General features: G+C 47.0%; 4 protein-coding genes across 5 annotated transcripts in view; 2 read left to right on the top strand and 2 right to left on the bottom strand.

Annotated features, from left to right (window-relative positions):
* Positions 1–18,494: 18,494 nt before the first annotated feature.
* LOC145361582 (ATP synthase F(0) complex subunit f, mitochondrial-like) lies at positions 18,495–24,116 on the top strand. 2 transcript variants are annotated; one of them, XM_080217425.1, is made up of 4 exons: positions 18,495–18,565; positions 20,527–20,637; positions 21,985–22,101; positions 23,974–24,116. In XM_080217425.1, the coding sequence occupies exons 1-4, from the start codon at positions 18,550–18,552 to the stop codon at positions 24,000–24,002; spliced, it is 273 nt and encodes a 90-aa protein (XP_080073551.1). In that variant the 5' UTR covers positions 18,495–18,549; the 3' UTR covers positions 24,003–24,116. The 2 variants fall into 2 exon arrangements, with proteins under 2 accessions (XP_080073551.1, XP_080073552.1); XM_080217426.1 differs by having other exon boundaries at positions 18,513–18,565; positions 20,530–20,637.
* Positions 24,117–29,807: 5,691 nt separating this feature from the next.
* Positions 29,808–48,448, top strand: LOC145361612 (16 kDa beta-galactoside-binding lectin-like). The gene is made up of 4 exons (XM_080217471.1): positions 29,808–29,920; positions 36,779–36,858; positions 39,816–39,987; positions 47,219–48,448. The coding sequence occupies exons 1-4, from the start codon at positions 29,912–29,914 to the stop codon at positions 47,360–47,362; spliced, it is 405 nt and encodes a 134-aa protein (XP_080073597.1). The 5' UTR covers positions 29,808–29,911; the 3' UTR covers positions 47,363–48,448.
* Positions 48,449–56,738: 8,290 nt separating this feature from the next.
* On the bottom strand, positions 56,739–57,863 carry LOC145361510 (urotensin-2 receptor-like). Its single transcript, XM_080217322.1, has one exon. It carries the CDS (start codon positions 57,834–57,836, stop codon positions 56,739–56,741), a length of 1,098 nt encoding a protein of 365 aa, XP_080073448.1. The 5' UTR covers positions 57,837–57,863.
* Positions 57,864–70,920: 13,057 nt separating this feature from the next.
* The window catches only part of LOC145361509 (arf-GAP with dual PH domain-containing protein 1), a 49,182-nt gene continuing 49,104 nt past the window's right edge, over positions 70,921–70,998 (bottom strand). The window contains exon 11 of the mRNA XM_080217321.1: positions 70,921–70,949. Coding sequence (XP_080073447.1) covers positions 70,921–70,949 — 29 coding nt within the window. The remainder of the gene's footprint in view (positions 70,950–70,998) is intronic.

Here is a 70,998-nt window from a genome sequence, read left to right as displayed (position 1 = left end):
ATGTAAGTCTTACTTGTGACTAATAAACAAACTCTAAAACTTTAAAAATTAAATCTCCGAGTTGCCACACTCCGGCGCCTGTTTGGGTACACTGAGGGAGAGTGTCAGACCCTGCTTTAATTTACCAAAACCAATAACTTTCTACTCCCTCACACACACTCGTACAAGATTACGAGGTGAGATATATCTCTTTGCGGGTTCCAAAATCGAGCAAAGGGAAAGGTCACCTCCGTGTCCTAAAAATATTGACTGGAAGCAAGAACCCTACACAAGATAGATACTGAAACAGGCCATTCAGCCCCTTCAGTCCGCGCTGGTGGCCATCCTTTACTCAAGCCTCCTCTCTCTCATTTGCCTGCCTAGATTCCTCCAAAATGTATCAGTGCTTTCTGCTTCAACCCGCTCCCCATGGTCATGACTGAAGGTTCACCTCTCTGCTCCAAGTGAGCAGAAATATCTCTTCGACATTTTATCTGGTGTCCCTCACCATGACTGCATGCTTGGTGAGATAAGTATGCTGAACAGGAAGTCCGATCATGTTAACAGTCACATGATCCCAAGTGCTGTAAGCAGGGAAATTCCGATCGATTTCCGAGTGTCAGTCCTGCATGGTTCCTGTTTCATGCGGGAGAGACACTTGGGAGGGAGCACTGATTTTTGACTTGAACATCCTTCAATGGCCTTACGCTGAGGGAATTGTGTCTTTGTAGACGCGACTGTCGCTGGCAAGGATAGCATTTATTGCCAGTCCCTAAATACCCCTTCACGGGGTGACGGTGAGCCAGCTTCTAGAATAGAACAGAGTGGCATGCGAGGCCATTTGATAGTCAACCACATTTGATTTGATTCAATTTGATTTGATTTATTATTGTCATATGTGTTATCATACAGTGAAAAGTATTGTTTCTTGCGCGCTTTGCAGACAAAAGATACCGTTCATAGAGAAGGAAAGGTGAGGGTTAGTGTTACAGTCACAGCGAGGGTGTAGAGAAAGTTCAATTTAATGCGAGGTAGGTCCGTTCAAAACTCTGACAGCAGCTGGGAAGAAGCTGTTCTTGAGTCGGTTGGTACGTGACCTCAGACTTTCCTGAAGGAAGAAGGTGGAAGAGAGAATGTCCGGGGTGCGCGGGGTCCTTGATTATGCTGGCTGCTTTGCCGAGGCAGCGGGAAGTGTAGACAGAGTCAATGGAGTCATTGTTATGGGACTGGAGTCACATATGAAGCAGACTGGGTAAGGACAGCAGATTTCCTTCTCTAAGGACATTAGTGAACCAGCTGGGTTTTTATAATAAGCCTTCAGAGATGGAAGTCCCTTCACCAAGATCCCTTTATTTACAATTCCAATAGCTGTGCACAGAGTGCTCGCAGTCAGCAGTCTATCTTCAGGAGTGCCAGAGGAACTGACAGTCCCGGTTAAATATAAGGAAAAGACTCTCTGATTGGCCCATCAATTGACTCCTTAATCAGGGAGTTCATACTCCAATACGGGCCACCCTCAATGGCCAGATTGAAGTCATTACAGTTTTTACAACTACACAGCCAGTAATTTGGTGGCCATCATTACTGACGGTAGACACTTCCTTTTAAATTCTAGAATTATTTAATTAATTGGATGAAACACTCAAAATCCCATGGTGGGATTCGAACCCATGTAGAAACATATAAAATAGGAACAGGAGAAGGCCATTCAGCCCTTCGAGCCTGCTCCGCCACTCAATATGATCATGGCTGATCATCTATGGTTTCCCTCACTGCAGCCGCACCAGCGAGGACAAGACATCTTGTCAGGATGGTCACTATCCAGTGATTGGGAAGAGGAAAAGTGCCACATGGATATGCATTGGATGGGTACAGGGCTGGATTGGGCCTTGCTGCCATTTCTATCGTGGAAGAGCTTGCTGGGATCCAATAGACGAATGAGCAAAAGGGGGTTTAACATAGAAACTAGAGGCAGAAAGAGGCCATTCAGCCCTTCGAGCCTGCTCCGCCATTCATTTTGATCATGGCTGATCATCCAATTCAATATCCTGATTCCCCCCCACTTCCCCCACATATTCCCCGATCCCTTTATTCCCAAGAGCTATATCTAATTTCTCCTTGAAATCACAAATGTTTTGGCCTCAACTACTTTCTGTGGGAGTGAATTCCACACATTCACCACCCTCTGGGTGAAGAAATTTCTCCTCACCTCAGTCCTAAAAGATTTACCCCTTATCCTCAAACTATGACCCCCTAGTTCTGGACTCCCCCACCATCGGGAACATTCTTTGTGAATCTATCCTGTCTAATCCTGTTAGAATTTTATAAGTTGCTATGAGATCCCGTCCTACTCTTCCAAACTCCAGAGGATATAATTGGCACAGTGGCACAGTGGTTAGCGCTGCTGCCTCACAGCACCAGGGACCCAGGCTCGATTCCCGGCTTGGGTCACTGTCTGTCTGGAGTCTGCACCTTCTCCCCGTGTCAGCGTGGGTTTCCTCCGGGTGCTCTGGTTTCCTCTCAGTTTGAAAGACGCGCTGGTTAGGTGCATTAGCTGTGCTAAATTCAGCCCCAGTGTAACAATGTGGTGACTAGGGGGTTTTCACTGTGACTTCATTGCAGTGTTAATGTAAGCCTACTTGTGATGCTAATAAATAAATTTATAATCCTAGCCGACTTAATCTCTCCTCGTATGACAGGCCTGACATCCGAGGAAAGGTTACCCCATAACCCCACATATTTACCCTGCTAACCTCCCTGACACAAAGTGGCAACTTAGCACGGCCAATTAACCTTACGAGGACATCTTTGGATTGTGGGAGGAAACCGGATCACCTGGAGGAAAGCCATGCAGGTAAATCTTCGCTGTGCTCCCTCTGTAGCAACGACTGATATCACTGGTGCCCTGGCCCAGAAGTCGGTGGGGTTGGGGTGGGGTGGGGGGGAGATGTTTTGTTTTATTTGCTTTTTTTTTTGCTTTGCTTTTGTCATGAAGGAAGTCAGTTCTGCAAGAACGTGCGGCTGGGGCGATCACCTCTCGGTGCAGAACTGGAACTTTGCAGAAACGAGTTGTGAAGGTTCACCGCCCACATTCAGCAATGCAAAGTTCAGCACTGCTCAGAGCAAGAATTCACTTGCTTAGTTTCAAAGTTCGTATTAGTGTCATGAGTGGGCTTACATTAATACTGCAATGAAGTTACTGTGAAAATCCCCTAGTCACCACACTCCGGCACCTGTTCTTTCAGACCGTGAGGAAACCGGAAGAAACCCACGCAGACACAGGGAGAATGTGCAAACTCCACACAGACAGTGACTCAAGCCGGGAATCGAACCCAGATCCCTGGAACTGTGAGGCAGCAGTGCTAACCACTATGCCTACCCTACCAAGGCAGTCTGCTCTTAGGGAATAGCAATCCTCTCTCTCTCACATGTTCTCTTTCTCTCTCATTGCCTGGTTGATGCTGAACCTCGCAGCCCCTCAGTTAGAGCGGCACAGTGGTTAGCACTGTTGCCTCACAGCGCCAGGAGCCCAGGTTCAATTCCTGGCTCGGGTCACTGTCTGTGTGGAGTCTGCACATTCTCCCCGTGTGTGCCTGGGTTTCCTCCGGATGCTCCGGGTTCCTCCCACAGTCCAAAGATGTGCTGGTAAGGTTAATTGGCCACTTACTGTCAGGGGGGGTAAGCAGGGTAAATATGTGGGGTTATGGTGATGGGACCTGGGTGGGATTATGGCCAGTGCAGACTTGATGGGCTGAACGGCCTCCTTCTGCATTGTAAGGATTCTATGTGTCTATATTCCAGTCTAAGTCACCCTACACCCCCAGCAAAGATTATACTGGCCTTTAAGTGGGGTGCCACGCAGATTCTCCAGAATGACACCAGGGCTAAAAATAACTCCTCCAAGGCTGGAATCCCTTCAATAAATTTAGGTTTGTTTACAATAATTACTAATACACAGGCGGGTATTTCTGAGTACAGAGTAGTCCCCTCAATGCCAGTGACCTGTACACTCCACATTATCTACCTTGAGTGGGCTTGGGACACCATTAATTGTCTCAATCAGAGAGCTTGTATTCTAACAGGTCCTCCTCATGGACCTTGTTGAAGTCATGACAGAGATAATAAGGTTAAATGATGTGGAGGGGTTGTGTAGTCTGCCACTGGGTGATTAAGGTGGTTATCTAATTGAAAACCGATGAAAGGAAGTGATAGGGGTGATAGTGAGAAACTATTTCCTTTGGTAGGGGAAACCCGGGATATCCAGGGAGAACATCAAGCCAGGCTGGTCACACGAGATGTCAGGCATTAAGTTCCTTCCTGGCTTCTTAGATTATTCATTTCTGGGAAATTGAACATACCCCAATTCCCACTCTGAAACTCAAAATTCCCTAACCCTTCGTAATATCAGTGTATCACAGCATGCCAACAGTGCAGAAAGAGGCCATTTGGTCCATTGAGATGACACCAACTCTCCAACAGGGCATCCCACCCAGGTCCTCTGCTCATAACTCCAAGTATTTACCCTTCTAATCCCCCTAACTGTCACATCTTTGGACACCAAGGGGCAATTTAGCATGACCATTCCACCTAACCTGCACATCTTTGGAGTGTGGGAGGAAACTGGAGCACCCGGGGGAAACCCACGCAGGCACGAGGAGAACATGCAAACCGCGCACAGTCACCCAAGGCCGGATTCGAACCTGGGTCCATGGCACTGTGAGGTAGCAGTGCTAACCAGTGTGCCGCCGTGCTGCCCCTTATGTGTGATGGAAATGATCTCTTGCCCCCTGACCAAAGCTGGAGACCCTCACCACTCTCCAGATGCCGGGGTTGATGGTCGCTTGTGTAGGTCTGACCAGCCAAATTATAAATGTGCTCACAAAGTCATTGAGGTTTACAGTGTGGAAACGGGCCCTTCAGCCCAACTTGTCCATGCCACCCTTTTTTTTAATTCCTAAACTAGTCCCAATTGCCCACATTTGGCCCATCTTACCCATGTAACTGTCTAAATGCTTTTTAAAAGACAAAATTGTATCCGCCTCTACTACTACCTCTGGCAGCTCGTTCGAGACGCTCACCACCCTCTGTGTGAAAAAATTTCCCCTCTGGACATTTTTGTATCTCTCCCCTCTCACCTTAAACCTACGCCCTCTAGTTTTAGACTCCCCTACCTTTGGGAAAAGATATTGACTATCTAGCTGATCTGTGCCCCTCATTTTTTATAGACCTCTACAAGATCACCCCTCAGCCTTCTACGCTCCAGGGAAAGAAGTCCCAGTCTATCCAGCCTCTCCTTATAACTCAAACCATCAAGTCCCGGTAGCATCCTAGTAAATCTTTTCTGCATTCTTTCTAGTTTACCTTCCATGGTGTGTGACTTCAGTGAAAACAATCAATCTCAATAAATGTGAATTCACTTTTGGAATGCAATGGTGTTGAAGAATCTGTAAAGTTTATTTATTAGTGTCACAAGTAGGCTTACATTAACACTGCGCTGAAGTTACTGTGAAAATCCCCTAGTTGCCACACTCCGGCACCTGTTTGGATACATTGAGGGAGAATTTAGCACGACCAATGCACCCTAACCAGCACATCTGTGGGAAGAACACCCGAGGCAACCCCATGCAGAGAATATGCAAAGTCCACATAGATAGTGACCCGAGCCAGGAATCAAACCCGGGTCCCTGATGCTGTGAGGCAACAGTGCTAACCACTGTGCCACTGTGCCGCCCGTGTTGTCTTGCTTTGGGTTAGAATAATGGGTTAAATGTTAGAGTAATCCGGAGGTTCCTCATATTGAAACCGTCTCTTCAATGATCTAATCTCTCTTTGAAATGTGGGTAATGAACTGAACTAAGGATAAAGGCACATGATCAGCTATTTTTTTGCTCTGCTCAAACATAGGTTTCCCTGTTTCACTTCCTGCTCTTTACATGCTCCCAAACAGAGTGGTTCAGGACTGAGTGAATGTGGGCTCTCTTGCAGTGTCCACTTCACTGGCTGTGTTCACTTGGGAAATCATCCCTGCAAATGGACTCCGCTGACTAAACTACACTTCAATTGTGAGATATAACACAGGGTTAGACACAGTGTAAAGCTCCCTCTACACCGTCCCCATCAAACACTCCCAGGACAGGTACAGCACGGGGTTAGATACAGAGCAAAGCTCCCTCTACACTGTCCCCCATCAAACACTCCCAGGACAGGTACAGCACGGGGTTAGATACAGAGTAAAGCTCCCTCTACACTGTCCCCCATCAAACACTCCCAGGACTGGTACAGCACGGGGTTGGATACAGAGTAAAGCTCCCTCTACACTGTCCCCATCAAACACTCCCAGGATAGGTACAGCACGGGGTTAGATACAGAGTAAAGCTCCCTCTACACTGTCCCCCATCAAACACTCCCAGGACAGGTACAGCACAGGGTTAGATACAGAGCAAAGCTCCCTCTGCACTGTCCCCATCAAACACTCCCAGGATAGGTACAGCACGGGGTTAGATACAGAGTAAAGCTCCCTCTACACTGTCCCCCATCAAACACTCCCAGGACAGGTACAGCACGGGGTTAGAGACAGAGTAAAGCTCCCTCTACACTGTCCCCATTAAACACTCCCGGGACAGGTACAGCACGGGGTTAGATACAGAGTAAAGCTCCCTCTACCCTGTCCCCATCAAATGCTCACTATGTGCCCTTAGCTAAGGACCTATACTGGCCACTGAAGGAGTGTAATGAACATTCAGCAGACTGACCTTGGTAATGGTGGAGTTCCCAATGAGGAAAGATTGAGACGACTGGGCCTTTAACTCTCTAGAGTTTAGAAGGAGGAGAGGTGATCTCAATGAAGTGTAGAAAGTTTTTACAGGGCTTGACAGGGTCGATGCACGAACAACATTCCCCTGGCTGGAGGCTTCTCTCAAGATGTGGATGTGCCGGCGTTGGACTGGGGTAAACACAGTAAAAAGTCTGACAACACCAGGTTTTAGTCAAACCGATTTATTTGATAGTAAACGCACAAGCTTTCGAGGTTTCCCTCTTCGTCAGGTGAAGAGGGAAACCTCGAAAGCTTGTGTGTTTACTATCAAATAAATCGGTTGGACTAAAACCTGGTGTTGTCAGACTTTTTACTGGGCTTCTCTCAAACCAGGGGAAGCAGCTGTCTAAAAAGAAAGTCGGCCAATTAGGACCGAGATGAGGTGGAATTCTTTCAGTGTTGGGGTGTTAAATCTTTGTAATGCTCTACCGCTGTGGAAGCTTTGTCACTGAGTATGGGGGAGGTCCTTGGAAAATATCGAAAGATTCCTAAATCCCAGTGACGTTAAGGGATATGGCGGGAAGATGGTGCTGAGTTAGATCAGCTACGATCTCAGTGAATGGCAGAGCAGGCTCAAGGGGCCGAATGGCCTTCTCTTGCTTCTATGTTCTTCACAGGGTAGGTATAGGGTAGAGACAGAATAAAGCCCTCTCCGCACTGTCCCATTAAACATTCAAATAAATTGTGGGCATTCCTTTCCTGAAGCAAATTCCCTTCTTATTCTGATTTAGACCAATGTTTACATTCTCTCTGGGACTCTGTCAGATAAATTCTCTGCGCTCATCCTACTCTGTTGACATGACGAGCACCAACACTAATGGCCTGCTACTCTCTCCCCGACAATCTTCCCATTCCTGATTCGGAGACACATGTGTTTGAACGCAATAATCGAAGGTTCAATTAATTCTTTATTCTGACGCTTGCGTAACACATCGGAATGTCATAACATAGAAAGAAGAGGAGGCCATTCAGCCCCTCGAGCATGACTGACCAATCAATTCGATCGTAACTGATCCACATTCCTCTCACTTACTCCATATTTTGGCCAAAAAAAAATAGAAAGGCAAATTAATATCGAAATGGAAAGCATTGTCTGCGTGGGTTTCCTCCGGGTGCTCCGACTTCCTCCCACGCTCCAAAGATGTGCAGGTTAGGTGGATTGGCCATGCTAAATTGCCCCTTAGTGTCCAAAGATCTACAGGTTTGGTGGATTGGCCATGCTAAATTGCCCCTTAGTGTCCAAAGATCTACAGGTTTGGTGGATTGGCCATGCTAAATTGCCCCTTAGTGTCCAAAGATCTACAGGTTTGGTGGATTGGCCAGGCTAAATTGCCCCTTAGTGTCCAAAGATCTACAGGTTTGGTGGATTGGCCAGGCTAAATTGCCACAGGTTAAGTGGATTGGCCAGGCTAAATTGTCCCTTAGAGCGGATTTTTACAGCCTCGCTTGAGCGAGACCAAAAACATCCACTCAAGGCCAACGGACATTTCCATTATCTGCTCCTCACCTGCTCTGAATCCGTGGCGGGTGAGGCAGTGGAATTCCAGCATTAGTGCCAGGTGGATCAGTGGGGTAAATGTGTGGGGTTACAGGGATAGGGCCTGGGAGGGAACCTGGCTGCAGGTTCGATGGGCCGAATGGCATCCTTCTGCACTGTAGGGATTCTATGATTCTCCTCATATGACGCATGTGTCAAATTTTATTTGGCAAACTTCTCGCGTGAAGTTTTAAACCTTAAAATAAACAGAATATTTATTAGTGTCACAAGTCAGCTTACATTAACACTGCAATGAAGTTACTGTGAAAATCCCCTAGTCACCACAATCTGGCACCTGTTCGGATGCACTGAAGGAGAATTTGGCACTTAACAAGCATGTTTTTTGGAATGTGGGAGGAAACCGGAGCACCCAGAGGAAACCCACGCAAACACAGGAAGAACGTGCAGACTCCGCGCAGACAGTGATCCAAGCCAGGAATCAAACCCAGGTCCCTGGCGCTGTGAGGCAGCAGTGCTAACCACTGTGCCACCGTGCTGCCCAAACACTCTCTCTCAGTAACTCTCTCTCTCTCTGTAGCTCTCTCTGAAACTCTCTCACAACACCAGGTTAAAGACTAACAGGTTTATTTGAAATCACGAGCTTTTGGAGCATTGCTCCTTCGTCACTCTCTCTCTGTAACTCTCTGTAACTCTCTCTCTTTCCGTAACTCACTCTCAGTTAAAGTTTATTTATTGGTGTCACAAGTAGGCTTACATTAACACTGCAATGAAGTTACTGTGAAAATTCCACTAGTTGCCACACTCCGGCGCCTGTTTGGGTTACACTGAGGGAGAATTTAGCACGGCCAATGCACCCTAACCAGCACGTCTTTTGGATTGTGGGAGGAAACCCGAGCACCCAGAGGAAACCCATGCAGAAACGGGGAGAACGTGCAGACACCGCACAGGCAGTGACCCCAAGGTGGGGAATCGAATCCAGGTCCTTTAGCCTTGTTGAAGGCGCTATGTAAATTCCAGTTGCTGGGGCTGAGGAGCCAGCCTGGTGCTGAGGCAGTTACTGACTCTGCCTTGCGCCTGGTCGCTTCACAGGTGTTGCAATGAGTGCTTCTGAAATGGAAGGGGCTATGGGCTAACTCAAAGCTGCAAGTTTCCTCTCCTCAACCACAGGAAGTTGGCTGTTACAGGGACAAGCGCTTTCAGTCACATTTCGGCACAAGAGGAAGTTTATTTTCTGCTGCTCAGTGAGCAGGAGTTCGAACGCCTTCTGCTTCTCCATTTGTGTGTTTGTCATTGTTGGGTTTATTTTCTACATAAGCGGGAGGGGGCAAGATTTTTTTGTAAAGATAAGGTGTCAGGGTCAGGTCAATGCAATGCAATATTTAGAATTTATTTATTTATTAGTGTCACGAGTAGGCTTACATTAACACCGCAGTGAAGTTATTGTGAAAATCCCCTAGTCGCCCCACTCCTGTTCGGGTACACTGAGGGAGAATTTAGCACGGCCAATGCACTCTAACCAGCACGTGTTTGGATTGTGGGAGGAAACCGGAGCACCCGGAGGAAACCCGCACAGACACGGGGAGAACGTGCAAACTCTACACAGACCAAGCTGGGAATCGAACCCGGGTCCCCGGCACTGTGAGGCTGCAGGGCTAACCACTGTGCCGCCCCTTTCACATCCCTGCAGTACTTTCTTCATCGTTGGCCGTGGAAATGTAAATTAAAATAATTAGCAAGGGCTGGGGTGTCCCTTGAATCTTTGTTTCAAGCAGAAATTGCCTTCGAATTTTCTTTTCAGCTCTCTGAATAGCGACCTGGGGCTGGCATTCTCTCACAAACTGTAACACACTGACAGAGTTCTTAGAGTTACAATTAACAGCGTGTATATCTATTTTGGGGTTCATGAGTGTTAACATTTAGTTAATATTTAGATCCATCTCTTTCACGCTTCTTGCAGGAACAGCAACGTGGTGGCACAGTGGGTTAGCGCTGCTGCCTCACAGCGCCAGGGAGCCGGGTTCCATTCTCGGCTTGGGTCACTGTCTGTGTGGAGTTTGCACATTCTCCCCGTGTCTGCATGGGTTTCCTCCGGGTGCTCCGGTTTCCTCTCAAAGATGTGCAGGTGAAGTTGATTGGCCGTGCTAAAATTGACCCTAGTCTGGGAGGGAGTTCCAGGATTTTGACCCAGTGAAGAAACAAAGAACAAAGAACAACACAGCACAGGAAACAGGCCCTTCGGCCCAACGAGCCCACGCCGCCATTTTAACCTTCAGTGAGCGCCTCATTCCAATCCCTCTTCTACCCATGACTTTTGCCCACGCCTCTTGGACTCCACAGTTAATATATTTTCAAATTGGGATGATGAGTGTGGCTAGGAGGGGAACTTGTGATGTTCCTGGTATCTGCTGCCTTTGTCCTTCCAGATGATAGAGTTTGCAGGTTTGGGAGTCTTGGTGAGTTAGATCGTAGGATAGAATCATAGAATCCCAGTGCAGAAAGAGGCCATTCAGCCCATCAAGTCTGCACAGACCCACCATTTTTTTAAAATCTTATTCAAGCCCTGTCCCCACAATCCCATGTATTTACACCTCTAATCCCTGTAACCTGCACACTTTTGGACACTGAGGGACAATTTAATCCACCTAACTTGCACACCTTTGGAGCGTGGGAGGAAAATGAAGCACCCGGAGAAACTCCACACAGATACTGGGAGAATGTGCAGATTCCACACAGACAGTGACCCAAGCTGGGAATTGAACCGGGACCCTGGCGCTGTGAGGCAGCAGTGCTAACCAGTGTAGATGGTATAAACGGTGCGACGGTGGTGGAGGGAGTGAATGCTGAAGGTGATGAATGTAGAGTAAATGGGATGGGGAATGATGGAGATGATGATGTGCTACTGACATCAGTCACGTATTAGACTCCCTTGAGAGAAAGATTGGAATGATGGCCTTGGAATAGCAAACCTACTCTGTAACCTATTTGGATGGTACCAGCTGAGCAGATATCACAGTATGTCTATAGTCTGTCTTAGAACCAAGTCTCCCACCCAGAGTCTAGGACAGAAGAACCAATCTCAGGGACAGTGGATGCCAATAGTGTGGGGTGCTTGTCCTGGTTGGTGTCGAGCTTCTTGAGTATCTCTTAAAAATTCTTTCATGGCGATGCGTGTCGCTGGCTGGGCCAGCATTTATTACCCATCCCTAGTTGTCTTGGAGGGCAGTTGAGAGCCAACCACATTGCTGTGGCTCTGGAGTCACATATAGGCCAGACCAGCTAAAGGACATTAGTGAACCAGTTGGGTTTCTCCGACAACGGTTGCATGGTTATCAGTAGATTCTTAATTCCAGATTTTTGATTGAATTCAGATTTCACCATCTGCTGTGGTGGGATTTGAACCCAGGTTCTGAGAAAGTTAGTTGAGTTTCTGGATTAGTAGACTAGCGATAATACCACTAGACCATCTCCTCCCCATGTGGTACCAGCTGAGCAGATATCAGAGTCTGTCTGCTGTTTGTCTCAGAACAAAGCCCCACACCTAGAGCTCAGGACAGAAGGAACCAACCTCAGGACAGAGAATGGGGTGTCAATAGTGTGGGATGTTGGTGGTGTTGAGCTTCTTGAATGTTGTTGGAGCTGCGCCCATCCAGGCAAGTGGGGAATATTCCATCACACTCCTGATTTGTGCCTTGTAAATGTTGGACAGGCTTTGGGGGAGTCAGGAGGTGAGAGAAAGTTCCACATTCCACACAAATATTACGGCGCCAAAGGAGGCCATTTGGCCCATAATGCCTGCACTGGTTCTATCGTTTGGGTGAAAAAGTGCTCCATTAGAGAGTTTGGCATTCCAGGCTTCGGTGACCAGAACCCAGGTCGGGCTGTCAATTCTGATTGGACATTAGCCAAAAAGTTACAGCAGATGACCTCTCACCTCAAACAATACTCCTCGCACAGGCCTGCCATTGGTCCATCCGCTGGCTACACTATCTCCCACGGCCAATAGGAAAGTCAACAGGGCCATCGTTATTCAATTGGATCAACCTTGACTCTTGGTGAAACGATGACTTTTGCATTCCCCCTTCACTACCCCCACACCCCAAAAGTTTTTATAATTCAAAATATTTGAAAAAAAGAGAAAAAGTATTTTTGGTACACAGGAGGATATTCCTCCTGATTTTGATTTGATTTATTACTGTCACATGTATTAGCGTACAGTGAAAAGTATTGTTTCCTGTGCACTATACAGACAAAGCATACCATTCATAGAGAAGGAAAGGGGAGAGTGCAGAATGTAGTGTTACAATCATAGCTAGGGTGTAGAGAAAGATCAGCTTAACGTGAGGTAGGTCCATTCAAAAGTCTGATGGCAGCAGGGAAGAAGCTGTTCTTGAATCAGTTGGTACGTGACCTCAGACTTTGGTGTCTTTTTCCCGAAAGAAGGTGGAAGAGAGATTGTCCGGGGTGCGTGGGGTCCTTGATTATGCTGGCTGCTTTGCCAAGGCAGCGGGAAGTGTGGACAGTTAATGGATGGGAGGCTGGTTTGCATGATAGACTGGGGCTACATTCATGACCCTTTGTAGTTCCTTGCAGTCTCGGGCAGAGCAGGAGCCCCATACCAAGCCGTGATACAACCAGAAAGAATACTTTCTATGAGGCATCTGTAAAAGTTGGTGAGAGTCGTAGCAGACATGCCAAATTTCCTTCACATCCTGAGAGAGGCGTTGGTGAATGTTGTGCTGAAGATTACTGAAAGATTGTGGGGGTTGGGGTGGGGTGGGGTGGGGGGGGTGCGGTGGGTGGTGATCTGGCTGGGGGGGATGCCGTTGGGCGGCAGAGACTTGGTAGCAGAGATTCAGCAGGCTGTGGTTTAGGGATGTCAGAGGCTGGGTTACAGGCTCAGAATGGATTGGGGTGGCTCATTAACCAAGCCCGGGGGGATGCCTCTATCACAACCTCCGAACCCTGAGCTAATTCATTCACTCCTCCTGCCTTTGGCTTTCTATGCTGAGTATATCTCTCAGGCTGGACCTTTTCATTCCTAGTCAGACAGCACCACCACCTGTTCAGTGGCTGTAATGCTGGAAATATTCACTGGGGCCTGTTGCTTTCGGTCTGTATGTGAAATATTTAACATTAAATACTGGGCATCTTTCTGGCATTTTGTATACATTTTTATAAGTATAAATAAAACCTTAAACTCTGGAGTTCTCTACCTAGTCATTTCCATCCCTCCCTTCCTGCAATCTGTGCCATTGACCAATTTTGTTTGGTCTGATTACGCTTTGGAACATTTTAAAGTGCTACATCACTGCAGGTTCTTATGACTCATTTACACGACAATGGTTTCTAGCGGACAGGGTGCTGAGGTTAAGGGTGGTGCTGCCCATGTTCAAACCCACTCTGTTCCACAGATCCTTCATCACACTGAGAGATTTCTAGGTACCAGTTTCTAAGTGCCTTCTGTTTAGGGGTGGCACGGTGGCACAGCAGTTAGCACTGCTGCCTCACAGTGCCAGGGACCCGGTTTTGATTCGTGGCTTGGGTCACTGTCATCCACCTAACCTGCACATCTTTGGATACTAAGGGGCAATTTAGCATGGCCAATCCACCTAACCTGCACATCTTTGGACATTAAGGGGCAATTTAGCATGGCCAATCCACCCTAACTTGTACATCTTTGGACACTAAGGGGCAATTTAGCACGGCCAATCCACCTAACCTGCATATTTTTGGACACTAAGGGGTAATTTAACATGGCCAATCTACCTAACCTGCACATCTTTGGATACTAAGGGGCAATTTAGCACGGCCAATCCACCTAACCTGCACATCTTTGGGTTGTGGGAGGAAGCCCACACAGACACAGGGAAAATGTGCAGACTCCGCACAGACAGTGACCCAAGCCGGGGATTGAACCCGGATCCCTGGTGCTGTGAGGCAGCAGTGCTAACCACTGCGCCACCAAGCTGCCCACACTGTGAACATGAAACTATCATCAATTGTTGTAAAAAACCGACCCTGTTATCTAATGTCCCTTTAAGGAAGGAAATCTGCTGTCCTTACCCGGTCTGGCCTACATGTGACTCCAGAGCCCCAGCAATGTGGTTGACTCTCAACTGCCCTCTGAAATGGCAGAGTTTTCCAGTTTCAAGGACAACTTAGGATGCTGTTTTATTCCTGCCAATGTACATATTCCATGAAATAAAAGAGTTGGAGTTACATTATTCAATTTGGCGCGTTGATGTCGCTATACCTTCAAAGGCAATCAGTGGCTGCTGTTGGATGGAGGGATTAAGTTGGGCTGATCAAAGTGTCGGGGGGATTAGCAGGCTAAATATGTGGGGTTATGGGGGAAAAGTCTGGGTGGGATTGTTGTTGTCGCAGACTAATTAGGCTGAATGGCCTTCTCTGATGGGCGGCACGATGGCACGGTGGTTAGCACTGCTGTCTCACAGCACCAGGGAACCGAGTTCAATTCCTGGTTTGGGTCACTGTCTGCACGGAAACTGCACGTTCTCGCCATGTCTGCGTGGGTTTCGTCCGGGTGCTCTGGTTTCCTCCTACAGTCCAAAGATGTGCGGGTTAGGATGGATTGGCCATGCTAAATTTCCCCTTAGTGTCAGGGGGATTAGCTAGGGTAAATGCATGGGGTTACGGGGATAGGGCCTTGTGGGATTGTGGTCAGTGCAGACTCGATGGGTTGAATGGCCTCCTTCTGCACTGCACGGATTCTATGATTCTGCACAGTGTATTCATACATCAGAGAATCCTTACAGTGCAGAAGAAGGCCATTTGGCCCATTAAGTCTGCACCAATCACAGTCCCACCAACCCCACCCCCATAACTCCACATATTTACCCTGCTAGTCCCCCTGACACTAAGGGGCAATTTAGCATGGCCCATGCACCTAATCTGCACATCTTTGGACTGTGGGACGAAACTGGAGCACCCAGAGGAAACCCACGCAGACACGGGGAGAACGTGCAGACTCCACACAGACCAAGCCGGGAATCGAACTGGGGTCCCTGGCACTGCGAGGCAGCAGTGCTAACCGCTGTGCCACCATGCTGCCCTTATATACCTTCATTAGATCTCCCCTCACTCTTCTAAGCTCTTGGAGAGTATAGGCCTAAGCCGATCAATGTCTATGTGTAAGGCGAACCACTTTGCTGATTTTTTACTGCCCCACCCATCATGGGCATTGGAGTGGGCAAGGGACAGAGCATGGAAAGGTACATCGATCTTAGGGTGGGATTTTACGGTTTCAGGACAAGCAAAGCCATAAATTCTTGCTCCTCATCTCTGGAATCAATCTAGAGAACCTGCACTGAACTGGCTCAAATGGAGCTACAGCCCTCCTTAAGGAGAACTAAATGTAGACAATACTCCAGGCGCGATCCCACCAATGACATTGTATAGTTGCAGCAAGGTTTACTTACTTTTATACTCTATTCTGTTAGTAATAAATACCAAAATTCCATTTGCCTCCCTTTTTTTAAAGTTTATTTATTAAGGTCACAAATAGGCTTACATTAACACTGCAATAAAGTTTCTGTGAAAATCTCCTGGTTGCCACACTCCAGCGCTTGTTCAGGTAGACTGAGGGAGAATTTAGCACGGCCAATGCACCCTAACCTGCACTTCTCAAACAACGACGAGACAGAGTACAGGAATGAGACAGAGAATCTGGTGAACTGGTGCGGCAACAATAATCTCACCTTCACTGTCAACAAAATGAAGGAGATTGTCGTCGACTTCGGGAAGCGTAAAGGAGAACATGTCCCTGTCTACATCAACAGGGACGAAGTAGAAAGGATAGACAGCTTCAAGTTTTTAGGTGTCCAGATCATCGACAATCTGTCCTGGTCCCCCCATGCTGACACTATAGTTAAGAAAGCCCAACAATGCCTCTACCTTCTCAGAAAACTAAGGAAATTTGATGTGTCAGCTATGACTCTCACCAACTTTTACAGATGCACCATAGAAAGCATTCTTTCTGGTTGTATTACAGCTTGGTATGGCTACGGCTCTGCCCAAGATCACAAGGGACTATAAAAGCTCATGAATGTAGCCCAATCCATCACACAAACCAGCCTCCCATCCATTGACTCTGTCTACAGTTCCTGCTGCCTCAGCAAAGCAGCCAAAATAATGAAGGACCACACATACCCCGGACATTCCATCTTCCACTTTCTTCTGTCGGGAAAAAGATACAAAAGTCTGAGGTCACGTACCAACCGACTCAAGAACAGCTTCTTCCCTGCAGTCGTCAGACTTTTGAATGGACCTACCTCGCATTAAGTTGATCTTTCTCTATACCTTAGCTATGACCGTAACACTACAGTCTCCTTTCCTTCTCTATGAACGGCATGCTTTGCCTGTAGAGCACACAAGAAACAATACTTTTCACTGTATGTTTACATGTGACAATAATAAATCAAATCAAAGTCTTTCGGACTGTGGGAGAACATAAGAACATAAGAAATAGGAGCAGGAGTAGGCCATCCAGCCCTTCGAGCCTGCCCCGCCATTCAATAAGATCATGGCTGATCTGTCGCTGCTCAGTTCCACTTTCCCGCCCTCTCCCCATAACCCTTAATCCCCTCTCCTATCAAAAACCCATCAACCCGCGTCTTAAAAATATTTAGCGAGGCAGCCTCCACCACTTCAACGGGCAGAGAATTCCAGAGATTCACCACCCTTTGAGTGAAGAAGTTCCTCTTCAACTCCGTTCTAAACCGCCCCCCTTTTATCTTGAGGCTGTGCCCCCTAGTCCTATTGTCTTTTTTGAGCGGGAAGAGTCTTTCCACCTCTATCCTATCCATCCCATTCATCATCTTATACGTCTCAATGAGATCTCCTCTCATTCTTCTAAAAGGGAGGAAACTAGAGCACCCGAAGGAAACCCATGCAGATACGGGGAGAATGTTCAGACTCCACACAGACAGTGACCCAAGCCAAGTATTGAACCTGGGTCCCTGGTGCTGTGAGGCAGCAGTGCTCACCATTGTGCCACTGTACCACCTCTTACCGGCTATTCCTGCGTACTAGTTCCTCTCTGTATTGCTTCATTGATTGTCCAACACTCAATTCCCAAAACTGGTGTGTTGTAGCATTCCTGGATTCTCGGATGGAGATAAGTTCCGTAAAGGATGCCACAGCCACTATTGAGAAGAGTAGGTTTCTTTTCAGTTAAGCTTAAAGTTTATTTATTAGTGTCAAAAATAAGGCTTACATTAACACCGCAATGAAGTGACTGTGAAATTCCCCTAATCGCCACACTCCGGCACCTGTTCGGGTACACCGAGGGAGAATTTAGCACGGCCAATGCACCCTAACCAGCACATCTTTCAGACTGTGGGAGGAAACCGAAACACCCGGAGGAAACCCATGCAGACACAGGGAGAAATTGCAGATAATCACCCCTCAGCCAACGTCGTCTCTCCAGTTGTGCAGGTGCTGTTTCTGGGATCTTGCTGTGTGTGGATTGACTGCATTTTCCCACAGCGCAGTAGTAGTGACCACAATGCAACCCGGGCAGGAGCTGGGGCGCTCCACTGTCTGTGCTTTATATGCTCTGTCTGAGGCCAGAACTCTCCATTCACCTGACGAAGGGACTAACCCCGAAAGCTTGTGAGTCTATTATCAAATAAATAGGTTGGACTAAAACCTGGTGTTGTCAGACTTTTTACTGCGCTACACAAATGCAGGTGTTTGCCTGTTTGAAGCCAGTTGGGAGTTTGTGAATCTTGAGGGGGGGGAACAGGAGGGAGAAGCTAAACCCTGAGGGACCCTGAAGGACAAGATCTGAGGCAATGGCTGCTAATTGGACAGAACCAGAGCCCGCCTCCCTAAAGTCCTACTGCTATTGGAGGAAGCAGCTGTCAATCAGGAGAGGCACACGCTGCGAATTGGACAGAGCCAGAGCCCGCCTCCTGAAAGTCCTGCTGCTATTGGAGGATGGAGCTGCCAATCAGGAGAGGCAGGGCGCTGCTGATTGGACAGAGTCAGAGCCCGCTTCCCTAAAGCCCTGTCGCAATTGGAGGAGGGAGCTGTCAATCAGGAGAGGCACACGCTGCGAATTGGACAGAGCCAGAGCCCGCCTCCTGAAAGTCCTGCTGCTATTGGAGGATGGAGCTGCCAATCAGGAGAGGCAGGGCGCTGCTGATTGGACAGAGTCAGAGCCCGCTTCCCTAAAGCCCTGTCGCAATTGGAGGAGGGAGCTGTCAATCAAGAGGGGCAGGCGCTGGTGGTGAAGATGGCGGATAGGCAGGGTGAGTGGAGTGCGGCCAATCACTGCGAGAGGATACACTGTATCCAGCGCGGGGGGAAACACAGTGTATCCAGTGAGGGGGATACAGTGTAACACTGGCGGAAGGGGATACACTGTATCCAGCGCGGTAGGTCCCTATACTCTGCATCTGGGACAGGCTCAGCTACAAGGTCACCCTGAACCGGCCCCAGGCCGGGAGAGAGGCACTGGGACACGGGTGGGGGTACGGGTGCGGATGGGGGGGGGAAGGGGGAAGACACCGGGACACAGAGAAAGGAGAGACACGCTGGAGCAGAGAGGGACAGAGAAAGAACAGGGAGAGATATACTGGGGCAAAATGGCGGGGGGGGGGGAGAGACACACACGCACGGGCAAGGAGAGAGGAGAGAGAAACTTTGGGGCAAAGTGGGGAGAGAAAGACACGTTGGGGTAGAAAGTGGGGGAGAGAAAGGGAGAGATACACACTGGGGCAGAGAGAGAGGGGAGACACTGGAGGAGAGAGAGAAACATTGGGGCAGAAAGTTGGGGGGGGTAGAGAGAGAAACACACTGGGGCAGAGAGAGGAGAGACATGGGGATGGAGAGAGTGGGGAGAGACACATTGGGGCAGAAAGGTGGGGGGAGACACACACACTGGGGAAGAGATGGACATGGGGGCAGAGTAAAATGGGGGGAATGGCCCATAGAGGTGGACTGAGACAAAGCAAACTGGGGTGGGGATATCTGCGAGAGGGAAGGGCAGGGATAGATGGCTGGGGAGGAGGGGGGTGGAGAAGGAATAACTGGGGACTGGAATTGAGTCAGCTAGGGAAGCAGGAGGGTGTCTGTTATAGAGAGGTGTTGTGGGCCATAGAATCCCTACCGAAGGAGACCATTTGGCCCATCCGGTCTGCACTGACTCTCTGACTGAGTATCTTACCCAGGCCCTATCCCTGTAACCCCACCATATTTTTGGACTGTGGGAGGAAACTTGTGCAGGGGAGTTGGAGATAACCCCTTCCCTCTGGAAGACTGAGATCTTGGGTTCATCCAAGATGCCTGTGGGGGAATGAGCTGGTGGGGGCAATATGGGGAATTGGGAAGAAGGGGAATTCTTCCAGAGCAATCGGAGCTGGATTGAGGAGGACTGAGAGCTGGAATTTTGGGATTCGGAATGAATTTGGGGAAGAATTGAACACCTAGAGAGAGAAGGGGCTGTGAGCTAATTTATTGGGGTTCAATCTGTTCCACAGAGAGAGAGAGTGAGGGTCTGAACTGGTCCCCTGCTCCAACCTCCAATAGCTTGGGTTTCCTTTGGGTGCTCCAATTTCCTCCCACAGTCTGAAAGGCGTGCTAGTTGGGTGCATTGGCCATGCTAAATTCTCCCTCGGTGTACTCGAGCAGGCGCTGGAGTGTGGCAAATGGGGGATATTCACAGTAACTTCATTGCAGTGTTAATGTCAGCCTACTCATGACACTAATAAACTTTAAGGAGGTGGATCGCTACCACCTCAAGGGCAATAAATGCCAGCATTGGCAGGGATGCCCACAGCCAATCCTGTGAATAGATAATTGAACAGAATATTGTCATTTCACAGAATCCCTACAGTGCAGAAGGAGACCATTTGGTCCATTGAGTCTGCACCAACAACAATCCCACACAGGCCCTATCTCTGTAACCCCACATATTTACCCTGCTAAGCCCCTGACACTGAGAGGCAATTTAGCATGGCCAATCCATCTAACTACACATCTTACAGACTATAGGAGGAAACTGGAGATCCTGGAGGAAACCCACGCAGACATGAGGAGAACGTTCAAACTCTGCACAGATAGTGACCCAAGCCAGGAATCAAACCTGGGTCCCTGGCACAGCGCTAACCCACTGTGCCACCCAATCAATTATTTTCTGGCGATTTGGATTTTCTTTTCCCCCTGCTACCCCAAGGTGTTGACCTCTCTTAACCTTTTGTTTCCGTGCCAGCAGTTCCGGTCGCCGAGAAGCGTCTGATGGACGTGAAGCTGGGGGAGCTTTCCCGATGGATCGCCGCACGGGATTTCACTCCCAACGGCATGCTGGCAGCTTTACGCCGAGGTAAGGGTTGTGATCTTCCCCTCAGCAGGCTTTGTGTTTGAGTACCATTCCCCTGACTGGTATGTTGTTTTGACGCCTCCGTGTATTAAAGTGATTGGATTGGGCCCAGCTGCGTGAACAGGAGGGGAGGCAAGAGTGAGGGGTGACTGTGTGAATGGGGCAGCCAGCTGTGCTTTTAGACCATAAGATTTAGGAGCACAATTAGGCCATTTGGCCTATCATGCCTGCTCTGCCATTCAATCATGGCTTTTGTGTTAAATAAATTAAAATGCGGTTCCTTAAAGGGACATTGCATCAAAGTTTTATTTTTATTTGTTCATGGAACGTGGGTGTCGCTGGCTGGGCCAGCATTTATTGCCCGTCCCTAGTTGCCCTTGGAGGGCGGTTGAGAGTCAACCACATTGCTATGGCTGTGGAGTCACATTGTAGGCCAGACAGGGTAAGGAGGGCAGATTTCCTTCCTTAAAGGACATTAATGAATCTGATGGGTTTTTCCAACAATGGTTTCATGGTCATTGATAGATTCTTAATTCCAGATTCTATTTTTTATTATTATTGAATTTAAATTCCACCGTGGCGGGATTCGAACCCGGGTTGCCAGACCATTAGCTGAGTTTCTGGAGTAATAGTCTAGCAATAATACCACTAGGCCATCACTTTCACCTTGTTGGAGGCAGGAACAGGATGGTTCTGCAGTGAGTGAGAGTACCAGTAATTGTGTGCCTGTGTATCAGTGGTCTGAGCTGAGAGGAGCTGTATGGTGATAGATGGTGTCAGTGGTCCTGCCCTAAGGGGGAAGGAAAAGATGCAGGAAACTTGAGGGAGAAAAATGGCAAAAGTTCCTGCCCTTTAGTATTATCCATTGACCCCTTAGTGGAAGCACCCGTGTGGCTGTGGTTCACACCGATGCCCCATGTGGTCAATTCTCGCCTGGAGTGGAGACTGGGCCACTGGAATGTGACGAGCCTTTGAAGGCCGTGCTTAATTGCCCCTTAGTGTCCAAAGATGTGTGGGTTAGGTTGATTGGCCATGCTAAGTTGCCCCTTAGTGTCAGAGGGATTAGCAGGGTAAATGTGTGTGGTTATGGGGATAGGGCCTGGATGGCATTGTTGGTACAGATGCGATGGGCTATATGGCCTCCGTCTGCACTGTAGGCATTCTATGTTTGGTTGCTGGGTGCTGCTTTTTTTTGTTTTGCGGACTTTGCAACGCAGTGATATAATGGGTAAGAACCCCGGAGTTTTTACTGATCTGAATTGTGGAAAGCTGGCCTCCCCAATGGATGAATTGGTATTGACTGCATTTTAACTTGTGCTGATGCTTACTGTCTCCCCCTTCTCTCTCCAGGCCACGACAGGTACTACAACAAGTACATTAATGTGAGACGAGGTGGGATTGGTGGGGTCGCTATGATGCTGGCTGGTTACGTTCTCATCAGTTACATCTGGGAATATGATCACCTGAGTAAGTGAAGCCTCCTGGGAGAGGGGGCAGCGTTAATTCAGATCCTCAGCTGGAATGGCTCGCTGGGTCATTAGGGCAACCCGGAGATGGGCTGTTAACGCCAGCCTTGGCAGTGATGCCCTGAAAATCTATTTCTTTCTTGGTTGCTACCTGAGAGATATTCTGGAACTCCTTTGTCCAGAGACATTACGCTGAGGGGGCAGCTTCGTCACGTGAACTGCAGTGAGTCAAGAATATTTCTCATCACCATCTTCTTTAAGGAATTGGCAAATAACTGCTGGCCTTGTCAGCAATCCCACATCCTGAGGAACATCACCTGGCAGAACTTCAGCATGGGACTAGGCACCAAAAAGGGATCACCGCCATGGAGTCCCTACTGTGCCGAAGAAGGCCATTCAGCCCATCGAGACTGCACTGACTCTCTGACGTGGTACCCTACCCAGCCCCAGCACCCCCTGCCCTTCCCCATAACCCCATGCATTTACCTTGGCTAATCCACATGTGACACGCTGGTTAGCACTGCTACCTCTCAGCGCCAAGGGTCTGGCTTTGATTCCCGGCTTGAGTCACTGCAGAGTCTGCATGTTCTGCCTGTGTCTGCATGAGTTTCCTCCCACAGTCCAAAAGCCGAGCTGGTTTGGGTGCATTGGCCATGGTAAATTCTCCCTCAGTGTGCCCGAATGGAAGCTGGTTAACACTGGCTCCCTCTCGAGGGGCATCTGGCCATGAATGTAACTGTGTGGCAGAGGGCCCTTCTGCCTCCCCATCCTTTTCTTCCCCCTGCCCCACCCCTTCAAATATGCTTCAAATAGAGAATCCTTAATTGTCTGTGAAGTATTTTGGGATGCACTACGGGTGTGAAAGGTACTACTGACACATGGGTGACAGTGGTCAGCACTGCTGCCCCACAGCGCCAGGGAACCAAGTCCAATTCTGGCCTTGGGTGAGTGTGGGGAATTTGCATGTTCTCCCCGTGTCTAGATGGGTTTCCTCTGGGTGCTCCAGTTTCCCCTCTCACTGTGCAGGTTAGGCAGATTGGCCATGCTAAACTGCCACTTAGTGTCCCGATATGTATAGGTTAGGTGGAATTAGTGGATAAATACATGAGGTTATGGGAAAGGGTTATATGCTCTGCCAGAGATTTGGTGCTGATGCGATGGCTGAATGTTCTTTTCCTGCAATATCGGGATTCCATGATCTGCTTTTACGAGACTTTTCATATATGTCCCACAAGTGATCGATTAGCAAGTCATGTTGCAGCTTTATAGAACCTTAGGCCACACTTGGAATAATAATATTCAGTTCTGGTCGTCGCAGCAGGAGGATATGGAGGCTTTGGAGAGGGTACAGAAAAGATTTACCAGGCGTGGAGGGTATTAGCTGTGAGGAAAGTTTGGAGAAACTCGGTTTGTTCTCACTGGAACAACGGAGGTTGAGGGGTGACCTGATGGAAGTCTACAAGGTTGAGGAGTGTGGACAGAGTGGATAGTCAGAAGCTTTTTCCCCAGGGTGGAAGAATCAATTACTCAGGGGCACAGGTTTAAGGTATGAGAGGCAAGGAGATGTACGAGGCAGATTTTTTACACAGGGTGGTGGGTGCCTGAAACTCGTTGTCGGGGGAGGTAGTGGAAGCAGATACAGGAGTGAGTTTTAAGGAGCATCTGGACAAATCCATGAATAGGATGGGAATAGAGGGATATGGTCCCCAAAAGCTTAGGGGTTTTAGTTCATTCAGGCAGCATAGTTGGTGCTGGCTTGAAGGCCCTGTTCTTGTGCTGTAATTTTCTTTGTTCTTTGATTGTTGCCAAACTTCCTTTGATCGGTTTGTCTTTTTCTCTCTTTACCCCCATCCCCCCACCCTCTCTCCACCAGAACACGACCGTTGGAGGAAGTATCACTGAGCTGCTGCTGCTGAATTCCAGATCACTCTGCTTACTGTGTTTATGGAATTTTAACAAAACAAGGTGTTTGAGTTAAATCATGGAAAATAAAATTAGGACCACAGTCAATCTCGAGTTGTGTGTGTGTATAGTTTTTTTTTGGGTTTCACAGTAGCAGGACTGCAAATTGTTCTCAAATGCATCGCCTCACACTTTTCAGGGTTAAATTCTGCTGTTCTGCCTGTCAATACAATCCTGTAAGCTAAGACTTTCCTCCTCACTATTTACCACACTGCCAGTTTTTGTGTCATCTGTGAACTTACTGATCATTCACATCCAGATCATTAATGTACATCACAAAACAGCAAGGGACTCAGCACTCATCCCTATGGAAAACCATTGGACACAGGCTTCCAGTCATAAAAACAACCTTCCACTATCACCCTCTGCCTCCTGCCACTCTGCCTGTTTTGGATCCAGTTTGCCAAATCGCCTCCCATGTGGGACCTTGTGAAAAGCCTTACTTGAGAAAGGATATACTGGCAGTGGAGGGAATGCAGAGGAGATTCACTAAGTTGATTCCAGAGTTGACAGAGTTCACTTATGAAGAGTAGACTGGAGCTATGCTCATTGGAATTCAGAAGAATGAGAGGCGATCTTACAGAAATATATAAGATTATGAAGGGAATAGATAAGACAGAAGCAGGGAAGTTGTTCCCACTGGCAGGTGAAACTAGGGGAAATAGATTTAGGACAGGAGTAAGGATGTCTTGTTGAAGCTGTATAAGACATTGGTAAGGCCACACTTGGAATACTGTGTGCAGTTCTGGTCACCCTATTATAGAAAGGATATTACTAAACTAGAAAGAGTGCAGAAAAGATTTACTAGGATGCTACTGGAACTTGATGGATTGAGTTATAAGGAGAGGCTGGATAGACTGGGACTTTTTTCTCTGGAGAGTAGGAGGATGAGGAGTGATCTTACAGAGGTCTATAAAATAATGGGGGGCATAGACAAGGTAGATAGTCAATATCTTTTCCCAAAGGTGGTGACAATTTACAGTTCTACATGCCTCGTCAGACTCAGTTCAACAAACATCGATTCAACTCTAGATGTGCATCCACAGCATTTATTGATCAAATTTTATGATGTTGGGTCAGTCTTCCTTTTACAATGAAGCAGGCAAACAGAGCCCACATCACCAACGAGAGACTGACACTGACTCGTGATTTTAGCACATGCTTATAGGTCCTGCTAATGTATGTATGTAATCTTATTAGCTACAGCTTAGATATCATCAATCAGAGTAGTATTCGTATAGCAGGAGGTATTGTTTTCCGGGCACTATATCATACCACTGCAAGTGTCTAATACAATCAACTTCTGCAAATTTAATCATTGCTGCGTGCACACATCCTCATTGTCTAATACAATCAACTCCTGCAAATTCAATTATTGCTATGTACACACATCCTCAGTGGGGGAGTCTAAAACATGCGGGTATAGGTTTAAGGTGAGGGTGAGAGATACTAAAGTGTCCAGAAGGGCAATTTTTTCACACACACAGTGGTGAGTGTCTGGAATGAGCTGCCAGAGGTAATGGTAGAGGCGGGTACAACTTGATCTTTAAAGAAGCATTTAGATAGTTACATGGGTACGATGGGTATAGAAGAATACGGGCCAAATGTGGGCAATTTGGATTAGCTTAGGAGTTTTTTAAAAAAAAGGGTGGTATGGATAAGTTGTGCGAAGGGCCTGTTTCCATGCTATAAACCACTATGACTCTACAACTGAGTTGAGGAAGAACTTCGTCACCCAAAGGGTTGTGAATCCGTGGAATTCCCTGTCCAGTGAATCAGTTGAGGTGACGTCACTGAATGTTTTTAAGGTAAACATAGATAAATTTTTGAACAATAAAGGAATTAAAGGTTATGGTGGAGCTGAGTCCACAAAAAGATCAGCCATGATCTTATTGAATGGCAGGGAAGGCTCGAGGGGCCAGATGACCTACTTCTGCTCCTAGTTCTTATGTCCTTATTTACCATATCAGCTGCATTACCCTCATAGATTCATAGACGTTTACAGCATGGAAACAGGCCCTTCGGCCCAACTTGTCTATGCTGCCCTTCTCTACTGAGCTAGTCCCAATTGCCCATGTTTGGTCCATATCATAGGCGCAGTGGTTAACACTGCTGCCTCACAGCATCCCGGACCTGGGTTCAATTCCCAGCTTGGGTCACTGTGTAATTTGCACATTCTTTCTGTGTCTGCGTAGGTTTCCTCTGGATGCTCCGATTTCCTCCCACAGTTTGAAAGATGTACTGGTTAGGTGCATTGACCCAAACAGGCGTCGGAGTGTGGTGACTAAGGGAATTTTACAGTAACTTCACTGCAGCATTAGTGTAAGACTTGTAACTAGTAAATAAACATTTACTTTACATTGCTCTATACCCATCCTACCCCATGTAACTGCATAAATGCTTTTTAAAAGGCAAAATTGTACCCGCCTCTAAAGTACCTCCGGCAAGTCGTTCTAGACACACAGCATCCTCTGTGTGAAAAAATTGCCCCTCTGACCCTTTTGTATCTCCCCCCTCTCACCTTAAACCTATGCCCTCTAGTTTTAGACTCCCCTACCTTTAGGAAAAGATATTGACTATCTAGCTGATCTATGCCCCTCATTATTGTATAGACCCCTATAAGATAACCCCTCAGCCTTCTACACTCCAGAGAAAAAAGTCCCAGTCTATTCAGCTTCTCCTTATATCTCAATCCATCAAGTCCTGGTAGCATCCTAATAAATCTTTTCTGCATTCTTTCTAGTTTAATAATATCCTTTCTGTAATAGGGTGACCAGAATTGCACAAGTATCCCAAGTGTGGCCTTACGGATGTCTTGTACAACTTCAACAAGATGTCCCAACTCCTGTATTCCATGTTCTGACCCCAGTGAAACCAAGCATGCCGAATGCCGCCTTCACCACTCCGTCCACCTGTGACTCCACTTTCAAGGGGCTATGAACCTGTACCCCTAGATCTCTTTGTTCTGTAACTCTCCCCAATGCCCTACTGTTAACTGAGTAAGTTCTGCCCTAGTTCGATCTATCAAAATGCATCACCCCACATTTATCTAAATGAGAACCAATTGCCCATGTTTGGCCCATATCCTTCTATACCCATCGTAACCATGTAACTGTCTAAATGCTTCCTAAAAGACAAAATTGTACCCACCACTACTACTGCCTCTAACAGTTTATTCCAGACATTCACCACCCTCTGTGTGAAAAATTGTCCCTCTGGACATTTTTGTATTTCTCCCCTCTCCCCTTAAGCCTATGCCCTCTAGTTTTAGACTCCCCTACCTTTAGGAAAAGATATTGACTGTCTAGCTGTCTATGCCCCTTATTATCTTATAGACCTCTACAAGATCACCGCTCAGCCTCCCACGGTCTAGAGAAAAAAGTCCCAGTCTATCCAGCCTCTCCTTATAACTCAAACCATCAAGTCCTGGTAGCATCCTAGTAAATCTTTCCTGCACTCTTTCTAGTTTAATAATATCCTTTCTATAATAGGGTGACCAGAACTGTACACAGCATTCCAAGTGTGGCCTTTTCAATGTCTTGTACAACTTCGACAAGACGTCCCAACTCCTGTATTCAATGTTCTGTAGAAAGTCTCACAACACCAGGTTAAAGTCCAACCAGTTTATTTGACAGTAATCCCACAAGCTTTTGGAAACGGTGTCCCTTCGTCAGGTGTGTCACCATCACAGAAAGCTACTTTAGTTTTTTTTACTAGTGTCACAAGTAGGCTGATATTAACACTGCAGTGAAGCTACTGTGAAAATCACCCAGTCCCTGCTTGAGCATGCCTGTGTAGAGTTTGCATGTTCTCCCTGTGTCTGTGTGGGTTTCCTTCGTCAGGTGTGTGGAAGGAACACCGTTTCCGAAAGCTTGTGGGATTACTATCAAATAAACTGGTCGGACTTTAACCTGGTGCTGTGAGACTTCTTACTGTGTTTACCCCAGTTCAACGCTGGCATCTCTACTTCAATGTTCTGACCAATGAAACCAAGCATGCCAAATGCCTTCTTCACCACTCTGTCCACTCTCTTTGCTTTATTAGTTTATTTTTAAATTAACTCCCTGCGCTTTTATACTCGACTGGATCCTGTGTTTTGAGCCCTCAGTATCTGCCATAAGCCTCCCTTTCTTCTCTTCTTTATTTATCAGCATCTCAAGTAGGTGGGGTGGCACAGTGGTTAGCACTGCTGCCTCACGGTTCCAAGGATTCAGGTTCAATTCCCGGCTCGGGTCACTGTTTGTGTGGAGTCTGCACATTCTCTCCATTTCTGCATATGTTTCCCCTGGGTGCTCCGGTTTCCTCCCACAGTCCGAAAGACGTGCGGTTTAGGTGCACTGGCCCTGCTAAATTCTCCCTCGGTGAACCCGAACAGGTGCTGGACTGCAGTGACTCAGAGATTTTCACAGTAACTTCATTGCGGTGTTAGTGTAAGTCTACTTGTGACACTAATAAATAAACTTTACATTAACACTGCAATGAAGTTACTTTGAAAATCCCCTCCTTGCCACATTCCTGCGCCTGTTTGGGTACACGGAGGGAGAATTTAGCACACCCAATACGCCCTAACCAGCACGTCTTTTGGGCTGTGGGAGGAAAGCCACGCAGACACAGGGAGAACATGCAAACTCCACACAGACATGCTCCAGCAGGGACCGGGTGATTTTTGCAGTAGCTTCATTGCAGTGTTAATATCAGCCTACTTGTGACACTAATAAAAAAAACTAAAGCAGCTTTCTGTGGGAGTGAATTCCACACATCCACCACTCTCTGGGTGAAGAAATTTCTCCTCACCTCAGTCCTAAAAAGTTAACCCCTTATCCTCAAACTATGACCCCTAGTTCTGGACTCCCCCACCATCTGGAACATTCTTTCTGAATCTATCCTCTCTAAACCTGGTAGAATTCTATAAGTTTCTATGAGATCCTCTCTCATTCTTGTAAACTCCAGTGAATATAATCCCAGCTGACTTAGTCTCTCCTCATATGACGGACCAGCCATCCCAGGAATCAGCCTGGTAAACCTTTGCTGTACTCCCTCCACAGCAAGGACATCCTTCCTCAGATAAGGATACGTTATCCTTCCTCAGAAAAGGGATGGCACAATGGTTAGCACTGCTGCCTCACAGTGCCAGGGACACGGGTTTCAATTGCTGACTTGGCTGATTGTCCATGTGGAGTCTGTACGTTCTCCCCATGTCTGCGTGGGTTTCCTCCAGTTGCTCCGGTTTCCACCCACAGTCCAAAAAATGTGCACTTTAGGTTGATTGGCCATGCTAACTTGCTCCTTAGTGTCAGGGGGATTAGAGGGGTAAATATGTGGGGAGATGGAGATAGGGAGTGGATGGGATTGTTGCCAGTGCAGAGTCAATGGGCTGAATGGCCTCCTTCTGCACTGTCGGGCTTCTATGATTCTACAAACTGCATACAGTACTCCAGGTGTGGCCTTACCAACACATTGTACACTGGCAGTATAAAGACATAAAGCCATCCATTTCGGAGCCAGAAATTAAAATAATTTGATGGATTAACTTTCAGAATCCATCAAATTATTCACCACACACACCATTTATGAACCAATCCTTCCCCATCTGTTTCAGCACAGCCCAATTGCAATAGCAGTTCTTTGATTGGATGGACTGAAGTGCCTGGCACCTGATTGGGTTGTTACTTCAGATGATGGGCATGGGGAGTAAGCACTGTGATTGGACCACCGTAAGTGTCAGTCAGGGGTCAGCTGATGAGTGTCCTGTTGATAGAGGGGCTGTGGTTGGATCAGTTGCTTAGTGTGTCTGGTTAGGAAGCTGTTTGCAATTTGTTACTAAAGAGAGAAACTGCAAGCAGCCGGCAATGAAAACTGTGAGTATAAAACTAGCACTGACTTATAGCTTCAGTTGGAATTGTCTCAAACAGATGTTAGTGGTGGTTGATTTAAAACTGAGTGTGTCTCTCTCATCAGGGCCTTTGGATGAAGATTTCAGGGTTTTGCTTTGTTTAATAGCTGGCCTCCTGTAACAAAAAGAGGAAGAAAATAGTCAATATTAAGTAGAATTTCTTAAAATTTTTAAAACTTTTTTTTTATTCCATCCTTAATAAAGTCAATGTCCAGTAGGCTAGTCAAGCCTGAATACATTCATAGCTTTTTCCAAAACAAAATTAAACAGCATCCTATTTTTAAGCTTCTCCTCCCCACTCCCCTTTGCTGGCAAAATAATGCATTACAACCACTCTGCACCCCCCCCCCCCCCCCCCTTGCAACCTTGAGCTTGATTTTTAGCCAAGGGGTCCAGTAGTAATCACAGAATTCCACTAATGACAAATGGTTAGTTGACCTCAGGGCTTGAATGGTTGGAAGAATTTATTCAACTCCCTCATTGCACAATCCAGTGCAGGAGGAGGCCATTTGGCTTGTTGACATTGGTACTTGATGGCTTGAGTTATAAGGAGAGGCTGGATAGACTGACTTTTTTTCCCCCTCTGGAGTGTAGGAGGCTGAGGGGTGATCTTTATAGAGCTCTATAAAATAATGAGGGACATATAGCTAAATAGCCAATATCTCTTCCCAAATGTTGGTTGCAGGGGGGAGGTCTAAAACTAGAGGGCATAGGTTTAAGGTGAAGGGGTGGGGTGGGGGGGGGGGTGGTGGAATGAGACAAAAGGGTCCAGAGGGACAATTCTTTCCACCACAGGATGGTGAGTGTCTGGAACCAGCTGCTAGAGGTGGTTGCAACTTTGTCTTTTAAAAAGCACTGAGATGGTTCTATGGGTTGTGGGCAATTAGGAGGAGCTTAGTGATTTAAAAACTGGGTGGTGTTGACAAGTTGGGCTGAAGAGGCTGTTTCCATGCTGTAAACCATTGAGTCTCTGGAGCAGCTTACCCAGGCCAGCCCCATGCATTTACCCCACTAATGCCCCCTAACCTGCACATCTTTGGACCATGGGAGGATACTGGAGGAAACCGATGGAGGCATTAGGAGAATGGTGACTGTGTGAGGTTTTTAGAAGTTGGAATTGAACTTGGGGGGGGGGGGGGGTGGGGAGGACCCCTGGTGCTAATGAAGCAGCAATGCTAACCACTACTGTTGCTAGGGGGATAGAAGAGTTGAGGGTGAAAACTGCAATTTAATAGTGTGGTCTGTTTAAAATTCAGCTTTATTCTGCATGTAGCTGTGTCTAGAAAACATCCTGCTCAAGGGGGTTGTGAAAGCAAGTTATGACTTATTTACTTTAGCTAATATGCTTATACCAGAAGTTCTCCTGGGATAGGGCTGTGTGATGTGGTTTGTATATGGAGAGGGAGAGAATTCTTTGCAAAAATTAAAACTTTGCAGTTCTAGCTGGGAGTCTGCTGAAGAAGCTTTCAGAGAACAGCTTTTTAGAACAAAGCAAGTCTAGCAAGTACACCTAGGGTTGCTAACTATATTTAAAGTGCCATTAAAGTCTGAGAGGAATGTTGCTTATTTGGAACTGAAATTGACTTGAGCTGGAAAGTTATTCCCTTTTTTCATTTTTAAAACTTGTTAATAGTTGCACTGTTTGCTGCATTTGTACTTGAATGTTAACTTGTTTTGGAATTTGTCCTGGAGTGAAGCAAGCCTATTCTTGGTGGGGTCTAGTCTGGCTTCCTAGTTAGTTTATTTTATTAATGTCACAAGTAGACTTTCATTAACACTGCAATGAAGTTATTGTGACAAATCCCTGAATGTAATTTGGGATTCTGGTCTGGGACCCCAACAGCCTTAAGTCAAGGCTTGTGGATCCCTGAGTGTTTGAGAGAACCTGTAATCCTAACCTAATCAAGCACATCTGTAAAGATTTTGATATAACAATCATATTTTACAGCTTATTAATCTCATCAGTTCTCTAAATAGACCTGAACTTCTTACAGAAACTCTGCTACATCTGAAAATGCTTCATAAAAATCTCATTCTCAGGACATCTGTTGGAGATTCTCTTTTTTTAAACTTCCATTTCTGTAGCAACCTTTAGCACATCTGAGTGCTTCACAAGCAATCAAGTACTTTTGGAAGTGTGGTAATCTGATCCTTTGTGCACAGCAAGCTCACACAATAGAAATGAGAACCTGTTTTTAATAATGTTGGTCGTGAGGGAAAAGTATTGACCAAGACTCTTGCACTAATTCAGAATAATGTCATGGTGTTGCAGAGTAGGTAGATGTCTGGTTTAACTTGCTGCATTGGCACAGGAAATAGATGGTATTGTGACGTTCAAAACATGGGCACAGATCAGCCACTATCTTACTGGATTACACAAAGGCTTGAGCGGCCAAATGTTCTACTTGTATTGTGTGCCCATATGTAAATATTGAACCAGTCAAATTGGTAACTCCTTTGCTTTAGGAACCATGTCAATGAGGATGATGTGGAAATGGTCGAGAGCTTCAAGTTTCCAGGTGTTCAGATCACCAACAATCTGTCCTGGTCTTTCCTGCCTCTCCACATTTCCCCACCATTGCTTTCCTCCTCCACCACCACTGCACCCCCCCCCCCCCAAAAAAAAACCCCTTCATGCTAACAATATAATTAAGAAAGCCCACCTACACCTTCTTTCTCAGAAGACTAAGGAAATTTGGCATATCAGCTATGACTCTCTCCAACCTTTACAAGTACACCATAGAAAGAATGCTTTCTAGTTTTATCATAACTTGATGTGGCTCCTGATCTGTCCAAGATTGCAAAAAGTACTGTGAAGTAAGCCCAATCCATCATGCAAACCAGCTCCCAGCCATTGACTCTGACACTTCCTGCTATCTTGGCAAAGCAGCCTGTGTAATTAAGGGCTCCATGCATCCCAGACATTCTCTCTTCCAACTTCTTCCTTTGGGGGAGGGAAAAGAAGTGAGGTCACATACTGACAAACTCAGAACAGCTTCTTCCCTGCTGCTGCCATAGACTTTTGAATGGATCAATCCTGCATTAAGTTGATCTTTCTCTACACCCTAGCTATGACTGTAACACTACATTCTGCACTCTCTCCTTTCCTTCTCCATGAATGGTGTGCTTTGTCTGTATAGCACGCAAGAAACAATACTTCTCATGATTCTAATATGTGACAATAATAAATCGCGTCTTTAACCTCATCTGTTTTTAGTTAGTGATGAGTCCAAAGCTATGTGGGTTAGATTGATTGGCCATGCTAACATTTATACCCTTAGTGTTCAGGGGATTAGCAGGATAATAGGGTTATGTGGATAGGGTCTGGGTGGTATTGTCAGTGCAGGCTTGATGGGCTGAATGGCCTCCTGCACTGTAGGGATTCTGATCTCAAACATTCCTGAGATGCATGGCCTTGAGTTTAGGGTACTCTAAAACCAATTCTACCCTTTTTTATTTGTACAAGGTAGAAATGATCAAGTTAATTCATTTTCCTCCCCAGTCCATCCTCCAACATTTAATAGCCTATACAGAGCTTGAGTTTCTATAATATGCACTTATGAACCTTTTGATCCTAGGTTTTACCCATCAAACCCAAGTTGTGGGGGAGACAGTGGATTGTAGCAGGAGTTTTGTTGTGCGTATAGCAAATGTTTTTGTGACTGGAAAGAGGTTCTCCCAGTTTATGGAATCTTGACAGTGCAGAAAGAGGCCATTTGGCCCATTGAACCTGCACTGACCACAATCCCACATGGATCCTAACCCCATGTTTGTCCTACTAATCCCCTTGATATTATGGGCCAATTTAGCATGGTCAATCCACCTAACTCTCAGATCTTTAGACTGTGGGAGGTACCTGGAGGAAACCCACAGACCTGGGGTGAATGCTACACAGTGACTTGAGGTCAGAATTGAACCTAGCTCCCTGGCACTGAGGCAGCAGCACTAACTGTTGTGCCACCCCAGTTAGGGGAAAACCTGCCATGGATTAGCTTCATTGCTATACTTCCATTGCTGCTTCCTCCAACTCTCTTCCAAAGAATTGGGTTACCACACTTGCTGCTGCCCCCCCCCCCCCCCCTCCCCTTGCCCACTAAAAGGTTGAGATCTTTGATCATTGACTTTTTCTATCTGCAATGGAACCAATTATGGCATTTCTCTTAAACCAGTTGAAGAATCTGGTAGCTAATACTAACACAAACCTGCTTGTTGCTGCAAACATTATCTCTCTCCTCAATGTCTTTGTACAGCTGGTAACAAATGGTAGCTGGTAAGAGCTTTATTATTGAAGAGGCTTTTGTTGCCTGCTAGAAAATTCCTTTACAATGTTTGAATGAGAAAACGTCAGCCTTTTTGACCTGTACTCTGAATGCAGTGGATAATGTACAACAAGCTGGGCAAAGTGGATTTAATCTGTAACGTTCTGACCCAAAGCTTGCCAAGCCTGACTGAATAAGCCTGGAGTGTGTTTGAGGAAATTAGCCTGATCCGAATGCAAATTTCCATGTGTTTACTCTAATTTCTGATGCCCTTCAAAACAGATGAGACATTTAGAGTCTCTTATTTTTGTACTAGTTAAGTGACAATTTTTAACTCTGCTTTCCCCCCCTTGCCACATCTGGGGAGGGGTCTGGAGAGAATGGTGTGGGGAAACTAAGCTATCTGGGTCTATGAGGTATCCCCCCATATAAGCAAACGTTTGCCATTCATGGCAAATAAAGCTCTAACCACTGAGCATTCAGACATAGTGGTTAGCAATGCTGCCTCAGGGACCTGGGTTCGATTCCTGGCCTTGGCTCACTCTGGAGTCTTCCTGTGCCTGCATGAGTTTCCTCTGGTTTCCTCCCACAGTCTGAAAGATGTGCTGGTTAGTGCTGTCCATGCTGAATTCTCCCTCCATGTAACCAAACAGGTGCCAGAGTGTGGTGACTAGGGGATTTTCACAAACTTCATTGCAGTTTTTATTCTCTTTGTGGGATGTGGGCATTGCTGGCTGGGCCAGCATTTATTGCCCATCCCTAGTTGCCCAAGGGCAGTTGAGTGTTGACCACTTTGCTGTGGTTTTGAAGTCACATATAGACCAGACTAGGTAAGCACAGCAGATTTCCTTCCCTAAATGGGCATTAGTGAATCAGATGGGTTCACCCCCCCCCACTGGTTTCATGGTCATCAGTAAATTCTTAATTCCAGATGTTTTTATTGAATTCAAATTCCACCATCTGCTGTGGTGGGATTCGAACCTGGGTCCCCCTAGAGTGTTAACTGAGTTTCCAGATTAATAGTCAAGTGATAATGCCACTGGGCCATCGTCTCTCCTAATGTTAATGCAAGCCTGCTTGTAACACTAACTAGGGATGGACAATAAATGCTGGTCAGAGAAAGCAGATGAAGCTGAGATTCCTTGAATGTATGCTTCTTGAGCTGATGGCTTCATCACACTGACATTGTCTGGGAATGGGGAAATCATGTGACTTCCAGAGTTAAAGTCAAGCTTGGGTAAATTGTAATTATCCAGATGGAGAATGATCTAAACTGTCCTGCAAGTGAAAAAATGTTTTTGTCTGAAGTGTTTGTAAGAAGTTGGATCTTTCTGTGCAGACTGTCCAATAATTTGGTTGGTAAGACTCTCCCACCCAACCACCCCCTCTTGTGATATTCATGGCTGCTTTGTTTTGCATTCACTTGCACCAACCTTCAACCAGTTGCACCTTGATTTTTAGTGTACAGGATCTAACTGGAGCTCGAGTGATCTATGCTCCTGATGTTGGGCAGCTTGACTTTGCATGTAACTGAGAATTGGTATCAGGAAAATGTGACAAACCTGATTATCACATGTATTAGCATAGTGAAAAGTATTGTTTCTTGCATGCTGTACAGACAAAGCATACCGTTTGTAGAGAAGGAGAGGGTGCAGAATGTAGTGTTGAGCCCTAGCTAGGGTGTAGGGAAAGATCAACTTAATGTGAGGTAGGTCCAATTGAAAGGCTGGCAGCCTTGAAGAAGCTGTTCTTGAGTTTATTGGTACATAATCTCAGACTTTTTTATCTTTTCCCAATAAAAGTGGCAGAGGGGGCGGTCCTTGATTATGCTGGCTGCTTTGGGAAGGCAGTGGGAAGTGTAGACAGTCATTGGATGAGAGGTTGGTTTGTGAGATGGATTGGGCTTCATTCATGACCCTTGTCTTGGGCAGAGCAGGAGCTATAGCATTAGTATGGAGGGACCAGCATTCTTTCTGATTTGTATCACAGCTTGGTATGGGCTCCTGCACTGCCCAAGACTGCAAGGAACTACAAAAGGTTGTGAATGTCAACCAATCTGTTAAGCAAACCAGCCTCCCATCCATTGACTCTGTCTACACTTCCCACTGCCTCGGGAAAGCAGCCAACATAATCAAGGACCCCATGCACCCTGGACATTCTTTCTTCTGAGAAAAAGATACAAAAGTCTGAGGTCGCGTGCCAACCGACTCAAGAACAGCTTCCTTGCTGCTGTCAGACTTTTGAATGGACTTGCCTTGCATTAAATTGATCTGTCTACACCCTAGCTATGACTGTAACACTACATTCTGCACTGTCTCCTTTCCTTCTCTATGAACAGTATACTTTGCATAGTGCGCATGAACTACTTTGCTCCGTATTAATACATTGACAATAATCAAACAGTGCTTGGGTATCATTAACTACTTTCCCTGGGATGGAATGCTTTTTAGAGTTGAAGAATTGGTTTTGTACCATCCTGCCCAACAGTTTTTAAGGATTGTTTAACTTGAATATGCCTTCATGGAAATGACTTGTCTTAATATCCAGTTTTCCTGTCCTGATAGATTCTGGAAGTATTTGATGTCGACATGAAAATTGGTGATACTGTCAAAATCAAAGTTTTTATTGAACCTGAGGCCTACAGGTAATGTGAATTCAATGCTGCTTTAACTCTTGGTTGTTTTGTCTTCTAGTCTCTGGACTCTAACCCAACAGTGCTTGCTAATTCTATTTGCAGAAATCTGGTCTTTTGTACATTTTCCAACCTCACCGGTGATGTCAGACTGTCAAATTATACATATCCCTCCTTAAATCTCTCGTTCCAAAGGTGCTACTTTGCCCAAGCTTTCCATCAGTTGTCTTTGCATCATTGACTTGGTGTCACGTTTTGCCTCATTGGATCCATGGCTAATTAAGCTGCACACTTTGTCAAACAGTACATTCCCAAAATCCCTGGTTAAGGGCAGGAATTTGAGTTGCCTCTCTTACTGGAAACAGTTGAAGGGCTCTAATAGTTCTTGGACCTGTGTGTAAGGTACCCCTGGGGCAGTTGGTGTAATGGACTGTGCCTTAAATGTTTCTTGTGTAGGATTTATTTTAGCAGTAGTTTATTAACCAGTGCCACTTTCTGTACACTGTTACTACTTTTGAATAGACCAAGATGGCACTGGTAGGGAGTTTAAATTTTAACTTCTGTTTTATTGAACAGAACTTAAAATTAAATCATTACAAATGTGAAAAGAAGCTAGAGAGACTGGCTTTTCCTGCCAATTCCCTTTACTGATCTTGAATACAGGTGGCATGGTAGTGCAGTGGTTAGCACTGTTGCCTCAGTGCCAGGGACCCAGGTTCAATTCCTGGTTGTGTGTAGTCTGCATTTTCTCCCTATGTCTGTGGGTTTCCTTCAGGTGCTCTGGATTCCTCCCACAGTCTGAAAGACGTGCTGGTTAGGTGCATTGACCCAAACAGGTGGTGGATTGTAGCAACCAGGGGAATTTCACAATAACTTATTTGCAGTGTTAATGTAAGCCTTACCTGTAACTAATAAAAAAACTTTCAACAGAGCTGACACTACAATATTTTTGTTATTGAAATGGTTTTGCATATGCTGTCTCTAACTTGGAGAGGCAGGCCTTGCAGGTATTGTTTTACAAAAAGCCTTTCAAGAACATGGTCCATTTTGAGCTAACTCAGCATGCTGTCTGAGTTTTAAAATGTAGTCAAGCAGTTAGTTAACCCCCTACGGTCTAGCATGTAAATGTGATTGCATAGGCAGAAATACGGGCAGCACGCTAGCACAGTGGTTAGCACTGCTGCGTCACAGCTCCAGGGACCTGGGTTCAATTCCTGGCTTGGGTCACTGTCTGTGTGGAGTTTGCACATTCTCCTTGTGTTTGTGTGGGTTTCCTCTGGGTGCTCTGTTTCCTCCCACAGTCCAAAGATGTGAGTTAGGTTGATTGGCCATGCTTTTTAAAAAAAAAAAAAGCCCCTTAGTGTCCTGAGGAGTATGTTAGAGGGATTAGTGAATTAAAATATGTGGGGGTAGGGCCTGGGTGGGATTGTGGTTGGTGCAGGCTCAATGGGCCAAATGGCTTCTTTCTGCACTGTAGGGTTTCTATGATCTTAAAATGAACTCTTTGCATAGACTGAAGCAAATCATGCACAGGATTGTTCAACAGTCTGCAACCAGCAGCCCCTGTTACTGCAGCAAGATAATTGATCTTAACTGCTTACATATGTTTTGATCTGGATTAGTGTAGTTCCTGTTGATGTTTAGTGTAGGGACTGATTGGTAGACAAGAAAAAAATCATATGGCCTAGAATTGCTCAGTCACATGGATAAATCTGTTCCATTGGTATTAAAATTGTCAAAGTGCCTGTTTGGATTTGGAGACTGGGATTTGCTAGGAAATGTCCTTCTCTAGGGGCTGCTGTGGAGTCAGAGGATGGCTGAGGGGTTAAAAAGCTAAAAATCTAGCATTCACATGAGCTGAAATGTAAGTGGTTTTTTTGTGCTAACATTCTGCAGAGGGATTTGTCTAGGGGGATTTTGATTACATTAGAACTATGGAGATAGCTTTTATACCTTGTCATGTTAAATATTTCAATTGCTTAGTGATTGTTGATAAAAGCTCCCTAGTGGGTCAATAGAATCATACCTGGAGTGAAACACTCTATGCTCAAACTAATACCAAAATCCCAAAAAGGTTGGGGTCCTAATATACCTTGGAGTTTCTGATCTGGCTAGTGTATCTTGGGATCCTAATACTTGGCAGCAATTCTAGGAAAGAAAGAATATTTCATAGTGGTATTTTGGTGGGATAGAATGGTATGCTGCATACTCAACTAGCCCACAAACAGCCTCAAGGGTTGATTGTAGAACTCTTGCATTATGGGTGGTTTAGTGATGGGATTGGGGCCTGTGTTAAATGTAACATTAAAGTTTATTAGTGTCACAAGTAGGCTTACATTAACACTGCAATGAAGTTACTGTGAAAATCCCCTAGTCGCTGCACTCTGCCACCTGTTTGAGGGAAAATTTAGCACGGCCAATGCACCCTAACCAACATGTCTTTTGCACTGCATTTTGCTTGTGTGATTGGTGTGTGGATAAAGCTTGCATTTTATATAATTGATTTCCTACCCTGGGGCCTTGAATGCAGTTAGTCAATGAAATGCACAATAGTTCAAAGTGTAGTTGGGTAAAAGGTGACTTTTTGCTTCCAGCTAGTCAATATTGGATTCTCCAGTAGTGAATATGTAACTAGTGGTTTAATGTAGTTGGCTCTGAACTGTTCTCTGCAATGGCCTTGTGACACTTGATAGAAACAAAGAATCCCTATAGTGGAGGTCATTCAGCCCATCAAATCTGCACTGACCACAATCCCATCCAGCTCATAGCCCCCATATTAACCTCCCCTAGTTCCCCAGCACTAAGTGGCAATTTAGCACAGCTAAACAACCTGACTCATCCATCTTTGTAACCAGGGCTGCTAGAGGTGGACAGTCAAGACCAGCCTTGCCCATGTTGGGTGAATAGTTTATCACTTCTGGAAGATTTTTGAACAGTCTGGTATATGGAACTCTTTGGTTTTTTGGCAGGTTTGCGATTAACCTTGGGAAAGATAACTTTGAGTTGGCGTTACATCTCAACCCTCGGTTTGACGATGATGAAAATGGCCAAGTGATTGTTCTTAACAGTAAAGAAGATGGTGAGTGGTACACGGAGCAGAGGGAGGACAGCATCCTGTTTGAGAAAGGTGAATATTGTAAGGTGAGTAGAGAGGAGGTCATCTGAGACCTACTTCCCCTGTAGTTGATTTTTGAGGAGGAAACCTGCTTCAAGATTTGTCATCCTAGTGAGTTGGCATTTGAACCTGGTGGCACTGCCCTGGATTTGCTCCCTTCTGGAGGGAGGTGAGGGTATGAAGTATTTGAGGATTCAAGTTCCTTGCCAAAGGAGTGCAGTGTGGTGATCTTCAGCTTGTTGCCAATGCCAGCAGTACCCTTTTTTTGCTGTAGGTCCATGTTGACTAGACAACACAGCTGTCCCAATATGGCAGGTCAATGTATCACCCCTCCCCTCCCAACCCCCCTGCTGAACATATCTGACCAGCTCCTGTGTAAGCTGCTCAAGAGGTGACCTGTTAGCAGAGCCAGTATTCCCTTTTGAGTATACTGATCTGAGGGGAAAATTGTATTGAGACCTTGGAGCATTGAAATATCAGTCAGTTCTATCCCCTGTTGTGGCGAGAAGGCAAAGGGAGCAATTGAAACCAGTCCATTTGGGAGTGATGTCAGGAAGCACTTGCACTCCAGCATGGTGGCACAGTGCTGAGCACTGCTGTTGTCAGCACTAGGGACTGGATTTGATTCCCAGCTTGGGTCGCTGTCAATGTGGAGTCTGGACATTCTACCCGTGTCTACATGGCTTTCCTCCCACAGTCCAAAGATGTGTGGGTTAGGTAGAGTAGCCATGCTAAATTGCCCCTGGCACCAAGGGGATTAGCAAAGTAAATGAGGTTAGAGGGTGGGATTGTTGTCCAGTGCAGGCTTGATGGGCCAAATAGCCTTCTGCAGTGTAGGGGTGCTGTGCTCTGGAACTTGTTCCTATCACTTTGCCCAATCCAGCCCATATGCTGCAGTGGTTGAGTTTGTTTTGAGATATTGCCTGTGAAGAAATTGGACTGTGCTTGAAGCCAGGACATCCTTTTGCATTATTGAATAGCTTGCCATGCAGAGGCAGTGATGCAACTCAAACCTCCCAGCTCATTTTAATCCTTGCACTTGCCCACTGTGTGCTATTGGTGCTACTTAGCTGTAATAAAATGCTTCCTTCCTTGCAAAGGATTTTTGTTTTTTGCCCACTCCCTGATGAGGGGCCAATTTCTATTTGCTCCCAATGTAATCCTTGAGAAATTAAATTGGCATTCATCAAATGTAATGCTTTAAACTGTCTGGAGCTGCAATGGACTTTACCTTGGAAAGTCTCATACCATCTGCCTTGTATTTGTATTCTCATTAATGCAAGCTTTAACTGCTTCTCTTTTCTGGACATGGGCAGCACAGCTGCTTCAGTGCCAGGAACCCAGGTTCAAATCGCAGCTTGGGTCACTGTCTGTGTCTGTGTGGATTACCTCCAAGTGCTCTGGTTTCCTTCCACAGTCCAAAGGTATGCTGTTAGGTGGATTGGCCATGCTAAATTGCCCCTTTGGTGTCAGGGGGACTAGCTAGGGTAAATGCATGGAGTTATGGGATAGGGCCTGGGTGGAATTGTGGTTGGTGTAGACTTGATGGGCTGAATGGCCACCTCCTGCATTACAAGATTCTGTTTTGTGCTGCTTCTGGGGTGGAACAGTGGTTAGCACTGGAGGAAGAGAACAAGAGAAAAATTACAGCACAGGATCAGGCCCTTCAGCCCTCAAGCCTGTACTAACCATGCTGCCCAACTAATTTCTTTAATTGGATTTTGTGACTTCTCACCAATGTTCCTTTTCTTCACTGCCCTCCTAAAGGCAGTGAACCATCTGTCCTCAAGTGCCTCATCCAAGTTTCCAAACCTTCATCTTGCATAACCAGGCCGCGAACATCAGCCAGTTATTTGTGGTCGGTCACCATCAAGGCCTGAGTTCATTCGACAGCCCCGGGTTCCAGCAGGGAGTCACTGATTAGCAGTTAACAATGGCAGTTCTGAGCAAACTTCCCCTGCTCTGGGAATGCTGAGGTTTGAACAAAGAACATCACAGCACAAGAACAGGCCCTTCAGCCCTCCAAACCTGCACCAAGCATGCTGCCCCATCTGAACTAAAACCCCCTACCCTTACAGGGACCATATCCCTCTATTCACATCCTAGTCATGTCTTTCGTCAAGACGTCCCTTGAAGCTCACTATCAAACCTGCTTCAGCTGCCTCTCCCTGTCAGTGAGTTCCAGGCACCCACCACCCTCTGGGTGGGGGTGGGGGTGGTGGTATGTAAATCTTGCCTTCTACACCTCTTTAATCCTTGCATCTTAAACCTATGCCCCCTAGTAATTGACTCTTGCACTCTGTCCATGCCTCTCGTAATCTTGTAGACTTCTATCAGGTTGCCTGTCAACCTCTATTGTTCTAGTGAGAACAAACCAAGTTTCTCCAACCTCTCCTCATAGTTAATGCCCTCCGTACCAGGGCAACATCCTGGTAAATCCTTTCTGTACCCTCAAAGGTGGTGAATCCAATCCATCATGGGGGAAGGGTTGCTTCATGTTCAGTGGAGTTTGCAATGACTGAATAATTCCTCTCCCCTTGGTATGGTGAAACCTTGTGAGAATGCCCACATTCTTCACTTTGATTTTTGTGGGTGGCACAGTTGGCACTGCCTTACAGCACCAGGGACCAGGGTTGGACTCCCAGCTTGGGTTGGTATGTGAAGTCTGGGTGCTGCAGTTTCCTCTTGCACTCCAAAGATATGCAGGTTTAGGTGGATTGGCTGTGCTAAATTGCCCCTTGGTGTTAGGGGGAGGTGGGTGGTGGTGTTAGTGGGGATAGGGCCTGGATGGGATTGTGGTCAGTGCAGACTCGATGGGCCAAATGATTTTCTTGCTGTAGAGATTCTATGCCTGGCTCCCTTTAAAACTTGCCTCAGTTTTTTAGTTATCTATGCTAATTCTGACAGTTCTTGTCTGCAGCTGGAATTCTCTGGTGCTGCTCCAGGAGAATGGAGTTTTGACCAAGCCTCTCAGTCTCTCTTCTTGCTGGTGGTGTGAACAAGATCAGAACCCTGTCCATTTATTTAGTGGTCATAAGTAAGGCTTACAGTAACACTGCAATGGAGTTAACTGTGAAATCCCCTAGTTGCCGCACTCTGGTTTGGGTCAGTGCCCCGAATCAGCGTGTCCCCTCCACTGTGGGAGGAACCGGAAGGAAACGCGCACCAAGAGAATGTGCAAACTCCACACTGACTGGAGGTCAAGAATCAAACCCAGGTCCCTGGCATTGAGAGCGATGCAAACCATTGTCAGACAAGAACATAAATAGGAGCAGGAGTAGGCCAACTAGCCCTTCGAGCCTGCCCCGCCATTCAATAAGATCATGGCTGATCTGTCGTGTCTCAGTTCCACATTCCCACCCTCTCCCCATAACCCTTAATCCCCTCTCTTATCAAAAACCCATCAACCTGCGTCTTAAAGATATTTAGTGAGGCAGCCTCCACCACTTCAACGGGCAGAGAATTCCAGAGATTCACCACACTTTGAGTGAAGAAGTTCCTCCTCAACTCTGTTCTAAACCCCCCCCCCCCTATCTTGAGGCTGTGCCCCCTAGTCCTACTATCGTTTCTGAGCAGGAAGAGTCTCTCCACCTCTATCCTATCCATCCCATTTATCATCTTATATGTCTCAATGAGATCTCCCCTCATTCTTCTGAACTCTAACGAGTACAAACCTCATTTATTCAGCCTCTCCTCATAGCTCAACTCCGGCATCAGCCTAGTAAACCTCCTCTGCACTCCCTCCAAGGCCAAAATATCCTTGCCTAAGTACGGCGCCCAAAACTGCACACAGTACTCCAGCTGCGGCCTCACCAATGCCCTATACAGCCGCAGCAAGACATCCCTACTTTTATATTCAATCCCCCTCGCTATGAAGGCCAGCATCCCATTCGCCTTCCTGACCACCTGCTGCACCTGCAGGCTGGGTTTTTTGCGACTCATGTACAAGGACCCCGAGGTCCCTCTGCACTGTCGCCTGCTGCAGTTTTTCTCCACATAAGTAATAGTCCTTCCTACCATTATTCCTACCAAAGTGGACCACCTCGCACTTGCCAACATTAAATTCCATTTGCCATTTCCTGGCCCACAACCCAGAGGAACCCCATGTTCTACTTAGCAGCCCTTTCTCCTGGCTGGCCATGTTTATAATATAAAGGCTGGGAGATGTTTATCTGTACAAAATGGCTGTTTAGCACCTTTTGTCATCCTATGTGGCCATGCAACAAGCATTACTGGCTGTCATTGACATGACCTCCTTCAGAACTAGCTTCCATTTCAATGGTCTCCCATGTCCCTGGTCCCCAAGATGTTAATTTTCCATTTTTTTGTTTCTGTAGGCGAACTTGATGTTAATGCTGTGTTTTGGGGGCTAGATGGCAGTCTTTTCTAACATGTAACTTGTGTGGAGCTTAGCTTATAGTCACACACAGTTCCCTTAACTGTAAGCCTGCCCCTAGTGCAAGTAACTGGGTGTGTGCTGTTTGGAACCAGCAGCATTCCAGTTTATCTGTACCTGGCAGCATTGGGTTATCTGGGGCCTGTGGCAATGCTTCTGCCCCTGTCAGTGACTGATTTAGGACTAACTCTCATTACACCGGAGATATTTCTACACTGAAGTAAGTTGATTGGAGGATTTCCCCAGTGAGAGCAGGAACTGACCAGATTCTGATGTGAATAGTGGGGGTTCGTGTGGTGATTTGGGGTGACCAGCGAGACCTGGGATTGTCTGAGTTCCATCTCAGACCTGCCCAGTAGAATCTGAGCCAATTGCTCTCTGCTAACTCTTATTATTCAATGGTGTGTTTAAGAAATTGTCTAAAATATTCTTTCCCAACGTGGACCAAAGATGTGTGGGTTAGATGGATGGGCCTTGCTGATTTGCCCCTTAGTCCCCCTGACACTATCAGGGTAAATGGGGTAACAGGGATAGGACCTGCATGGATTGTGGTTGGTGCAAGTTTAATGGGCCAAATAGCCTCCTTCTGCACTGTAGGGATACTAATATAATATAAATATAATGTAAATGTTTACCCTCTTATGGGGCAATCTCAGAGGTCACAAGTATAGGTTGAGAAGCAGTAGACTTAAATCTGAGATGAGGTGGCATTGCCCCATAATGCAGTAGAGTCAGAATGGAAGTGATTCAATCATGCAGAAGGAGGCCATTCAGCCCATCAAGTCTGCACTGACCACATCCCTATTCCCATAACCCCACATTTTGCCCTCCTAATTCCACCCCCCCCCCCCCCAGATACTTGGCCATGCTAAATTGACCCAAACCAGCACATCTTTGGACTGTGGGAGAAAACCCACACAGACATGGGGAGAATGTGCAAACTCCTCACAGACAGTGACCGAAGGCTCGAATGGGACCCAGATCCCTGGTGCTGTGAGGCAGCAGTGCCAACCACGCTACTGAAAAGATCTTCTAATTTTGAAAAAAAGATAAGGGGATTGTAGGGAACGGGCAGGGAGGTGGATTTGAGACCAGGAAGAGATTTGATTGAATGGTGGCACAGGCTTGAAGGGCTAAATTGGCCTACTTCTCCTAATTCCTATAAACCCTCTTATTTTGCAATTCTTCTCTTGCATCTTTGCCTTTCAACCACAAAGAGAACTCTAGCTGTTTGAAACTGGGTCTTCCAGAGCTCCCTCTGTTTTTCTCTCCAGTCATTTAATAATCCATCTTTGAACCTGTATTCTTTAATCTCCCTTGGAAGGTGCTGCTGTTGAGTTTGGTTGTGGGTGGAGCAGGATAATTGGGCCCTCTGCATTAATTGTGGCACTAAGCTTTTTTTAAACAGCTTCTACAGTGACAGACATGGCTGATGTCAGGAAATTCATACATTAAAAAATGTTGCTGGGGTAAAGACACCAGACAGAACAAATGTTAACACTTGTCATGCACTGCTGTATACAAACTTATCCTCTCCAACATGACAGCATAGTGGTTAGCACTGCTGCCTCACAGCACAAGAGGCTTGGCTTCGGTTCCCCAGCATGGGTGACTGCCTGCAAACTCCACTCAGATGTTCTCCATGGGTTTCATCTGGGTGCTCTGGTTTCCTGCCACAGTCCAAAGATGTGCAGGTTAGGTTGATTGACTGTGCTAAATTTTCCCTTGGTGTCAGGAGGTTAGCAGAGTAAATGAGGTTATGGGGATAGGGCCTGGTTGGGATTGTGGTCGGTGCAGACTCAATGGGCTGAATGGCCTCCTTCTGCACTGTAGGGATTCTGACTTAATACAGATTTGTTGGGCTACATATCCCTGATTTTTTTTCCTAATCATAGGATCCTGACTGCAGGAGGAGGCCATTTGGACCATTTTTATTTTCTATAGAGTGGCACAGTGGTTAGCACTGCTGCCTCTCAGTGCCAGGGACCTGGGTTCAATTCCCAGCCTTGGTGCTGTGTGGAGTTTGCACTCTTTCACCATGTTTGCATGGGTTTTCTCAGTCCAAAGATGTGCTGATTAGGTGGATTGGCCATGCTAAATTGCCCCTTTATGCCCAAAGAATGGGGTGGGGAAGGGGGCAGTTAGCAGCATAAACACAAGGTTATGGGGGTGGGTCAGGGTGAGATGCTGTGGAGCTCCTGGAGGAAACCCTTGCAGACATGGGGAGAACATGCAGACCCAATGGGCTGAATGGGTTCCTCCTTGGGGCAGCCCAGTGGTTCACATTGCTGCCTCACAGTGCCAGGGACTTGGGTTCAACTCCTGGCTTGGGTCACACTGTCTGTGTGGAGCCTGCATGTTCTCATGTCTGTGGGGGTTTCCTCCCACAGTCCAAAAATGCATGGGTTAGGTTGATTTAGCTTTGCTAAATTGCCCTTTTAGTGTCAGGAGGGCAAATAGTATAATTCTAGTATAGAATTAGAGCCTAGGAGATTGTGAATGATATGGGCTGAATGGCCTCCTGCACTTTGATTTTTCTCCTGTCAAATTTGTTTGGACTCTGTAGTTAAAATCTTTAACCCTCAAGGGTTTTGGAGGAAGTCTAAGTGAAGGTGGCACATCTTTGCCATGCTGTATGGGATTCTAGGAAAAATTTAGCCAAGAGTGGGTGGGAATGTGGAACTTGCTACCAGTGTGGAGGGAAATAGCAGCGATGCATTTAACAGGAAGCTTAAGCTCTGCACTGGGGGAGAAAGGACTCTGCTGTTGGGGGTGTAAGATTTGAATGTGTTGGGTGGAACAGGGTGGTTTTGCACTGTCAAAGTTCTGTCACTGTTCCCTTCTCTTCTTTTTCCTGACAGTTTTGCATTACATTCCTTGAGGAGAAGTTTGAGATCAAGATGGCTGACTACGTTTTGGAATTCCCTAACCGGTCTTCCATGGATGTAATCACTTTCCTCTCTGTGCAGGGAGATGTTAGGGTGAAATCTCTGAAATTTGATTGACGTTTCCTTTAAGTGGGCCTTCATGGAAGAGTGCGGCTTGTGAGGGTGATAGAGAAGAAATTATCAACTGCAAATATTTTTGAACTATTTCAACAGGTGTTCCCAATGGGAGGGAGGATGTCAATTCTTTCATGTTTTGACCCCACTCCTCCCAGGCTATGGATAACAAGTTGCCTTTAATTCTCTCTCAGTCCTGACTCCCGTTTTTGTATGTACCTTTTGTAACCCAAGTTTGGACTTAACCATGTCTCTTAACAAATAATTAACTCACTCCCTCTATAGAAGGAAGTGCAGTTGTTGGAGACTTGTGTATCTCATGGGTAGAAATGACTAGACTATGACCTCTGTAATATCCCTTCAAACTGCGTTAACACCAGAGTAGTGTTTGTAAGAACGGATCTAAAATGAATGTTACAGAATTAACAGCACCACTACTCCACACCCACCCCCAAAATGAATTGCTAATCTGACATAGCTACCTCATTCTTGCCCCATGTGCTTGCTACTGCCCTCTTCCAGGGCAGGTAGACTAGTTGGACCTCACAAACAATGTTACGAAGTGGTGGGGGGTTAATGATGGTATCATCAGCTGAATTTGCCCACTGTTTACCTCGAGACTCACCTTTGAGGTTAAATGAGGTCCACTTGCAGGAATGGAATGGGCCTGTTATTTATATCTCTTGGTATTGATGCACTGGTCAGTTTCCACAATCGAAATGATATTTTCCTCATTTTGTCAATGTGACCTGAGGCAATTTCAACTCTGGATGAAATCATTAAAGAGATCAAAAAGAGTAAATCTATCTGTGATCTGTTCAGTTTGTTGCCATCTAATTGGATGCCCCAAGCACAAGGCAGATTGACTGACAGGTTCCTTTGGGAGTGAATCTCACCATTAATATATCCATTAAACACAACCTGTTGGGTGACTGATCACTTGATTTAACCAGAATCCCAACACTATTGCAGCAGTGGGATCCATCCTTTTGGATCCAGACATCCTGGGAGGGAGAGATCTATACACAAAGCTTCAATGAAATGTCACCGTGTCAGCTCGCATCACCCTGATAAGTTGTAAATAATAAAGTCGGCCATCCTGCCTTTGGAATCCCCATTCCTTCAGCTGTGTGAAAATTGCAATTTATCCACCAAATGCATTCAATCTTGAGGGTCCCTCTCAGGCTGAGCAACCACACAGGACATTCCAGGGCCCAGGGAGGAATCTTGCATTTGCATGAAGATTCTCTCTTTGCCAATACTTTTGCCTCTGAGCTTTGGAGTGGTGGGAGAGATGATGGCCTGTATTTTGTAAGCCAACAGTTCTTGGCTTGGTCCTGAGCCTGTGGTGAAGTTGGGAGGGGAGGGTGGGGGAATGGGTTACCAAAAAAAATCAATGGTATCAAATATCACACCACACAGGGAAATTTAATAAAAAAAAATTCTGAAACAGGCAGCCTCCACTTACTGCTCAACTTGAAGGTTCTGGAATCCACCCTGTCACTAAACTCCAGTACAATCTCTAGCCCAGTAGCTAGTTCCACGCCTTAACAAAAGCCTTGTGCTAAATTTACTTTTTGCTTCTAAAGCACCATGTCTATGACTAGCCTTCGTGGTTTAGTCAGAGTGCTCTATACTTAGTTTGGTATTTATCTTGCAGGATCATCTCTTGGTTGGCTTATTTTCTGCTTAATCTTTCACTCTTGCTGGGGGCTTGACCTCTTGTTCTGGGCTCAACAAGTCTTCTGTTCAATTCAATTGCTGAGAACTGAATGGTGAGGATTTAAATAGAGCATCTGAATGTTGTGGTTTTGCTAATGTGATTATTTTCCCTTTTTTCTCAGTGATTTTTTTTTTCCCATCTGGTTTTTCTCCCTCTGCTTTTCCCCACCCCTTCTGAGTCACTGCCAGTAGGCAGTGACCCAAAAAAAGGGTTGATATAATGTATGACCACTTGTTCTACAGGGTCTGACAGACATTGGTCAGCTCTGCTTCTTCCTGGCTCCAACTGAATGCCCTCCAGTCACCACAACGTCTGTTCCTCATTGGCCCAGCTGCCTACATTTCAGATTCATTGGGTGTGGCCTGAATGCACGATCCTTAAAATAGCTACCTTACTGCACTTCTTTTTTTTCTTGTTTCTACCTTCCATCTATTCCACCTTTCATCATTTTCTTGCTGGGGGCAGGGTGAAGAGAAAGCTATTTTATTTTTCTCTTTCGCTGTGTCCACATAGGTTTCCTCCCACACAGTTGGCACAGTGGTTAGCACTGCTGCCTCACAGCATCAGGGTTCCAGGTTCAATTCTAGCCTCAGATCACTGCCTCTGTGTGGAGTTTGCACATTCTGTCTGCATGGGTCTCCTCCCACAGTCCAAAGATGTGTTGGTTAGGTTCATTGGCCATGCCAAATTGACCCTGGTGTTGGTTTGGGGGTGGGGGGGGTGAGGTTGTGGGAATAGGGCCTGGGGTGGGATTGTGGCTGGTACAGACTCAGTGGGCCAAATGGCCGCCTCCTGCACTGTAGGGATTTGATCTGTTAAGATGGATTGGTCATGCTAGTTTTCCCCCTTAGTTTCCAGGAGATTATCAGGGTAAATGTTTTGGGGTTTGCAGGGATGGGGGCTGGGTGGGATTGTGGCCAATGCAGGTTCAATGCCCCAAATGGCCCCCACAATAGGATTTTAGGTTTTTCCCCTTGCTATCACTCCTTCCCTACAGAGGGGTTAGGCTAGATGCATTCCACCCTGATAGATTAATGACTGGCAGAAAATAGTCTCAGACAGAGGAAATAAAATGGTCATTTGTAGGGTGTACCCCACAGTACACCTGGCAGCACAGTGGTTAGCACTGCTGCTTCACAGCTCCAGGCTTTTGGATTTGATTCCCAGCTTGGGTCACTGTCTGTGTGGAGTTTGCACATTCTCCTTGTCTGTGGGGTTTCCTCCAGGTACTCAGGTTTCCTCCCACAGTCTAAAGATGTGCAGATTAGGTTGATTGACCATGCTAAGAACTTGCCCCTTAAGTGTCTAGATGTGTCAGTTAGGGGGATTAGTGGGTGTGATGTGCAGGTAGGGTGTGGGTGGGATTGTTTGGTGCAGATGGGCCAAAGGGCCTCTTTCTGCACTGTAGGATTCTATGATTCACCTTCATGGACTTGTACAATTAACTCAATGTCTAAAGTAGACAGACAGGAGATGGGGTGGAGTTTTCTTGTGGTTGACTCCTGAATGCCAGAAGTTGTTTGTCCTCCCAAAATAACTTGTGTTTTTCTTTAGTTTGGGGTGGGACTCATTAATGCACTTGTTTACCTTCATTGCAACTGGACAGTAGTCAGACTGGAGTGGGACCACTTTAAGCACAAGTGTGCACACTTAGACAAAGGATGTTGGTGACCACATTTGAGTGAGAAATGGGGAGTTTTTTTTAATGCTAGTTAATGTCTGTATAACAGCTCCTGGAACAGTAGCAGCTCACACACAATGCAACACTCTTAGACCAAGCCTCCGCTGTGGGTGCCTAGAGGGTTATTTACCAATGTTCTGATTGCTACACGTATACACAGCATTGTGGAAATGGGGCACTGCACCGATTATGGGGCCTGCGTCCATAAAGTGTTCTCTCTCAATGATGTTCTGCTGTACCTGTAAATGTTGTAGGGTTCACTAACTGGATTAGGTAAATGAGAATCTGCCAGTCCACCCTTGCACTTTGCCAGTGGTCACTTCTTGCTGATGTAAAGTCCATTGTTTGTATAACAGGTTATCTGAGCAATAACACCATGCACCTTTCACAGGGGTAGTGTGAAAATGCAATAGCTCTTGCGTCCAAGAAGCTAAACTATATAACAGGCTGTTCAGCCCACCACACTTGTACCAGCTCTTTAGAAGAATTATCACACTCCCTGCCAATCTTTTGCCCTTCAAATATTTTTTTTCCCCAGTCATGGGCTAGGACAGTGGTTAGCACTGCTGCCTCACAGCATAGGGACCCAGATTTGATTCTGGTTGAGTCTGCATGTTCTCCCCATGTCTGCATGGGTTTCCTCCAGTTTTCCCTAACAGTCCAAAAATCTGTGGCTTAATTTGATTGGTCATGCTAAAAATTTCCCCTTTAGTGTCAGCAAGATTATTTAGGGTAACCAGGTGGGGTTATAGGGATAGGGCCTGGATGGGATTGTTGTCGATACAGACTTGGAGGGCTGTGTGGTCTCCTTCTGTACTGTAGGATTCTCTGTTCTACAGACATAACTTTTGACATTTTAAAAAACTTTTTTTATTGTCCATTTTCAATCTGTTCCCCAGTTGCAGATCCTTTTAATTTGTTCTGGGAGTCACTGGCTGAGCCAGTATTTATTGCCCATCCCTTATTGCCCTTGAACTGGATCAGTTAAGGATGACAGATCTCCTTCCTCAAAGGGCTTTAGTGAACCAAATGTTTTGACTTCTAATTCCAGATTTTTTTAAAATTCCAATTTCACCAGCTGCTGTAGTGGGATTTGAGCCTAGGTCCCTGGATCGTGAGTGCAATGATGATACCATAGCATGTTTCAGGGTTTTGAACATATTTACTAAATTTCCCCTTCTGTGTGTGAAGGAGCACAACCCCTGCCTACTGGAGTCCCTCGTGCCTGGTATAATTCTTCATAGAATTCCTACAGTGTAGCCCATTCGGCCCATCAAACCTGTGCCAAACAGCAAGGCCCTATCCCCCATAAGCCCACATTTACCCTGTTCTGGCCCCTGATATGAGCAAATTAGCAAGGCCAGTCTACCTATTGCATGCATCTTTTGACAGTGGGAGGCACCTAGAGGAAACCCACACAGGCATGGAGAGGACCTGCAGACTCCACACAGACAGTGTGACATTGAACCCAGGTCCCTACTGCTTGTGAGGCAGCAGCGCTAACCACTCTGCAACCCTGACTACTGGCTTAACCAGCGACACTCACGTTGTGTTAATATATTTTTTTAAAAGTTCGCATCCGTTGGGTATTTACACACAAAGATTCTCATTAGTACAAAGCAAACTTTATTAGGCAGCAGAGAGTTAAAGAGGCTACACGTTGAACAGGAACTGTGAAAGCAGAGGAGATAAGGACAATGCACAGAGAAAGAAACATGTCTGTAACTGAGAACACTAAACCGGAACATACCCTCATTTAAGGGAAGGTTGGGCCTTGGTGCTCTCTGGATGATACAGAAAATGTCCCACTGCTGGCTGAGCTGGGATATTAGTGAGGAAAAATTAACTAAATGGCACCCTAGCTATTTTGGGCTCTTTACACTGATTGGGTTCCTCTACTGGGTTAGTTCCGGTTTTATTCTGTACTTTATGCTGACTTAAGTTGCTTTTTAGTTGACCTTGGTTAGACCACATTCAGGACACTGTGTGGGACTGGTATCTATATTACAGAAAGGATATAGAGGCACTGGAGAAGGTTGTAGAATCTCTACGGAGCAGAGGAAGGCCATTCGGCCCATTGAGTCTGCACTGACCACAACCCCATCCAGGCTCTGTTCAAGTACAAAGAGCAAAGAAAATTACAGCTCAGGACCAGGCCCTTCGGCCCTCCAAGCCTGCACTGACCACGCTGCCCGAATTAACTAAAACCCCCTACCCTTCTGGGGTCCATATCTCTCTATTCTCACCCTATTCATGTATTTGTCAAGACGCTCCTTAAATGTCACTATTGTATCTCCTTCCACTATCTTCCCTGGCAGCGAGTTCCAGGCACCCACCACCCTCTCTCTTTAAAAAAAATCTGCCTCGTACGCCTCCTTTAAATCTTGCCCCTCGCATCTTAAACCTGTGTCCCCGAGTAACTGAGTCTTCCACCCTGGGAAAAAGCTTCTGACTATCCACTCTGTCCATGCCCCTCATAATCTTGTAGACTTCTATCAGGTCGCACCCGCCCCACCACCTCCCCCGTCGCTCCAGTGGGAACAAACCAAGTTTCTCCAACCTCTCCTCACAGCTAATACCCTCCATACCAGGCATCATCCTGGTAAATCTTTTCTATACCCCTCATATTTACCCTGCTAATCCCCTTGACACTAAGGGGCAATTTACCACGGCTAATCCTCCCTAATGCCCGTCTCTGGAATGTGGGAAGAAACCAGAGCACCCGGAGGAAACCCACACGGACACGGGAGTATGTGCAGACTCCACGCAGACAGTGACTCGAGGCCGGAATTGAACCGGGTCCCTGGCGCTGTGAGGCAGCAGTGCTCACCATTGTGAGACAGAGAGGGGATTTGTAAGGATGATTCAGAGTTAATAGCTGTCCGAGTGAGGCTCTTTTCTCTAGAAAATTGAAGTCTGGGGAATGACGTAATCGAGATCTTTAAAATGATGAAGAGGTTCGATTGTGTACACACAGAGAGATCTGTGGGGGGGGGCCCAGAGCGAGGCGCCACAAATATATAAGACAGCCACAAATCGATACGGTGGGCAGGCAACATTCTAGGGCCAGAGCGTTGTGAGAATGTCGGAGTCACGACCAGAGGAAGTGCTCGAGATGAACTGTATCACTGAGTTTAAGAGGGAAGCTGGATAAACACACGAGGGAGAAAAGAACAGAAGGATGAGCTGGGAGGGAGGGATGTAGCAGGGTTGGGGGAGGGGTGTAGTATGGTGGGGGGAGGCTGTAGACAGTGTAGTAGGGTGGGAGGGGGCTGTAGGGGGTGTAATTGGGTGGGAGGGGGCTGTAGGGGGTGTAATCGGGTGGGAAGGGGCTGTAGAGGGTGTAGTTGGGTGGGAAGGGGGCTGTAGTAGGGTGGGGGAGGGTGCAGTGGGGTGGGAGGGGGCTGTAGGAGGTGTAGCAGGGTGGGAGGAGGCTGTAGAGGGTGCAGTGGGGTGAGAGGGGGCTGTAGGGGGTGTAATCGGGTGGGAGGGGGCTGTAGGGGGTGTAGTTGGGTGGGAAGGGGGCTGTAGTAGGGTGGGGGGAGGGTGCAGTGGGGTGGGAGGGGGCTGTAGGGGGTGTAGCAGGGTGGGAGGGGGCTGGAGAGAGTGTATTAGGATGGGGGGAGGGTGTAGAGTGTTTAGCAGGACAGGAGAGGGCTGGAGAGGGTGTAGTATGGTGGAGGGGGCTGGAGAGTGGGGGGAGGGTGTAGAGGTGTAGTAGGGTGGGGGGGAGCTGGAGAAGGTGTTGTAGGCTGAGGGGAGTTTGTAGGGGGTATAGTAGGGTGGGGGGAGTCTGTAGGGGGTGTAGCAGGGTGGGGGGAGTCTGTAGGGGGTGTAGCAGGGTGGGAGGGGGCTGGAGAGGGTGTATTAGGATGGGGGGAGGGTGTAGAGTGTTTAGCAGGACAGGAGAGGGCTGGAGAGGGTGTAGTATGGTGGAGGGGGCTGGAGAGTGGGGGGAGGGTGTAGAGGTGTAGTAGGGTGGGAGGGGGGCTGGAGAAGGTGTTGTAGGCTGGGGGGAGTCTGTAGGGGGTGTTGTAGGCTGGGGGGAGTCTGTAGGGGGTGTTGTAGGCTGGGGGGAGTCTGTAGGGGGTGTAGCAGGGTGGGGGGAGGCTCTTGTGGAGCAGAAACACTGGCACAGAACAAGTGCATTAGAAATGGAAACAGAAATAGGCCATTCAACTTCTCGAGCCTGCTCCTCCATTTAATAATACCTAGGGTGGCACAGTGGTTAGCACTGCTGCCTCACAGCGCCAGGGTCCCGGGTTTGATTCTCGGCTTGGGACAGTGTCTGTGTGGAGTCTGCACGTTCACCCCGTGTCTGCGTGGGTTTCCTCCGGGTGCTCCAGTTCCCTCCCACACTCCAAAGATGTGTAAGTTAGGTGGATTGGCCATGGTAAATTGCCCCTTGGTATCAGAAGGATCAGCAGTGGGTTTATGGAGACAGGGCCTGGGTGGGACTGTTGTCAGTGTAGGCACGATGGGCTGAATGGTCTCCTTCCGCAATGTAGGAATTCTACGATTCAATCAGTTTGTGTTTCAAGTTCCACGTTTCCCTGATAACCTGTGACTCCCGATCTCTCCCTCCACTGTAATCATATCCAATCATCCTGCCTCCAGTGTCTTCTGAGGCAGATGTTTAGTGTCTCACAACCCTCAGAGAAAAACAATTCCTCTTCATTCCAAAAGGGTGACCCTTCATTTTAAAACAGTGCCCCCTAATTCCGGACTCACCCACAAGGAGAAACATCCTTTCCACCTCCACCTTCTCAACACCGTTTAGGATCTTAGATACTTCGATCGAGTCACTACCTCACACTTCTAAACTCCATGGAAACGAGCCCAGTCTGGCAGTCGGGCCGAATGGCCTGGTGTTGGGTTGTATGTGCTGTTAATGTTCTTTCTTTAGTCTATCTATTAGTGTCGCGAGTAGGCTTACATTAACACTGCAATGAAGTTACTGTGAAAATCCCCTAGTTGCCACACTCTGGCACCTGTTCGGGTTACACTGAGGGAGAATTTAGCACGGCCAGTGCACCCTAACCAGCACGTCTTTCAGACTGTGGGAGGAAACCGGAGCACCCAGAGGAAACCCGTGGGAAGAACATGCGGACTCTGCATAGACAGTGACTCCAAGCCGGGGATCGAACCCGGGTTCCCTGGCGTTATGAGGATAAGTTGGATTTCAGAAACTTTTAAGTCAATTAAATGACTCCTGCCAATAAATGCTGCTGAAACCTGATAATAGATCTGTGGAGGATGGAAATAACGAATGTACATTTGTATAGCACCTTTCCCAATCTCCAGATGCTCTGTGGCAGAATAGTTACTGTTATTATGCAGACAAGCACACAACAGGGACACGAGTGGATGGGCTCTTCACTGCATCTGATTTAACCAGGTCTGAGCGCACATCCTATTTTCTCTGGGGGTGGGGATCTGGGGGGAGAGCAGAACCTTAAAATGAGAGCCAGTTCATGGGGGGGACTGGCGGTGGAGGGGGGCAGGGGTGATGTCTGGAAGCACTTCCTCGCACAAAGGATGGTGGAAACGTGGAACTGTATATTACTTGCTGGAAAATCAAAGAACCACAGAAAAATTACAGCATAGAAGGTGGCCATTTGGCCCATCTTGTCCATGCTAGCCTAGTGCCCTTTCTAATCTCACCTTCCTCCTTTTAGCACTGTGGCTTACAGCACTCACAGTGCAGGTCCAGGTACTTTTTAAAGGAGTTTAGGGTCTCTGCCTCCTTCATCAGCTCAGCAGCGAATTCCAGACACTCACTACCCTCTGTGTCGAAAAGTTCCTCCTCATGTCCCTTCTACACCTACTGCCACTGATCCTGAATCTATATCCCCTGGATCTGCTGGTTCTAGAATTCTCCGCCAGGGGAAACGCTTCTCTCCCTGTGGATGAACACTTGAGGGTAAAATGTTAAGCTCCTCAGGAGTAACCCTTCCCTGTTTCTCGCACTCAAGTTAGATACTGCTGCCCGATGTCTCTCCTTGAACTCTCCCCCCGACTTGAGTCGCCTTTGGCGCCTCCCTTGGTGCCGCTGACCTCTCCGACCCTTGGCTCTCTCTTGGCCACCTCTTAAAGGTGACCCGCTCCGACGAACTTCTGCCGCGGTGCCCCGCGTAGTCCTTGTAATTCTTGGTGAGCAGCGTGTAGAGGAAGGGGTTGACGCAGCTGTTGCTGTAGGTCAGGGAGGTCACAAAGAAGTTGACATACTTGAGGGCTGGGGGCGACAAACTCAACGGTTCGTCGTTGTAAAGTTTGACCAGCTGCCAGATCCAGAAGGGGACAAAGCAGGCCCAGTATGCCAGGATGGTGCTAAAGATAATATACAAGACTTTCTGCTTCAGGGTACGTTTGTGGTTGTCCAGAATCATTTGGCCTGAGATCCAGTAGGTGAGTGCCAATCGGATGTATAAGTAGCCAATGATAACACCTGGAGCCAGAATGCTGGTGTTGAATAGAACGGTCAGGTACAGCCTGTAGGCCTCAGGCTTCCAGGTCGGGTAGCAAATTCTCTTGGGCGCTCCAGCTGGGTTGGCCATTTCTTTCAAATGGATCATAACCACCATTGGTAAGGTCAAAAGGCCAGAGGTCAACCAGATGACCCCGGCGATCACCTTCCGGCAGGCTCTCGAGGCCCTGACGTCCAGAGGCGAGGCCACAGCCCTGTACCTCTCCACGCTCATGACTGTGAGGGTGAAAATGCTGGCGTGCATAGTCAGGAGATCCAGGCTCAGGAGGACCCTGCAGCCAATCTCCTCAAAGTACCAATCCTTGGCAAAGTAGGTGCACACCACAAAGGGGATGGTGAAGAGGTAGAGGAGATCCGCCAGCGCCAGGTTGGTGATGTAGACGTACATGGAGCCGGCAAGCTTGATCGAGTGGTTGATAATCACTAAGGTGTAGATGTTGCCCGCCAAGCCGAAGATACACATGACGGCCAGAAGGCCTCCAAGCAGCGAGGTAATCAGGACCTCGTTTGTATTCCCTTGATTTTGAAGGGAGGTGTTGCTGCTCAGGTTGCCCTTGGTGAGTTGACTGTTGCCGAACTCTTCCATTTTGTCTCTTCTGTTTTCCTGCACGAGTTCTTCTCCCATTTCAGGCCATCTAGGAAGAAATTAGCCATGCATTTTGTTGATTAGTACAAGATTTCTTTGACTTTCTTTCCTCACACGCAGACATTTTTCTTTGATTTCTCCCATGATTTCTGCCTTCCTTCCTGTATCCCTGGCCCCCAACTTTGGAATCATCCAGCAGTGTTTAAGTTTAAAGTTTTTAAAGGCACGGTGGCCCAGTGGTTAGCACTGCTGCCTCACAGCGCCAGGGACCTGGGTTCGATTCCTGCCTCGGGTGACTGTGTGTGAGGAGCTGTACTGTTCTATATTTATTTAGTCTAGCTGAGAGAGCGGGTGAGACCTCTTTTAACAGTGGCACAGTGGTTGGCACTGCTGCCTCACCCGGGTTGGATTCCCGGTTTGGGTCACTGTCTGTGTGGAGTCTGCACGTTCTCCCCCCGTGTCTGCATGGGTTTCCTCCGGGTGCTCCGGTTTCCTCCCACAGTTCAAAAGGTATCTGGTTAGGTTGATTGGCCAGGCTAAATTGACCCTTAGTGTCCCGGGATGCGTAGGTTAGAGGGACTGACCGGGCAAATGTGTGGGGTTGCGGGGAGAGGGCCCTGAGTAGGATTGTTGTCAGCTCAGACTCAATGGACCGAATGGCCCCCTTCTGTACTGTAGGGTTTCTATGATTCTATGAACGTTTATTAGTGTCGTAAGTAGGCTTACATTAACACTGCAGTGAAGTTACTGTGAAAATCTGGTGCCTGTTCGGGTACACTGAGGGAGAATTTAGCACGGCCAATCCACCCTAACCCGCACGTCTTTCGGACTGTGAGAGGAAACAGGAGCACCCGGAGGAAACCCATGCAGACACGGGGAGGACGTGCAGACTCCACACAGACAGTGACCCAAGCCGGGATTTGAACCCAGGCCCCTGCCGCTGTGAGGCAGCGGTGCTAACCACCGTGCCACCAGTGTCTGGCAATGCTTTTGTACCCTGGTACAAGGGGAAGTTATAGTTGAGCAAGATGTGACTTTCTCTCTGATTTACTCTCTTCCACCATTCTCTCCATCCTTGTCTGGCACACGTCCTCTGTGATTGGCAACTCAGAGGAGGAACCCCTGGACTTGTGCCCACCTGTACATTTAAAAAAAATATTTGGGCGTTGGCATCACTGGCCACATCCTGTCTCCCATCTGCAAACTGCTCTTGAACTGAGTGACTTGCTAGACCACTTCAGAGTCAACCACAGTCACATGTATACAAGGTGATAAAAGGTGTGGATAAAGTAGACGTGGAGCGGATGCTTCCTCTTGTGGGACATTCTAGGACGAGAGGTTCACAGTCTGAGGATAAGGGGCAGCAAATTTAAAACAGAGTCGAGGAGAAACTACTTCTCCCAAAGGGTTGTGAATCTGTGGAATTCGCTGCCCCAAAGTGCGATGGATGCTGGGACAGTGAGTCAATTTGAGGAGGAGTTAGATTTTTAATTGGGAATGGGGTGAAGGGTTATGGGGAAAAGGCAGGAAAATGGGGATGAGGAGCCTATCAGCCATGATCGAATGGTGGAGCAGACTCGATGGGCCAAATGGCCTAATTCTGCTCCTATGTCTTATGAACTTTTGAACTTGCGTAGGCCAGACAGGGTAAAGACTGCAGATTTCCAAAGATGTGCGTGTTGGGTGGATGCTAAACTGACTCTTAGTTTCAGGGGGATTTGCTGGGTAAATACATGGGGTAAAAGGGATGGGACTTGGGTGGAATTGTTTTTGGTGAAGACTCAATGGGCTGAATGGCCTCCTTCTGTTCTTTAGGGATTCCATGATTTCCTTCCTTAAAGGACATTAGTGAACCAAATGGGTTTTTACAACATTGGTTTCATGGTCAGGCTTTTAATTCCAGATTTTTATTGAATTCACATTTCACCATCTGTTGCGGCGGGATTCGAACCCAGGTCCCCAGAGCGTTACCCTGGGTTTCTGGATTGCTAGTCCAGTAACTGCCTCTCCACTGGTATTGAGCTGTGGTATTAATAGGACAAACCTAGGGTGGCATGGTGGCACAGTGGTTAGCACTGCTGCCTCACAGCAACAGAGACCCAGGTTCGATTCCCGGCTTGGGTCGCTGTCTGTGTGGAGTCTGCACATTCTCCCCACGTCTGTGTGGGTTTCCTCTGGGTGCTCCTGTTTCCTCCCACAGTCCAACGATGTGCGGGTTAGGTGGATTGGCTGTGCTAAATTGCCCCTTAGTGTCAATTTAATAACCATTCAGTTGGGATTCTTGAGGTTACTTGTCCAAAATAAGACAAAACAGTTTCAGAAGAGGTGGCAGCCTAGTGGTATTATTGCTAGAGTATTAATGCAGAAACTCAGCTAATGTTCTGGGGACCCGGGTTCAAATCCCACCACAGCAGATGGTGGAATTTGAATTCAATAAAAAATATTTGGAATTAAGAATCTACTGATGACCATGACACCATTGTTTGAAAAACTCATCTGGTTCACTAATGTCCCTTTAGGGAAGGAAATCTGCCGTCCTTACCCCGGTCTGGCCTACATGTGACTCCAGATCCACAGCAATGTGGTTGACTCTCAACTGCCCTCCAAGGGCAACTAGTGATGGGCAATAAATGCTGACCCAGCCAGCGTCGCCCATGTCCCACGACTGAATAAAAAGATTAACATAAAAGAAACAATGTATTTGTGAATACGCTGATCCAGCCTTGATTTGCTGACTGGCTCCATCAAGATCAGTGACTAACTCACTGGAGAGAGAGCAGAATGGATTGCAAAGTTAATGCGGGAGAGCAAAGTCGTGTCAAGAATGTTTGACTGAGTGTTGGTGAATAACCCACTGTGGGAGAAGGGTGTATCTCTTCTACATGGGAGAATCATAGAATCCCTACGGTACAGAAGGAGGCCATTTGGCCCATCGAGTCTGGATCGACTACAATCCCACCCAGGCCCTATCCCTATAACCTGGGCTAATCCCCCAACACTGGGGTTAATTTAGCACGGCCAATCCACCTAACCCGCCCATCCTTGGACATTAAGGGGCAATTTAGCATGGCCAATCTACCTAACTCATCATAGAAACCCTACAGTGCAAAAAGAGGTCATCTGGCCCAACGAGTCTGCACCGACCGCAACCCAGGCCCTACCCCCATATCCCCACGTATTTACCCGCTAACCCCTCTAACCTACACATCGCAGGACAATTTTAGCACGGCCAATCAACCTAACCCGTACATCTTTGGGACTGTGGGAGGAAACTGGAGGAAACCCACGCAGACACGGAGAGAATGTGCAAACAGACAGTGACCCAAGCTGGGAATCGAACCCAGGTTCCTGACGCAGCGAGGCAGCAGTGCCAATCACTGTGCCACCGTGCCACCCAGGAAGGAAGAATTACAATTCAGAAAACAGCTCTGATCTGAAATACAGATCGGAATTCCAAAATTTGTTGAAAACATCAGAATTAATTCAAAGTAAGATTTGTCGTAGCGATAGTCAGACCACCAAACTCAGAGCTCTTTATTCACTTGAATAACTGCATAAATCTTACTCTTTAAGAGGAGAGATTGTTAACAGTTTATTAGCATCATCTGACTCAATTGCCTCGCCTAAAGGTTTGCTTAAGCTGCTTGTAGGATTCATCTCTGATCTGTCACTGGAATGAATGGAGATAATGGGCTCTGGAGGGACACTGTGTAACGTATCTTTGGAATAAAAAATTCATATTAACATTGATACAAGAAAGATACAACAGAAAATGGAACTGTAATTTTCATTTCCTGATTTTTAAGAGGTTCATTTTCATCCTCATTATCAAAGTGAGGAAAGTTGGAACTGGAAATGAATCAATTTATATTCAGCTTCTCACCATCCCCCATCAAACACCCCCAGGACAGGTACAGCACAGGGTTAGATACAGAGTAAAGCTCCCTCTACACTGTCCCCCATCAAACACTCCCAGGACAGGTACAGCACGGGGTTAGATACAGAGTAAAACTCCCTCTACACTGTCCCCATCAAACACTCCCAGGACAGGTACAGCACGGGGTTGGATACAGAGTAAAGCTCCCTCTATACTGTCCCCATCAAACATTCCCAGGACAGGTACAGCACGGGGTTAGATACAGAGTAAAGCTCCCTCTACACTGTCCCCATCAAACACTCCCAGGACAGGTACAGCACGGGGTTAGATACAGAGTAAAGCTCCCTCTACACTGTCCCCCATCAAACACTCCCAGGACAGGTACAGCACGGGGTTAAATACAGAGTATCGCATTTTCCTATTTCTCTTTCTCTTTATCATTCTGCCCCTTTTCCCAGTGTGTGTCTCTCTGTCTGGAGGAGCTTTTGCTATGATTGGGAAGGATGTTGTTGAGATGTGTGAGGTTTAGAATCCTGGTTCCCTCTTTTGTCACCAGCAACCATGGAGATAAGGAGCTTAACAATCCCCACAGCCACTGAGGGGCAAAAAATTTTATTTTCAATTTTTAACTCCATGCTTACAGTTACAGAGGCTTTGATTAGTGTGGTGTGGGAAAACCCGAATTCATTCCTTTCTTATTCCAAAAAATAAACCAAATTCAAATTCCAGCTGAATCCAACTCAAGGTGAGGGACTCGGGTGAAACAGGGTCAAGGGGCAGCTCATGTTTTGTGTTCCTGACTCTTGGTTGCAGTCTCTGCTCTCAGAGTTCACATCACATGGGAATTAACCGAGTGTGTCGGTACCAGCCTTCCTCCCCACAGAGCATTGGCAATGTCTCATAAATAACAAATAACCCCTGACTGAATGCTGATGGGATGCTGGTGACTACCTCCACTGAAAATGTTCGAGGAAGAATGTGAACTTCAACATCTGAATGATGCTGCTAAGGAACTGAGGGATTCGCAAAACCGTGAGGTGCACCGGGTTCAAAGCTGAACCTCCCCGTCAGCACGTCAGTGGGTGAATGAGCTGTACGTGGGAGACTGAGCCAGGACCTCAGAATGTGGCCTGGGATCTTGCCAGTTAGCACTGGGCGAAGATAGCATTAAGAAAATAAACTGTGACTGTTACTGCCCAGAGCTGGGAAATTTTTACATCAGTCACTAAAGCTGGACAGTGATGACGTTTTCACCTGTTTATTAGTCTGCCTATCTGTCTATCTATCTGTCTGTCTTGCGGTCTCTCTATCTATCTGTCTATCTCTCTGTCTGTCTCGCTGTCTATCTACCCACCTACCCACCTATCTATCTCTCTATCTAACTTCCCATTTATCTCTCTATCTGACTTCCTGTCTATCTCTCTACCTTTATCTATCTCTATCTACCTCTCTATCTCTATCTATCTCTCTACCTAATTCGATTCCAGCCTTGGGCGACTGTCTATGTGGAGTATGCACATTCTCCCCATGTCTGCGTGGGTGCTCCGGTTTCTTCCCACACTCCAAAGGTGCGCTGGTTAGGTGGATTGGCCATGCTAAATTGCCCCTTAGTGTCTAAAGATGTGCAGGTTAGGTGGATTGGCCATGCTAAATTGACCCTTAGTGCCCAAAGATGGATGATTTGGAGTTGGGGACCAAGTGCAGTGTGTCAAAATTCACAGATGACGCTAAGATGGGTGGCAGAGAAAAGTGTGCAGAGGACACTGAAATTCTGCAAAGGGATATAGATAGTCTAAGTGAGTGGGCAAGGGTCTGGCAGATGGAGTACAATGTTGGTAAATGTGAGGTCATCCATTTTAGTAGGAATAACAGGAAAATGGACTAGTATTTAAATGGTAAAAATTGCAGCATGCGGCTGTGCAGAGGGACCTGGGTGTCCTTGTGCATGAATCACAAGGAGTTGGTTTGCAGCAGGTAATTAAGAAGGCAAATGGAATTTTATCCTTCATTGTTGGAAGGCTGGAGTTTAAAAACAGTGAGATTATGTTGCAGCTGTATAAGGTGCTGGTGAGTTTACACCTGGAGTACTGTGTACAGTTTTGGTCTCCTTACTTAAGAAAGGATATACTGGCACCGGGGAGGGTACGGAGGAGATTCACTAAGTTGATTCCGGAGTTGAGAGGGTTCGTTTATGAGGAGAGACTGAGTAGACTGGGGCTATACTCATTGGAATTCAGAAGAACTAGGGGGCGTGGCCTCAAAATAAGGGGAAGCAGATTTAGGACTGAATTGAGGAGGAACTTCTTCACCCAAAGGGTTGTGAATCTGTGGAATTCACTGCCCAGTGAAGCAGTTGAGGCTACCTCATTGAATGTTTTTAAGGTAAGGATAGATAAATTTTTGAACAGTAAAGGAATTAAGGGTTATGGTAAGCGGGTGGGTAAGTGGAGCTGAGTCCACGAAAAGATCAGCCATGATCTTATTGAATGGCGGGGCAGGCTCGAGGGGCCAGATGGCCGACTCCTGCTCCTAGTTCTTACGTTACATTCTTATAGAAGATAGGAGCAGGAGGAGGCCATTTGGCCCTTCGAGCCTGCTCCGCTATGCATCATGATCATGGCTGATCATCCAACTCAATAACCTAATCCTGCTTTCTCCCCATAATCTTTGATCCCATTTGCCCCAAGAGCTATATCCAGCTGCCTCTTGAATACATTCAATGTTTTGGCATCAACTACTTTCCGTGGTAATGAATTTCATAGGCTCACCACTCTCTGGGTGAGGAAATGTCTCCTCATCTCCATCCTAAAAGGTTTACCCCTTATCCTCAAACTATGATTACCTAGTTCTGGACTCCCCCCACCATCGGGACCATTCTTTCTGAATCTACCCTGTCTAATCCTGTTAGAATTTCATAAGTTTCCCTGAGATTCCCCTCTCACTCTTCTAAACCCCAGCTGTCTTGAGATGGAACCAAGAATGGCCTTAGTGATGGAGCAGGGAGGAAGGAGTGATGGTGGGGGGAGGGAGAGAATTCAGTTAAAATGGAGTGCCATTGGTCTCCAGCTTGTATTGAGTTACCCGATCTCAGTCAGGGGGTGCTGTGATTGCGCTCAGAGCCCTCAGATACAGGCAATCCGTAGCTCGTGTGTGTGAATGTTTGCGGAGTCTGATCCGTGATGCCTCGTGCAGTTGAATAGATCGTCAACTCAAGCCATCGAGGGAGGTAGGAACACACCAAGAATGAACACGCAGGCGGAGGGAGTAGAGGGAGTCAGAGGGAGGTAATTACTAATTGCAATTGAAATAGAACAATGGAAGGCAAAAAGTTAAGTTGATCTGAAATAGGAACGATTGAGTCTGCCTTACATTGATCCAGTGTTGCTCTTGGCTTCTCTCGGCTCTGCTCAATCCATCCGGTCTTCAGATGAACTCTTCCAAATCTTCCGGAGTTGATTCAGAATAATAGACCCCCGTGTTCCACTGGGAGACGTGTGTGAGAAAGGCAAGCTGATGTCAGTGAGATTCTCTACTCTCCATCTGTCTCGCTCCAAAGCAATAACTGAACACGGTGTTTATCCAACAGGGAGGATCTGTCAGTCACGTAATCCATCATCTCGCTGAGATCCACGGGGTAGAGGGATTGATGTGGTGAAAAGAGAGAAGTTACTGCATTAGCGGCAAACTTACCCTCCCTATTTATCCCTATCCATCACAGCTTCCCCCTATCTCTCATTCTCTCACCTTGTCTCCCACTCTCCGTCTTTTTCACTCTCCCTCTTCTCTCTCTCCCTGCCCCTTGCTCTTCTTCTCTTGCACTCCCCTTGCCCAGTCCCTCTCTCTCTCTCCCCTCTCCCTTCCCCGTCTGACTTCCTTCCCTCTCCTTCCCCCTCTCCTCCCCCCTTCCGCCTCTCCCTTCCCTCGTTCTCTTGTGCTCTCCCCTTTGTTCCCTCTTTTGCCCTTGATGCTTCCTTCCTCCCTCCTTCTCTCCCTCTTTCCCACCCCTCACCCTCCCTCTATCTTTCGCCCGTCCCTCTCTCTCTCGTTCTCTCTCTATCTCTCTCACCCTCTCGTCCTCGCTGTGTGTTTAGTTTGGTGATTGCTAACTGGCTTTGATTTGTGCCCCAGACACTAATCTCAACATCTATGTGAGAAAAGGAACGCGATATTCTGTCCGTCACTCACCCCTGGCCAGTGAAATTCCATTCCTTCTTCACACTCTGCTTCCATTTGCCTAACTCAACATTGCTGCCCTCTTTGGCCCTTCTCAATCTCTTCTAACCTCCTCTCATTTTCTGTTTCTCGTGTTTTCCCCCATTCTGTTTTACTCATTGTCAATCTCTTGCCTTTATTAGAGGGATCAGATGTCGCTGTTTGATCAGAGAGTATGGATATAGAGCCTCTGGATGTCTCCGAGTCTTCACTCTGAGAAACGTGTCCGTCTGAGAGTCCGTGTGGTTACTGTTTCCGAAGTGGAGCCACTGTTACATTGCACGAGGAATGTGGCCGGCAACTTGCCAACTCCCACCACCAGCAGTCAAATAAATCGTCAAAGAACAGGACAACACAGGAACGGGCCCTTCGGCCCATCGAGCCAATAAATGCTGGCCCAGTCAGTGACGCCCATGCCCCATGAATGAATTAGAAAGAGTTTGGGGAAGTCCAGAACTAGGGGGTCACAGTCTCCGAACAAGGGGTAAGCCATTCAGGATTGAGATGTGGAAGAACTTCTTCACTCGGAGAGTTGTGAACCTGTGGAATCCTCTACCACTGAAAGCCGCTGGGGCCAGTTTGTTAGGTAAGTTCAAGAGGGCGCTGGACGTGGCCCTTGTGGCTGGAGGGATCGAGGGGTTTTGGAGAGAAAGCGAGGGGTGGGATACAGAAAGTGTATGATCAACCAGGAGCATATTGAATAGTGGTGCAGGCTCGAAGACCGAATGGCCTACTCCTCCACCTATTTCCTCTGTTTCTATGGATTGGCCATACTAAATTGCCCCTTAGTAGGGTAGATAAGTGGGGTTATGGGGTTAGGGTTAGGGATTGTTGTCAGTGCAGGCTCGATGGGCCAAATGGCCTCCTTCTGCACTGTAGGGATTCAATGATTCTTTTACGATGGCCAAAGATATGAAAGGTAGAGGTAGGCCCCTTGAACCTTTCCCGTCATTGAATAAGATCATGGCTGATCCCTGTTTGTGTTTCCAGTTCGACTTAAGGTTTTTTTAATTTATTTGCCACAAGTAAGGTTTACATTAACACTGCAATGAAGTTACTGTGAAATTCCCCTAGTTGGCACACTCTGGTGCCTCTTTGGGTCAATGCACCCTAACCAGCACATCTTTCAGACTGTGGGAGGAAACTAGAACACCTGGAGGAAACCCAGGCAGACACGGGGAGAATGTGCAAACTCCACATAGACAGTGACCCAAGCCAGGATTTGAACCCGGGTCCCTAGCACTGTGAGGCAGCAGTGTTAACCACTGTGCCACCGTGTTTCTGATCCCTGGCTCATCCCTTGAATCAGCAGCCCTAATGCAAATGACCTGGCCATGATCAAGTTTCGGGATCTTACTGTGCACCCCTCGGCTGTTGTATTTCCTACACCTGTGACAGGGCTTCAAAAAGTAAATCATTGGCTTTGAAGGTGCTCTGGAACCTCCTGAGGTCACAGAGGTGCTTTATAAGTGTAAATTCTTTCATTCTAAAACTCTGAGCCCATCTCGGCATTGTGAGAGATTTCAGTCATGGTGTTTGGGTCTTAGATGTGCAGTTAGACAGCTACCTGACCCGGAGCCTGTCCTGTGGTGTGGTTCCTTACCCCCCCCGCCCACCCCCCAACTGCCAGATTGCTCTCTGTTGGTGTTCAATCGATTAAGCCACATTTGTGATTTCTGATTCACTCTCTCTCTCGGTTTGACTCCCCTGTCAATAACCACACGCCCTTTGTCTACAAGACTCTACGTCACATTCCACAGCCAGGTGACTATTGAATGCATAAAACTGCTGCTGAGTTCCGAGAGATGATTAATTTTTCTTTATCGCAGGAGATCGTGTTGCCAGGAACGCAAAAGATTTCCGCCACCAATCAGTGCTGCTTAGAGTACACCCCCCCAGATCAAGTATAACATGCGTGCCTCCAATTCTAGCCATCAGTTGCTAAGACCTTGGCAACTGGGTCACCCGGGGCCTAAGCTCTAAACTTCTTTCTTCAACCCTCTCCTCATTTGGGAGGCGCCCTGAATCTTACTTCCTTGGGCAAAGTTTTGGTCCTCTGTCCCTCAACACTCCTAATTCTAGCCTTGGGTCACTGTCTGTGTGGCGTTTGCAGGTAAGGTTCGTTAGCCATAATAAATTGCCCTTAATGTCCAAAGATGTGCAGGTTAGGTGGATTGGCCATGCTAAATTGCCCCTTAGTGTCCAAAGATGTGCAAGTTAGGTGGATTGGCCATGCTAAATTGCCCCCTTAGTGTCCAAAGGTGTGTGGGTTAGGTGGATTGGCCATGCTAAATTGCCCCCTTAGTATCCGAAGGTGTGTGGGTTAGGTGGAGTGGCTATGCTAATACACCTTAGCTGCATGTCTTTTGGACTGTGGGAGGAAACTGGAGCAACTGGAGGAAACCCATGCAGACACGGGAGAACATGCAAACCCCACACAGTCAGTGACCTGAGGCCAGAAATCGAACATGGGTTCCTGGTGCTCATGGCTGAGCTGATGTGACTGTGGAATGGTTACAGCAGGGACAGAGGCCTGTTCTGTCTAGGCTGGCTCTCTGCAAGGACAATTCATTAACGACAGCTCTCCTCCCTTTAACCCATTATCCTGCAACCCTTCTCTTGGGTAATGGTCCACTCTCCTTTTGGAAGCTACGGTTGACAGGTGACCACAGTCCCAGGCCCTGCCTCCCAGATCCTCACTGCTCGCTGGATAAAGAAAGCTTGCCTCGAGGAGAGATGTTAAGTGAGAGGGCGAGTGAGAGAGGTTTCTATCTTGCTGTGTGATTGGACAGCCATCACTAGCGTTGCTTGCTGTCATCATTTTGAATCTGTGTCGTGCTCCACAATTTTCAAAGTTTCCAACAGAACAACATTGTCAAACAGGACAACATGTTTTACACTGACACTACGTAAAGGCAAGTTGTTGTTGGTTGAGGCCTCTTACCTCAGTGACTAACCTCTGACCTCAGAGTGTATTCACATTGTACGTCATTGATTTGTCACATTGGCGACACCACAGAATTGTTATGGGTGCAGGAGGAGACCATTCAGCCCATCGTGTCTGTACTGGCTCTCCAATCAAACATCGTGACTTCGTGCTGTTCTCCTGCCTTTTCCCCTGTCTCCATGCATATTGTTTCCATTCAAATAATCATCTAACACCCTCTTGGACATCTCAATTGAACCTGCCTCCACCACACTTCCAGACCCCCCCACCCCTTGCTGGGTGAATAAGTTTTCCTCACATCGACATTCACATCTTTTGCAAATCACTTTAAATCCGTGTCCCCCTCATTCTCAATCCTTTCTGAGTGGGAACAGTTTCTCTCTGTCCAGCTCCCCTCAGGATTTTGACATCTCTATCAAATCCCCTCTTAGCCTTCCTCTCTCCCAGGAGAACAGTCCCAACCTCTCCAATCTATCCTCATACTGAAGTTTCTAATCCTTGGGACCATTGCTATAAACCTCTAATGTGCTCTCTCCAATGTGTTGATAATCTTCCTATAGTGTAACACCCAGAGCTCTACACGTACTCCAACTGATGTCTAACTAGTGTCTTATTTAAGTTCAACATAACCTCCCTGCTCCTGTATTCTGTGTCCCATTAATAAGCCCAGAATACTATCTGCTTTGTTACTGGTCTCTTTTCACATCTCCTGCCACCTTCAATGATTTCTGCTGATATACACTAGCTCCCTCTGCTCCTGCACACCTTTTAAGAACTTTGCCCCTTATTTTATGTTGTCTCTGTATCAACATCACCAACCAAAATGCATCACCTCACCTTCTCCATGTTCAACTTCATTTGCCACCTAACTGCCCTCCTCTCCACCAACTTGTCTGTGCCAAAGAACAAAGAAAATTCCAGCACAGGAACAGGCCCTTCGGCCCTCCAAGCCTGCATTGACCATGCTGCCTCTCTGAACTAAAACCTCCCTACCCTTCCGAGGACCATATCCCTCTATTCCCATCCTATTCATGTATTTGTCACGACACCCCTTAAAAGTCACTATTGTATCTGCTTCCAACACCTCCTCTGGCACCCATCACCCTATGTAAAAAAACTTGCCTCGTACATCTCCTTTAAACCTTGCCCCTCGCACCTTAAACCTAGTAATTGACTCTTCCACCCTGGGAAAAAGCTTCAGACTATCCACTCTGTCCATGCCCCTCATAATGTTACAGACTTCTACCGGGTCTCCCCTCAACCTCCGTCGCTCCAGTGAGAACAAACCAAGTTTCTCCAACCTCTCCTCATAGCTAATGCCCTCCATACCAGGCAACATCCTGGGAAATCTTTTCTGTACCCTCTCCAAAGCCCTCCACATCCTTCTGGTAGTGTGGCGACCAGAATTGAACACTATATTCCAAGTGCGGCCTCACTAAGGTTCTATAAAGCTGCAACATTTTTAAACTCAATTATCCGGCCAACGAAGGCAAGCATGCTGTATGCCTTCTGAAGTTCTGGAATGTTCTTGTGAAGTTTGACGCGATCCTCCCCGCAGTTTAGTGTACAATTCTCCTGAGTTTTTGCACCATCACATTTTTTTTAAAAAAAGCAGTCTATCCACTTTTTTTGGGCCTTTTTATTTTGAGTTGAAGGTTGGAAAGATTCTGATGATAATTGGAGAGTGTGGAACATTCCGGAAGCAACATTTCACCCCTTCCCTCTTGAGAGTGGCGGGTGGACCTTGCCGGGGTCCACTGTGAGCCTTCCAGACATCTGCCTGAACTGCCATTAGTCAGTGATACGAAAACCCTCGGCACCCATTCAGTCCAACCAAACAATTTAACATCCAGAACATTCTCAGAGTTGACCAAGGGTTTACGAAGCCATGGGGGCCAAAGTGTCTCGCGCTCATCAGGAATGACTGGTATCTCTGGTAAACGTGAGGAGTCCGTTAACTTTTCAGCAGCATCGCTATGACGTTGTGTTGTGTTGATGGGTCAAGCTGAGGTCAGATGTCAAAGGTTAGAGGTCAGTTTGTTGGCAGTCTATCGTTTGTGCTTGAAATAGGCTTCCACTGAAAGACAAAAATAATTGACCAAATTGAGGAAGGAAGCCACTGGGTG

The sequence above is a fragment of the Carcharhinus amblyrhynchos genome, chromosome 35 (assembly GCF_965287045.1).
Source record: "Carcharhinus amblyrhynchos chromosome 35, sCarAmb.v2.hapA, whole genome shotgun sequence".
Classification (NCBI taxonomy): domain Eukaryota; kingdom Metazoa; phylum Chordata; class Chondrichthyes; order Carcharhiniformes; family Carcharhinidae; genus Carcharhinus; species Carcharhinus amblyrhynchos.
The sequence above is the reverse complement of the archived record's forward strand: the minus strand, read 5'-3'. Positions and strand labels throughout refer to the sequence as shown.

Coding starts and splice junctions, on each gene's coding strand:
- LOC145361582 (XM_080217425.1), top strand. Junction 20,638..21,984: donor GCTGGCAGCTTTACGCCGAG/GTAAGGGTTGTG, acceptor TTCTCTCTCCAG/GCCACGACAGGTACTACAAC. Junction 22,102..23,973: donor CTGGGAATATGATCACCTGA/GTAAGTGAAGCC, acceptor TCTCTCCACCAG/AACACGACCGTTGGAGGAAG.
- LOC145361612 (XM_080217471.1), top strand. Junction 36,859..39,815: donor ATTGAACCTGAGGCCTACAG/GTAATGTGAATT, acceptor GTTTTTTGGCAG/GTTTGCGATTAACCTTGGGA. Junction 39,988..47,218: donor AGAAAGGTGAATATTGTAAG/GTGAGTAGAGAG, acceptor TTTTCCTGACAG/TTTTGCATTACATTCCTTGA.
- LOC145361510 (XM_080217322.1), bottom strand. CDS start 57,836: ATGGAAGAGTTCGGCAACAGTCAACTCACCAAGGGCAACCTGAGCAGC.